The sequence below is a fragment of the Apium graveolens genome, chromosome 6 (assembly GCF_009905375.1).
Source record: "Apium graveolens cultivar Ventura chromosome 6, ASM990537v1, whole genome shotgun sequence".
Classification (NCBI taxonomy): Eukaryota; Viridiplantae; Streptophyta; class Magnoliopsida; order Apiales; family Apiaceae; genus Apium; species Apium graveolens.
In genome coordinates, this window is record NC_133652.1 from 236,361,277 (window position 1) to 236,433,365 (window position 72,089).

Sequence of the window (72,089 nt, forward strand, 5' to 3'; positions counted from 1 at the left end):
TCTTGAGAATCAAACCCAAAAAATGAAAGCATTACCGAACTCGGAATCACGCGTGCCATACGCCGAATCGAAGCTCTCGAAAAGTTCTAGCAGAATCAATCATCGATTTCAGCGCAGAAATCAAGGTGCTGTCTCTTTTTATTTATTTTATTTCGAATTAATTAAGGAATAAATTAAAATTTTGATGTTAATGTTATTTGGATGATTTGATGCTTGAATCTTGTGGATAATTTTATCCTGGTCATTTTGGTATATTATATGACAAATTTGGAACTCAATATCATGTAGAAAAGTGGGTTTAATCTTCGAATTAATAAAATTAGGGTTTATGTGCTTGAATCTTCTTAATTGAAATTTGAGCGTTTTTTATTAGAGGGTTATTAGTTAAAATTGATTGTACCATTGAATAGATCGTTGAAAGACGAATTTATTGGTATATATGTGATGAACAAACGATAGCCGGAAGACATTGGTCGGAAAATCGAGGCCGACGGCGGCATAAACTTCGATCAGTTTTTCCGGCTTGTTCATGAAATGCTTGTGAGTTGTGTTCATGATCATTCGCTGATAATTGGATGAAGTTCTGGGCACTTTGACAGTCACCGGAAAAGCTTGGTGTCCGCCATTAATGGCGGCCGGCCACCGGAGAAGACGACGGGTGGCTAAATTGCAATTTAGCCCCCAAGTTTCTCTTATTTTATAAAAGTAGTATTCCTATTTTAAGATATATCAAAAGTAGGATTTATGTTTTAAAATCTTATAAAAAAGGATTTTTGTCTTATTATTTTCAAAAACAACATTTTCTTTTTATAATTATTTTCAGAAATTAATTTTTAATTATTTTAAAATTCCAAAATTCATTATTTAATATTTTGAAAATTATTTTTAATTCCAAAATAAATCTTAATTATTTAATTAATTAATTTTAGTTGATAATTAATTATTTAATTAGTCGATTAATTCAAATATTAATTGATTAATTAATTTTATTAGTTATTAATTAATTATTTAATTAGATTTAATTATTTATTTTGATTTAAAAATTTTGAAAATTAGTTTCAAGCTTTAAAATATTATTTTAAATTACTTTCAAGGCACGATAATTATTATTAAATGATTTTAAAGTCAAATTCGGGTATTAAAACCCTGTTATTTATTTATAAAATGAATTGTTGATCCGTTTAATTCCGAAAATTGTTCAAAAGATCATAACAAATAGACCGTTCATCCATTTAATACGAAACGAACACTTCTAGACTTATAAAAATATTCTGCTTATATTAAAAATACTTTTGTGGCCTAAACTCTTTTGTATCGAAAGATTGGTTGTTTTATGAATCATGTTAAGTCGATTATTGATCGATAAATAATATTTTTGACCCGATTTCAGTTCTAGAAGTCTCGAGTCCTACCTTTTAACAATTGGACTTATGTGTTATACGAATTATATATGACTACGTGTTATATGAATAACATGATTATATGCCTTATGTGTACGTGTCATGTAAATTATGAGTCAACATGTCTTTTAAACGTTATCTGATCAGAATATGATCCTTATCTATTATTACTAGGTGGGTAGACGCTAATAATAAACGTATGATGGACAATTATACGTTGTCAGTTAATTGAAATGGTATCTTTTATGATAGATACACATAATTCGAGACGTTCAAAGCCAGACAGTGATAATAGAAGTAAATCTTGATTGTGTGGGGTATTGAGACGAGTGAATACATAATAGAGATAAACAGAGAATGGAGATTAATAAGAAGGGTCAGATAGCCTATCACTGGAAATACAAATATACCATAACTGAGTTATATGGCAGATAGTTAAACATCAAAGGATTATTAATTGAGGCAAGTATTCATAAACCTTCTTCTAATATACTGCAAATATTTCTTTCTAATTTTAAGTTCAGAATAGTTAACTATTTTATATTTCGCTGCAATTACTCTTAATTATTCACATACCTTTCAGTATTTTTCCTTTACTATCGATTGATATCTTGGGCAAATATGTAATATCCGGGACATAGCGTATAATTATCTTTATCAATAAATGATTATTATGTGATTATAATGTGAATTTTTGGTGAATTATCTGAGGATTGATAATAATATTTGGATGTTTGTATATAATAAAATGTGAGTATGTTAATACTAATATGTCCAGAATAAAATATAGATAATTAAGGTATTGTTCAACTCAAGTATGTGAGTTATGGTAAATTTGACGCTCATAGCTGAACCAGCGACGGAGGTTCCGTACAGAAAGTCATAAGTGGAAATGAAGAAGTGGGGATTCAATTACGAAATTTCTTAAAAAGTAACGCTTGGAAACTAAATGAATTCTCACACATTATGATAATATTGGTTGAGACCATGTGTTGGTAATCTGAAATTAGATAAGTTAACTAATGAGAAGAAGCGTATATTCTCAAGAGTAGAGGATTTATTTGATCGGTTGGAAGATGCGGTATAGGTTCTTAAAAGTACCCATATACAAGTATGAGCCGTGGAAAATAAGATTAGAAGATTTCTTCAAAACGGATTTATGAACAGGTATAAGTGATATGAATTGTTAATTAGAGAGCTTAATGATGAACTAAAAGAATCTTGGAATAAAGTTTTTGAGAAACAGTAGAATAATTTTATATTCATTAGTGGAGTTCCGAGATATTTTGAAGGAATAAATGAAAGACATGATTATGTCCCCAATTTGATAAAAAGATGTATGCTATGTTAGTCAGTAATATATGTAGATATCAGTATGATATATTCAGAAGTATGGTAAAATGATGAGTTCATGATGGTGGATTGATTTGGATTGTTTGGTTGATTATTGGTGTCGGCTTGAGTCCGACTGGTAATCCATAATGTAGAGGAGATGCTGCCCAAATTTTTAGAAATGCCCTACTTTTAAAGGCAAAAGTATACTTCCATGTGTTATTAATATTGCTGTTGATACTCCAAATGATTGCGATCTCGGTTCTTGAAAGAAGTGGTTGTAGCCAAACTGACTTTATATAATTGGTCTCCGATTTCATTTAGCTAGTCATCACTTGGTTTGATTGATCAATTAAAAGAGTTAATTGGTTAATTTTACCAACTTATGGTCAATTAGATGGAAATCGATTCCAATTAGATTAAGTCAAATTCTGATGTAATTTCCAGATCCGAAGTCAAAGCAATGAGATATTTGGAGGATGTAAGGACACTAGTAGAATTCAGAAGTTTAGCAAAATTAGCGCAATGTTACTGCAAGTGTGCGAGGCTTTAATTGGATAAATATTCCTTTGTAATAGATAAGAGAATTGAAATGTTAGTGCACATGCGAGTGAGAAGAATATTTTCAAGAACTCAAGGATCAAGATAAGAACCAAGAGAAGGAAGGAAGAGAATGAAGAAGAGAGTTTGAATAAAGAAGAACTTGGAAACTACGCCAATATGGATGTTGTTAGACGATTACAAAAATTTTATCATCTGCAATAAAGTTTTATTAAAGGATTTGGAAGTATATCAATATAGAATGATAATGTAATAAGAATTATCCCAAAATACCGGAAAACTCGCGAATACAAGTATTTGATGTATGATATAAGCTGACAATATTGGCATGTGAACTAACGAAGGAGATGTCTTGATTATGCAGGAAAGATGATGTACAACGGGCATAGACCTCAATAATTTGAAACATATCTTCAATGCGAAGAAGCCAAAGATGTGACAGAGAATAGTTGGAGTGGATTAAAAATGAAAGTTGTGTGATTAGTGATGGTGTAAGTAAGGTTAAGAAAGTAGCTGACAATGGATTTTGATAAGAATTCAAATATTTATAGAAAGCTTTCATTCCAGTGTTAATCACAGAATGGTTTACCTAATGATAACCCAAATCAGTACAATTAGAAAGAAGGAATCGCTTATGTTAAGAAGAGACAATGAGTCATGAAAATGGAGAAATTAGCTAGAAAGGAAAGTGGAATTAAAAGGATGATAAAGAAAATTTATAAGATTATTCAGGATATAAGAAAGTTATGAACGACGGGATGCTAGAGCTAAGGTAAGGCATGGAGTGAGACGCCTATGTTTGGAGATAGGAAATTCATTCGAAGATTGCGATTAATTATGAAAATAGAAGGACATGTAAGTAAATGTCATATTTATTGAAGAATCAAAGCCAGCATCAGAAGGTGAACCTATTACCGTAACAATTTTCAAAAATGAATATAGCTCGTTAAGGAGCGATATCGAGAATCACTTGAAAACCAGAGATAAAGTAAGCATTATTTAAATTATTAAGGATAGGTTAATTAAACCCAACCATTCTTTTGATAACGAATACTTTACCTGAGGAATAAGTTGATATTGCTACAAGGAGATTGTGGTGCACCATCAGATTCAAGTATAGATTGGAATTGATCAATATTATTACTTAATCTAATATTGTTGGACAGCGATAAAGTGAAGAATTTGATGAAACATTTGTAAATTGAGATAGGGAATACATCCCAGGAATATGATTAGGTACCAAGGGCTAAAAAAAATACCTAGCGACCAGATATGAAGAGCAAATGGGGTAAAGCATCAGTTGAATCAACATTGATTGGTTATCCCAAACCTAGTCATTCTCTGTTATTAATAAACAGCATGTCCAATAAGTGGGTTAGTTGTTGTTTGAAGAAATGGCGGTACATCGTCAGATCCAGGAATTGATTGTAAATGATCAATACTATTTGATTGGAGATGTGACAGAAATATTTAGAATACGGTGAATTATGTCGAACCAGAACAATATATACCACTCCTAGATGAACGAGCATTAAGTAAGGCAAAACTAAAAGAAAGAAATTTGGATAAACATCATTTACTCAAGGGATTCACGTTATTCCAAGAATATGATACAGGACATAGATGTCAAAGAAGAATTTTTGATAATATGACATAAAGAAAAGAATAGATGTTATATGTGACTAGACGTCAAGGGAGAGCATTGCAGTTAGCTTTGTATGAGAACTCCTTGGAACTAAAATAAATGATATAATGGGTTAAACTATGTGGGTGATACCTCCAGGTTAATAAATTTTTTCTATTCGATTGTGATTCAAGGAATTAAGATACGATGATACGTTTGTGCGTCAATCATATTTAGTCGAGATTCTCTCGTTAATTTTAATTCTGGAGTAATTTCGAAAACGTTAGAAATCGAATACGCCATGGTTTTAGTATATCATTCGCAGATGGACTAGAAGATTAAGGGAACGATTAAAGAGCCTCGATTGCGATCAGAAATGATTACCAACTAGGATAATTGAGCAAGAAGACATGTGGGAATGAGATTCAATAATCAGTAAGTATTGGAAATATTCATGAGCACGAATACTAGAATTAGAAAGAAAAGAAAATTAATATGCATTATCCTGGTCCTTTTGAGACAGTAAAATAGGCAGGATACGTGTAAGTGAGTTGGCTTCACCGCCATATGTATAGCAGATTCATAGGATGTTTATATGTGTATATTCAGGAAAGGTAATCTAGCTCCATTATATATAAAATGGAGGCTTGAGTTGAGTTATATGAGCAACTAATAGAATATGATATCAGCGAGAAGCTGTTAAATAATGAGTTATGCTGCGAGTAAAAGTTTATGAAAATTTGTAAGGTTGAGGGATCAACCTGAGGAAGTGGAGGTGAAATACTTGAATGTATCATTATCTGATCCTTAGTATGATTCTGAGGACATAATCCTTTTAAGGGGGGAAGAATGTAATATCCGGGACATAGCGTATAATTATCTTTATCAATAAATGATTATTATGTGATTATAATGTGAATTCTTGGTGAATTATCTGAGGATTGATAATAATATTTGGATGTTTGTATATAATAAAATGTGAGTATGTTAATTTTAATATGTCCAGAATAAAATATAGATAATTAAGGTATTTTCTGGTAATTTTTGGAGTCTTATATGATTTTATACTGATTTATGAATTTATTAATTATTTTCTGAATAATTACGAAACTATTTTATAAAGCCGGGAATCGTTCAACTTCAACCGTTTTTACGTTTTTATAACCCGAAACTCTTTCGAAAACTCCTTCCTAATCTAATATGATAATTCCGGACATTTTCCGTGTTTTGACTTTTTCGATCTGGATTACGGTTTGACCTTGTGCGGCCCGGCGTAAAATTTTCGATACGATAATTATTTCGATAAATCAACAAAACCCGTATTCTTAAAAGACGAGATAATATTACATTATTTTCGTATAAAGTGTTTTATAAAAAGTCCGATTTGGATAATTATCCAATACGGGTATCAAATCGGATCGTTTTTGCAGTTACTTATCGGCTAAGTAACTAATCTATCGACCCAATACGATCCAACACGGACCAATATTTCATAAATATAAATAGCCCTTTTCTTATTTTATTTTATTCGTATAATCATAATAAATCCGTAGAAACTGATAAAATACAGAGAAAACCCTAAAAACAGCGCGTTCTTGAAAATCAAACGCACAAACGAAGGCGTTATCGAACTCTGATTCAAGCGTGCAATATATCAAATCGAAGCTCTCGAAAAGTTCTTTATGAATCAATCAACCATTTTTGTGCATAAATCAAGGTGATTTTCTTATTTAATTATTTTAATTCGAATTTATATTATTTAAAATATGAATTTTTTGCAAACATGACTATTTGATTGTTTTGATGATTCCATGTTGTAGAGCATGTTTTTTCTGGTCAATTTCATATATTATACTTCGAAAATAGAGTTCAATAACATATAGTAATTGAGATTTGATTTTCTAAAAATTTGAAATTAGAGTTCTTGGTGTTCTTGAGTTGAAATTTGGGGATTTTTTATTCTTGAATCGTTTGTTGATATGGATGTTTGAATACACTTTATTACATGATTTGCAATCGATTGGTACACCTAATTGATAATTATAACACCTAGAATTGATTAAACGAGTTCATGAATTTTTTCGAAATTTTGGTTCATTCTTCTGGTTTACTGATTAATCGTTTGTTGGTATGAGTTTAGGGGTTAGATTATACGTGTTATTGTTTGATTTTTAAACGCAGCGGGGGCATGGTAAAACACTTTTACACATACAAAATCCAAATAAAAGCATATAAATCGTGAATAAAAATTCGAGGGATCGAATCTAACCTTTTAAAATTAATTCGGAGACAACGATCAGAGATCCTTAGCAGTTGCTCCTCAAGTGTGAAGCACTCCACCGGTATCCACCAAGAAAACGACTTTTAGGAGTAGGAGGAGGTGGAGAGAATTTGGTTTTCTGAAACTTTTGGGTTTCTGGGGTTAGAATAAAATAGGGTCTATAATAGTGTATTTATAGGCAAAATTTTCAGCTGAAATTTTCCCATAAATAATATTATTATTATCCCATTTATTATTCTCATTAATAATTAAAACACCTTTTAATTATTAATCCTTTTTCTAAACACTTTAGAATTAATTCTCTCTCTTGGTTTAATTTCCAAAAATTAAATCCTTAATTAATAATATTAAGAACTTTTCTTAATTAATTTATAATCAATTAAATGTCATTTAATCAATTATTAAATTTGCCAATTAATTATTTATTTCACAAATAAATAATTATTAGCCATTATTAATTAATTCCTCCACCATAAAATCATTCTCTTTTTATGGTGTGACCCTGTAGGTTCAATATTAAGCCGGTAGTAGAAATAAATAATAATAAAACTATTTTATCATTATTTATATAAATTCTCTAATTTATTAAATATGATTAATTAATTAATCACATTTATTCTACATCGTGAGTGATGCTTCTCAACATATCGCGACTATCCGGATAATATGAATTCACTGCTTAGAATACCAAGAACCTGTCAGTGAATAGTTACCGTACAATAAACTCCTTCTACCCTACAATGTCCCGATTAAATACAAGGCATGGATCTCGTGTCAAGCCTATCTAATTCAATCACTTGCTTACCATCTATTATGCGTAGTTCTATGCAAATTAGAAACTCCTTTCTAATTTCATTTACTCTGGCCAGAGATTCCTGAACTAGCATAAGTGGATCAGTCTTGAACATTCGCTTCCTTCACTGGAAGGGGTAGATCCTTTATTAATCATACACTATCTTCGTGTACAAATTCCTATACCCAGAAGAGCCCTAATAATTGTCCCTGGAGACTAAGAACTAAACCAAAGCATAGTTCAGTGTACACAAGATGACTATGATGACCTCAAGTCTAAGGATACTTGTACAACTATCACTAAGCGAATAACTGCTGACACGTGAGTGAACTCCATCAGTTGTTCAGCTGGGCGAGTCATGTTCAGTGAACTTATTCCATAATAAGCACCTACATACTAGCTATAGTGTCACCACACAAATATCTATGAGAACAGACATCCTTCATAATGAAGCAAGCATAGTATGTACCGATCTTTGCGGATTATTAATTACCAGTTAGTAATCCTATGACCAGGAACTATTTAAGTTTAGAGCTATCATCTTTTTAGGTCTCACTATTATGATCTCATCATAATCCATAAAAAGCTTTACTCTAAACTATGGTATATCTTATTTAAACACTTAAATAGATAAAGCCCGTAATAAAAACAAAACAAGTCTTTATTAATATCAATGAAATCAAAACAGATTACATAAAAGTTATTCCTAAATCCTAATACATGACTGGACTTAGGACATATTCCTTTCAATCTCCCACCTGTACTAAAGCCAATCACTCTGGTATCTAATACCCATCTCATCTTTATGACGATCAAAGTGACTTTCAAAAAGTAGCTTTGTGAGTGGGTCTACTATGTTGTTGTGTGTGTCAACTCTAATTCAATACAATATAAGAAATGTTACCGCGCTTCCACTAACCCTTTTGTAGACGCATGGTTCATCTACGTTTTCGATAAAATCAAACTCTTTGATTATCTCATCAAAACGAATGTTCCATCTTTCTAGAAGCTTGCTTTAAACCACATTAATCGCAAGCAAAATCCGAACTGATTTTAACAGGGCTTCATGTAAAAAGTTTCATCAAAGTCAATCCATTGCCTTTGTTTGAATCCTTTTCCCAAAAGCCTGGCCTTTTAGGTCTCCATCTGGCCATCTGCTATAATCTATCTTTTGTATACCGTATACATAGATTCCATTCTGGATTTCATGGCACTATGCCATTTCTCTGAGTCAACACTACTCATAGCCTCATTATAGGTCACAGGGTCGTCATCATCAAATGATTGACAACTCATTGTCATTCTCAATGACAAGGCCATATTACCTCTCAGGTTGGCGAGACACTCTCCCTGACCTATGAATGGGCTGTTCCATAAAAGGTTGTTCAGTCAGAACAGGTGTTTCCACTTGATCCGTAGTAGTTTGTGCTTCTTGAACTTCATCAAGTTCAATTTTTCTCCCACTGTTTCCTTCAAGGATAAACTCCTTTTCCAAGAAGGTAGCATGTCTGGAGACAAACACCCGATGATCGGTGCAAAAGTAATACCCTAAAGTCTCTTTAGGATATCCCACAATACTACATTTTCGGATCGATATTCCAGCTTGTCTGGGTCAACTTACTTGACATAAGCTGGACATCCCCAAACCTTAACGTGTTTAAGACTCGGTTTCCTTTCTTTCCATATCTCATACGAAGTTTGAGGAACAGATATTGGAAGGCACCTTATTCAGTAAATATGCCGAGGTTTCCAATGCATAACCCCATAGGAATACTGGAAGATTTGCATAGCTCATCATGGACCGAACTATGTCTAACAAAGTTCGATTTCTCCTTTCAGATACCAATCTGGAGGAGTCCACTGGGAGACTATACCATTTACTTTGAGATAATCTAGAAACTCTCCGTTCAAGTATTCACCATCTCGATCTAATCGAAGAGTTATAATACTATGTTTGGTTGTTTCTCCACTTCATACTTATATTCTTTGAACTTTTCAAAGGCCTCAGACTTGTGTTTCATCAAACACATATCTGAATCCAGATCTAACATCTATGAAAGTAATGAAGTATGAAAATCCACCCATGGCTTGCGTAGACATTGGTCCACATACATCTGTGTGTACCATTCCTAGCAAATTTGCAGCCCTCTCTCCATGTCCACTAAATGGAGACTGCAGTGCCACTATAAAGTGAGATTTTCATCATCCCTTTTCTTTTATTAGTTTGTTCAATCTGAAGTAAATTATGTCACATATATTCAGACCATTATTTAAAGTACCACGTCCATAAAGAATATTATCTCTAAGAATAGAACATTCATTATTCTCAATAATAAATGAAAATCCAGCCAAGTCTAACTTGGGAATAATATTCCTCACAATCGAGGGAACAAAATAACAATTATTTAAAACAATGGTCTTGCCCGTAGGCATATGTAAATGAAATGATTCTACATCTACAGCAGCAACTCTTGCTCCATTTCCCATCAGTAGAATCACCTCCTCTTCCTCAAGAGTCCTACTTCTCCTTGGTCCCTGCAACAAATTGCAGATATGAGAACCACAGGCGGTATCTAATACCCAAGTAGAAATGACATATTCACTTTTATCATGAACATACCTGAATCAGAAGCGGTAGTCTCACTACCCTTCTTCTTCAATTCTGTAAGGTAAACCTTGCAGTTCCTCTTCCAGTGCCCCACCTTGTTACAGTGAAAGCAAACAACTTTGCTCTTGGGGTCTTCAGCCTTTGGTGGAACCGGCGTTTTCTCACCTACTTTCTTCTTCTTGGAAGAGTTCCTCTTCCTTTTCCTAGGATTGGAACCTTCACCAATTAGAAGAACAGAACTCTTCTTAGGGGGAAAATTCGATTCCGCAGTCTTCAACATGTTGTGGAGTTCAGGCAGGCTGACATCCAACTTATTCATGTGAAAGTTCACAACAAACTGCGAGAACGAACTCGGAAGCGATTGAAAGACCAAGTCTTGGCTCAGCTCCCCATCCATGGCAAAACCAAGTTGTCCAAGACGTTCAATCAAATTGATCATTTTAAGTACATGGTCATTCACAGATGATCCCTCAGACATCCTACAACCGAACAACTCCTTCGATATCTCATATCGAGTTGTCCTCCCCGCCACATCATACAACTCTTGTAGATGCATTAGGATAGTATGAGCATCCATATGCTCATGTTGCTTCTGTAGCTCAATGTTCATGGAAGCTAGCATAATGCATTGAGCAACATTTGCATCATCTATCCACTTACGATACACAACGTGTTCATCATTATGTGCATCACTAGCAGGTTCAGTAGGCTTAGGTGAGTCAATCACGTATTCCAGCTTCTCAATCCTGAGAACAATTCTCAAGTTTCGAAGCCAGTCAGCATAATTAGGACCAGTCAATTTGTGAGCATCCAGTATGCTCCTAAGTGATAGTGCAGAAGACATAACGTACAAAGTAAATCTGTAAATGATAAACACATAACAACACTTAGCAAATATTCGATTTCATTTCAAAACACTATATGAATCGGGTCTTTATTCATAAGTGGCTCTCACTAGTTTTCCCAATTTATTCAACCCCCTACGTGAAAAATTAAGCATTCATAATGCTAGTGGGATTAGGGATCCTACATTCCATTACACGACCCCGGCTGTAGCACGAACCGCCATGTAATGTTCAATAGGCAGACAACTCTTGTCAATTACATCTCATGTTATTCCCTAATCAAAATTTAGCCTCTTGAATAATTGAGTCTCGGCTGTAGCACGACAAACTCAATATTCTAAGTCAAGTCTAACCCAACATTCCGTACAGTTGAATCAGTCCCCAAAGGCCCACGGCTGTAGCACGTACCGACCTTTAGATTCTTATTCAATGTACACATCTCTATGTAATAGACAAGTATTTCTTATTTCGAAATCAAAGCCCTCGGCTGTAGCACGAACTGACAATGATTCAAAAATAAGAACTACTTTTCTATCATGTTGGAAGGCTATGACTGACACAAGCCCGTTGTATCATTGGCCAATTACTACTTGATATTATTTAATTTTAGAGGGATTATATTACGTTACAATCATAATCATATTATAAAGAGATTCTTCCTTTTAAATTAAATATTTCAAATCAATAATCAATAATCAGACGATTCCAGATCGGGTGGAGCATTGTCAAGAGGCGTCACTTAATAACCCTTTCTTACAGATAGAAATCTGTTGTTGACAGAATCATCTTTTCTCTCATATCGAAAATTCATATTCAATTACGTATTTCACAAACACAAGAATCTCATGATTGTATTCATAATATTATTATTAAGGTTATGAAACAATTTCACTATACTAGGTTGTCTAACAAACGCCTTATGTTCATTCAAGTTCACCTAAATCTATCATCGCATGATAAACTAAGCATATATCACATATATCAACATGAATAAACATCAAGGTAGGCATGTTACATCATCTAGCACATAAAACTAAGTATTATACATCTCTATGTATCACATGAAGCATTTAAAAGCAATTAAAACAGTCAAAAACAACTTTAAAACACTTCATGGAAATATAAACAGTTCAAAACTTTTATATAAACTAAAATTGATCACTCCATTAGATCCGTCTCGAAAAAACGAATCCAACGGTATATTGCACGCCTAAAACGGAGTTACGAAACTCCCAGAAAATCAATTTTAAAATCAACAGAAGGGCTGTAACGCATTACAGGAACGCGTTACAAGCCCTGTAAAGCATTCCGGTGATGCGTTACACACCTTTTAAGCCATTAAAGGGTGTAACGCATTCCGTGAATGCGCCACAGGTGTGTAACGCATTCCCTGAATGCGTTACACCCCTATATTTTTTTTTTTTTATTTTCCGCCGGCTGACTTTTCTTTCTCGGTTAACGTGCATGTCAGACCACCTGATCTTGTCTGTCTTCCGTGCAGCAGAGAACGAACAGCAGACTTTGTACAGATATACAAACATATATATATACTATATATACATATATTTATACTTATTTAATTACGAATTTAATTACAAGAACTTCAAAAAATTATAATAAAAAATCTATATATCACAAAATTATGAAAAAAATACCCAGACGATCTACAACACTTGTAGAACCCAGATCAACATTCAAAATTATTCTGAGAAACGATTTCTCATCAGACAAAATTAATCCATAATATAACTTGTAAAAATCATAATTAATTCATACAAGCACATAAAATTCTGAATTTTTTACCACAGATCTATATGCATACAACCTTGCTCTGATACCATTGTTGGATTTTTAAACGCAGCGGGGGCATGGTAAATACTTTTACACATACAAAATCCAAATAAAAGCATATAAATCGTGAATAAAAATTCGAGGGATCGAATCTAACCTTTTAAAATTAATTCGGAGACAACGATCAGAGATCCTTAGCAGTTGCTCCTCAAGTGTGAAGCACTCCACCGGTATCCACCAAGAAAACGACTTTTAGGAGTAGGAGTAGGTGGAGAGAATTTGGTTTTCTGAAACTTTTGGGTTTCTGGGGTTAGAATAAAATAGGGTCTATAATAGTGTATTTATAGGCAAAATTTTCAGCTGAAATTTTCCCATAAATAATATTATTATTATCCCATTTATTATTCTCATTAATAATTAAAACACCTTTTAATTATTAATCCTTTTTTAAACACTTTAGAATTAATTCTCTCTCTTGGTTTAATTTTCAAAAATTAAATCCTTAATTAATAATATTAAGAACTTTTCTTAATTAATTTATAATCAATTAAATCTCATTTAATCAATTATTAAATTTGCCAATTAATTATTTATTTCACAAATAAATAATTATTAGCCATTATTAATTAATTCCTCCACCATAAAATCATTCTCTTTTTATGGTGTGACCCTGTAGGTTCAATATTAAGCCGGTAGTAGAAATAAATAATAATAAAACTATTTTATCATTATTTATATAAATTCTCTAATTTATTAAATATGATTAATTAATTAATCACATTTATTCTACATCGTGAGTGATGCTTCTCAACATATCGCGACTATCCGGATAATATGAATTCACTGCTTAGAATACCAAGAACCTGTCAGTGAATAGTTACCGTACAATAAACTCCTTCTACCCTACAATGTCCCGATTAAATACAAGGCATGGATCTCGTGTCAAGCCTATCTAATTCAATCACTTGCTTACCATCTATTATGCGTAGTTCTATGCAAATTAGAAACTCCTTTCTAATTTCATTTACTCTGGCCAGAGATTCCTGAACTAGCATAAGTGGATCAGCCTTGAACATTCGCTTCCTTCACTGGAAGGGGTAGATCCTTTATTGATCATACACTATCTTCGTGTACAAATTCCTATACCCAGAAGAGCCCTAATAATTGTCCCTGGAGACTAAGAACTAAACCAAAGCATAGTTCAGTGTACACAAGATGACTATGATGACCTCAAGTCTAAGGATACTTGTACAACTATCACTAAGCGAACAACTGCTGACACGTGAGTGAACTCCATCAGTTGTTCAGCTGGGCGAGTCATGTTCAGTGAACTTATTCCATAATAAGCACCTACATACTAGCTATAGTTTCACCACACAAATGTCTATGAGAACAGACATCCTTCATAATGAAGCAAGCATAGTATGTACCGATCTTTGCGGATTATTAATTACCAGTTAGTAATCCTATGACCAGGAACTATTTAAGTTTAGAGTTATCATCTTTTTAGGTCTCACTATTATGATCTCATCATAATCCATAAAAAGCTTTACTCTAAACTATGGTATATCTTATTTAAACACTTAAATAGATAAAGCCCGTAATAAAAATAAAACAAGTCTTTATTAATATCAATGAAATCAAAACAGATTACATAAAAGTTATTCCTAAATCCTAATACATGATTGGACTTAAGACATATTCCTTTCAGTTATAAGCTTCGTTTTGAGATATTAATCGTTAAGTTTGGTTCAGTTTTTGTGTAAATCGGAAAATCACCGGAGAAGCTTGAATAAAGCTTCGGTTTTGATCGAAAATGGTGATTCCGAGTTGTGATTGAACAGTTCTGGTCATTTTTGGAATCCTGAGTTGATTTGGATTGAATTGGTATAAAAAATCGAGACAAACGGATACTGTTTTGTTAGGTTTTTGGCCTCGCCGGATTATCGTCGGCCGTCGACCGGAAATCTGGAAAATCCCGGTTTTCGGCGACATGTTCGTCGATTCCGGTGGTTTCCCCCGCCGGTTCCCTCCGCCGTTTAATCCTCCTGATTGCAAAGCCATTTCAGAAAAGTATTTCTGGAATTTTGTTTTAAAAATTAATTCAAAAATCATTTCTTTATTTTTAAAAATTGATTTTAAATTCAAAATTTATTTAGTTAATTATTTTAAATGATTAATTAAATTATCTTAATTTCAAAAAATTATTTTCTTTTAGGGATGGCAATCGGGTCGGTCGAAACGGATTTAGCAAAAACCAAACCCGAACCCGATTATTTTTGCCAAACCCGAACCCGGAAAAACCCGAACCACTAAACCCGAACCCGAACCCATCGGGTTCGGTTCGGGCTCGGTTCGGGTTCGGGTTTGTAGATCACTATTAAATTACATCTTAATTTGCAGAAACTCTACTGAAAAATTACTATGATCTAATTTGAGTAAAGTGCTCATTGATACGACGATATTGAAATTTTTGGGGTTGAATTAGAAGGTTCACAGAAGATAATGGATCATACCTGTATGAATAAAATTATTAGTGAAATAATGCAATAATCTTGACCTTTAGTATACTTTTATTGAACATGCTTGCTAAAGACATATTTCAATGACTTTAATGCAATAATTTGTAAAAAGTATAATTTTTTAGTACTAATATTAATAATATAATATATTATATATTATATTACTACTTTTAAAATATAAAATATTATTTATATATTAACAGGGGTTTCGGATCGGGTTCGGGTTCGGGTCGGAACGGAACGGGTTTCGGGTTTTCGGGTCGGGTTCGGAACGGTATGCCTTAAACCCAAACCCGACCCGAAAATGGTTCGGGTTTAAAAATCAAACCCGAACCCGAATCCAAACCCGAAATATTCGGGTTCGGTAAAACCCGATCGGATCGGTATGGATCGGGTATCCATCGGTTCGGTACAAATTGCCATCCCTATTTTCTTTATTATTTTCAAATATCAAAATTTGTTTTAATTATTTATAATTTATTTTAATTATTTATTTATGGATTTAATTATTAATTAATTAATTCATTTAATTAATTAATTTTTTCTATAAATAGTTAAATAAAATGTAATTATTTATAATTAAGCCAAATAATGATTTAAAAATTATTTTGAGCATTTAAAATTATATAAAGGTATTTAAAATTCAATTAATATTATTATTAATTGAATTATTCTTATTTTATTCATAATAAACCAACCGTTCGTCCGTTTAATACGAAACGAACGCCTCTAGACTCAGAAAAATATTCTGCTCCTATTAAAAATATTTTCGAGACCTAAATTCTTTGATATAAAAAGGGTGTTTATTTTATGAATCATTCTAAGTCAGTTATTGACCGATAAAATACTCTTTTTGACTCGATTTCAATTCTAAACGTATCAAGACCTATTTTTTGACGATTCAACTATTGTGCTACATCAATTATGTGACTATGTCTTATATAAAATATGTGATACGTGCCTTGTGTGTTTATGTGTTATGTGAACTATGAGTCCACGTGTCGATTAAACTTTATATGATTAAAAATGATCCTTATTTGTTATTATCGTGCGGGTAGACGATAAGGATAAACGTATAGACTAGACAATTATATATTGTCATTTAATTGAATGGTATCTTTTATGATAGATACACATAGTGCGAGGCATTCAAAGCCAGAGAGAGATTGTAAAAGTAAAGCCTGATTACATATAGTAATGAAACGAGTGGATTCAGAATATAGATAAACCTGAAATGGTGAATGATAAGAAAGGTCAAGTGGTCTGCCAATGGAAATGCAGATACATCAGGACTGAGTGATATGGCAGATAGTTAAAAATCAGAGGTTTATCAATTGAGGCAAGTATTCCTAACCTTTCTTCTAAAATACTGCAAATATTTCTTCGTTCCTATTCTAAGTTGAGGATAGTTAAATGTTTTTATATTTCGCTGCAATTACTCTTATTTATGCAAGTGCCTTTTGATCTTGTTCCTTGATTATCGATTGATCTCTTGAGCAAATACCTATTCTTTCGGGTTATTTGCGAAGCCTAAATTGGGTATTTTGAAATCAAAATGATTTGACATCAAAATACTCCACAGACTGGATGGTTACAATGAGGGCCAGGAATGAGCTGGACCCTAAGGGCCAGAGATGGCTGGTCCCTTGATTAATTAGGCCATAGTTGCCTGGGTACCCCATATGTTGGTGGGTCTATGCAGTTGGGTATAAATCCGCACTATATCCTGACTGATCAGCAGGTTATAGTGCATATGTTGGTTTCTAGTGTCCAGTCTAATTTATTGTTGATCGCCATTAACGACATTCATTCTTGAATAGTTTATGATTACAAAATCAAACAAAGATTTGATTCAAAGAGATAAATCAGTGAAACGCTCACTGTTATTTTACAAAAAAATGTGATTTATGATTAAAGGCCAATGAGGGCTGATGTTTTATTCGCTCAACTGTTTTAAATAAATAAAGATGTTTTGAAATCATTCAAAAAAATTATTTCCAGAAGTTTCTTTGATCTGATACCCGGAAACCATTTATGATACTTGCCGGGCATTTTTGGCTCACTCTTGCTTTGTGAAATCCTATTTCTTTCAGTATCAAATGAGGGCAAAGGTGAATAGCTTTCAATAGACAACAAAAGTGAAGAGATTCCAGCTAAAGGGGATTTGGAGGTGTCAGAGTGATCAATACGAGGAAATTAGTAAAGAGGTAATAGAATTGTATTTAGATATTGTAATTTTAGAAGGTTAGATTCTTGTTTCATACCATAACCTGTAAGCGATCCGGATTAATGAGGGGTTATCTGTATATTTGTTTTAATATACATGCTTATATTGTTTAAAGCTGTTTAGTGACACCCAATCCTGACCCCGGATTTGGGGATGTTACAAAATACCTATTATTTCGGGTTATTTGCGAACTCTGAAGCGGGATATTTTTAAATCAAAATGATTTAACATCAAAATACTCTACGGGCTGGATGGTTGCTATGAGGGCCAGTAATGAACTGGACCCTATGGGCCGGGGATGGACTGGACCCTTGGGCCATAGTGTCTGGGTACCCGAATAAATCTATACAGATATGTATAGGATCTATACTATATCCTGATTGATCAACAGGGTATGAGTGTGAACGTTGAACTAGTTTCCAGTCTAATTTATTGTTGATGACCATTAACGATATTTCCTCTTGAAAAGTTCTATGATTACAAAACCGGACAAAACCCTGATTCAAGAGGTGAATATGGGAATCGCTCATCACTTTTAATTTATGATTAAGGGCTAGTAACGACCAATGTTTGATTCGATCAACTACTTCAAATAAATAAAAATGTTTATAAATTATTTCAAGATTATGTCCGGAAATTTCCTTTGATATTGATACTTGAAAATCAGTTATGATACTTGCCGGGCATTTTTGGCTCACTCTTACTTTGTGAATTCTTATTTTTTTCAGTTTCAAATGAGGAGTAAAATGAGTAGCTCTTAGTAGAAAACAAAGTTGAAGAAATTCCAGCTGTGAGAAGTTGGAGATGTCAGAGTAAATAAGACAAGGAAATTAATAAAGAGGTAATGAAATTGTAATTAGTTGATATAAATTTTAGAAGGGTAGATTCTTGTTTCATACCATAACCTGTAAATTGTAGACGAGTTCTTAATTTTAAGAACACGGATTTGTAGCAAAACATATTTGATTAATAGAATCAGGTGAGTTTTTGATAAATTGTTTGTGTGTTTACTGTTAAACATTTTATCACTACAAGTTCATGTCTGCTTTGTTCAAATATAAGTCAAATATTCTTGCAAGTAATTAAAATATAAGAAAATACATTCACCTCCCCCGTGTTCACTGCACTCAATATCCAACATAATGCTCTATCAGTTTCTAGTAAAAAGGGACCTATAATCCCTGGTCTAAGATGTGAAAAGCTAGTGTCAACATATCTGGGCAGAATGGTAGGAGTAGGGCTAATAATCGCGACGTGGTGTTTTGGAGACAGCTAAATTATAAATTGGCCAAGGCATTTAACTCTGAAATTATAAAATTAGAAAAACTATGTAATATATGAATTTATTAAATCAAGAGATTAATATAATTGAATTTAATTTAACCACACATTGTAAATATTAATAAGTATTGTAAACAATAAAAAGTAATTTATGATTGATTGATTTAGAATTTGGAAGTGAATCATGATTGTTCTAACTAATTTTTATTCTTTGATCGATAATTTACTCCCCCAATAATTACAATATTCTTTTATTATATATTTAATATTTTAAATATAAAAATGTATATTTTGTGATGGCTTCTATATACATATTATTTACAATTTATAAATATATTTCTTAAATTTTTGAATTTTTAAATGCGGGATATTTCCCAAGTTATTTTAAATTTGTGCAAATCCAAAATTTTCAGATTTCGAGTTGAGTTAGATTTTATTAGAAGTAAATTATAATTGCTTCTATAGTAATTCTGTTTTTCGATCAGTAATTTATTTACTAAATAATGATGATACTGTTTTAGCATATATATAATATTAGAAATAATATATTATATATATATTGTGTGTAGAATTATATACATTTTAGAAATAATGAATATGATATAACATGATTGGTCTAAAATTTAAGAATATGATCTGATGGGTGTTAAAAAAAATCATAGTTTTTTATTGATTAATCGCATGCTAACGTTTTATGTCGGATTAATTACATAATCTTTTTGCCTTGATGAATAGTATATCTTAGTTTATTTCAGTATGATACTATTAATATAATGACTAACAGATATGTACTTATGAAATAATAAACGAAATATTGAAAGTTTTGATTTTACATTTTTCGGTCATCTATTAAAGAATTTTTTTATAATAACTACTTCCCCCGTCCCACTAGATTCTATACATTGGGGAACGGGGGATCGTCACGCATTTTAAGACTCTCGTAAATCATGGTTCCCTAAATAATTTTAAATATTTTTTTAAAATAAAAATATAATGTTTAAACTTTGATACAGAAAAAAAATTAATTTTTTTTATAAAACTATAATTTATAATAGTCTTAAAATGTGTGCGAAGTACGAGGAAAAAATATATAAAGAATTCAGTGGGACGGAGGGAGTAATAGTTACCCTTTTATTATATTATTAAAGTAAGTATGTGCATCGCACATATTTTAAGTTAGTTATCTCGAGTTGGGTATTAATAAAATAAGCTTGATATTATAAAAATAGAAAAAAGCCTATATATTTACCAAATACTGTACATATAGTCAATTATCACATTTTTAATGTTTCGGCTATTAGAGGCATATACCGTCTATTCCATTCCTTTTTAGCCTACATTATATCTTCCAACGAATTAGGGGTATACTTTAATTTTATTTTAGCTCGGATCAAAATTATAAGAATTATATCTAGTTCAAAATTATTTTTGTTTTAACGCAGATAATACTATACATTATTTTGTTTTAACTACATATTTGTTATATCAACCAGATTGAGATAATTATATTTAATTTATTTTTATTCTATTTTAGTATGGGATTATTATTTTTTAGACATGATAAATAATATATTTATTTTATTTTAGTTTGATTCTATTGTATTAACCAACAAATTACCTTTCAAATTATAATTTTATTTTTATCCCGGTTGTATATTATAATTTTTTATCTGAACCAGTAATATTTATTATTTTGTTTTATACAGAGACAACAATTTTAACTAACTACATTTAGTTTATTTTTATTTTTTATTTAAGATCACATGATTAGTATAATATTATTTAGTCCGAGTGAATAACATATATAATTTTGTTTAACTCCCATGTCATTATAGATTTTATAATTCTATTTATATTAATTATTAATATAACTATACTGTGTACTCTCAAATATCAATAGTCAGTTCTCTACACAACAAGATGAACCCAAGCATGCCATCCATTTTCGTAAATAACTCGACATTGGAGGGGCAAAAAAATAACTTCATAATTAATAAAACCGACAAGATAAATATAAAATTAGCGACGACTCTCTTGAAACCCAACCCATCCGAAACCCGGCCCAAATAAAATAACATTCGATACATACATCTATATATACAAGGCTATGCACTCACATACATTTTCTCACAATCTGAAAAAAGTGTTCCTGAGTGTATACTTGTGTGTGGCTATATCTCCCCCTTTCTCATTCTCTTCAATCTCCCTCCGATTCGATCAATTTGTGAGCTCTCTTCTCTAACCCTAATTCCGTTCATTTTAATTACGTCTTTATATATCTTTGCATCTTATTCAATTGGTTCGATTTAAGCTCTGTTTGTTTATCAAAGCTTTGATTCTTCGTATTGATTGGTTGATTTGTTTCTTCAATTGGGTTTTGATTGGATTGGGGTTTACTTTGGTTTCAGTGTTTTATTGGATCTGTTTGTGTTGATTTTGTGTTTTGTTGAACAAAGATTTGATTTTTGTGATAAAGTTTGTGTCTTTATGGTAATTGAATTGGGTTTTGTTTGTATCGACTTGGACTGAGACAAGGGTTTCGTAAAGTGGGATTCCGGTCGTAGCAGTGTTTGTTTTAGTCTCAGTTTATGTGTGTGAAATGTTTAGAGTGTGTTCTAAGTGTTTTTAGATTGGTACTGATTTGTGCAAGATGTATTGTGTAAGTTTTCAATTTTGATTATTTCATGTGGAAATTGATTTTGGGATTGATTTATGTGGTTTTCTTGATTTTTTCTGCTTGTAGGCAAGTATGAGTGATCAGGGCGAAAAAACTTGTCCTCTTTGCGCTGAAGAGATGGATTTGACAGATCAGCAGCTCAAGCCTTGCAAGTGTGGATATGATGTATGAACTCATCCTACCTCTTGTTTGTGCAATGGAAGTTTTTTGGTGTTTAATATTTTGTCAATCATATTAATTATAGTTGAAAACCGTGTTTCGAAGAGTTTTCTTAGATTAGAATTCTAAAATCTATTTTAAAGAAACGATCTTTGTGGGTTTCTCCTACCTTTTAAATAATCATATTTAAATACTAAAATGATTAAGCACTGGGGATACACATGGTAGGAGTTATCCCCTTCAGTAATTTATTCTTCTGCTGTTGTGCCTCCTTGGCAGTTCTTAGTCATCGACTTGTATTATTGTATCACATTTCATTTGATTTACTTTGTTGCTTGTGACTTCCACCCCTATTCTCTTTTAACAATATGTGAAAGCTCCGAGTTATGTTACTACTGCATACTATTGACTTAAATTTATTTTTGATATTTAGTACTCTAATATGACATTCTAACTGATACTTTCGAATAGTGGATTTGCTAGTGGTATTAGCTGAAGGCCATTCTCATAGTCCTAACATTATTAGGTATGGACTTGTGGGATGATCTCAACTTTTTCTATAGAATTTTTAGAGTAATGCAGTATCTAAACCTAGATACATTCTTGTGTTTTAAAGGGCTTCCAGCTGCTATAGATTTATGTGCCCATCATTTCTCTGCAATGCATTTTAGGTTTATATTATTTTATTTTTTTGGGAATAACCGTTTGCTCTTGTACAGATATGTGTTTGGTGTTGGCATCACATAATGGATATGGCGGAGAAAGATGGTACAGAAGGCCGTTGTCCGGCATGCCGCACTTCTTATAATAAGGAGAAGATAGTGGAGACTTCAGCGAAATTTGAAAGGTTGTCACTTATGACGGTTGTATTTAAATTAATGACTTCCGAAGGATCTTGCTCATCTGTTGCAATCATGTCATTTGTGTTATTATAGGTTAGTAGCTGAAATGAGTATGGAGAAGAAAACAAAAGCCAAGTCAAAAAGTAAAACATCTGATGGAAGAAAGCAACTCACTAGTGTTCGAGTGGTTCAGCGAAACCTTGTTTATATTATGGGGTTACCTTTAGATTTAGCAGATGAAGATGTATGCACATCTGTCTTTGAGATCCTCGCCTTACTCTACTATTCCTTTCAGTTTTCCCCTTGCTTATTTTTGTTCCCTTTTGCTTAGCTTTTACAAGGAAAGGAGTACTTTGCTCAGTATGGGAAGGTATTGAAGGTCTCTATATCTCGCACATCAGCGGGGACTATTCAACAATTTCCAAATGAAACTTGTAGTGTGTACGTTATTTCTTATATCTATTTCATTCCCTAATATGTACTTTCTTAGATTCAATGACTAAGATTACTCTTATGTATTTTTCTTTGGCAATCATGTATATTATCATATTTTGTTAATTGTTTTCACTACATGTATCATGTACTGATTTATAATCCAAGTTAGATGCACTGTCAATTGGCTTGCTATATACAGGTCCCTCTTAATTAGTTTCTTTTTGCTTCAGATATATTACTTATTCGAAAGAAGAGGAAGCGGTGCGATGTATTCAATCAGTGCATGGGTTTACATTGGATGGGAGACCTTTAAAGTATGAACACTTTATTGATGCTGCTCTTAACGAAGAATAAAAATCAATGTCTCATTTTATTACTAATCTGAAGTACAATCGGAATTTGTCTTGCAACAAATTAACTTCTCCTTAAACAGCTCACGTTAGCTTCCACTATCTCATGCGGATCCTCCCCCCCTAACAGAGACTTTAAACAAAATTATCCCTTGTCCTTTTTTAATTTATCTTCTTTTCTTAATTCCCTATCCATTAATTTATTACCCATTTTTGTGTTTGATCTCTAATTTTTTATTATCTTGTAGAGAAGTAGTAATTTTAACTGATTGAAAAACATTTTGGTCAAATCTATACCTTTTTAACTATGAATGCTACTGTAATGTCTATTTTTATTTATATTTTATCTAAATCATATTATTAATTTATTTATATTTACATTATATGCCAGAGAGTTTTTACAATTTTTTTTTCAAAAAAAGATAAAGCGAACCATTCAAAGTAGCAATTTTCATCGCTATTTTTTAATTAGTATAATGCACGAATAATCATATAAAAGATTGTTTCCTAAACTGTTTGAATTACATTCAAAGCATAAGCAGTTAACTATTTTGTATTTGAATTATAATTACTCTAAACATGTATGTTACTTTTGTCTTTTTCTACACAACGTGCATCAAATGGGTACTAACGAGTAAGAAACATATATATAAATCAATGTGTACACAGGCACATAAACCGCAACCTTACTAGTTGTAAATATATTGCTTCTTATGAATTTCATTTTGTAGGGCATGCTTTGGGACTACAAAATATTGTCATGCATGGCTGAGGAACGCGGTATGGTCTTCACCATAGATGTGTGAGGTGATTGTCTTCTAGTATTTTTTTGGTGATGCAGTTTCATGATAATCTTTTTTGTATCAGCCTTGCAACAATCGGGATTGTCTATACTTGCATGAAATTGGCTCACATGAAGTTAGCTTCAGCAAAGATGAGATCATATCATCATATACAAGGTATGTTACATGATTGGAAATATCAGAAACTTATTTTTGTTTTTTTTGTTGAGATTCGATTAGCAGGATTTTTTTTTCTTCTTGCTGCATAGATGTCATATCATTGAAGTTATTCTATCCCCGTCTGAGAAAATGTTCTGAAGGTGTGATGTTGAGGTTATAATATTCATGGATTGCACATTTGTGGGTATTGTTAGTTATGCTAGAACCAAATTTATTTATTTTTATATAGTTTTTCCATTATTTGCTTATTTTAAATTATTTTGATTTCTAATTGCAAATTTGAACTTTTTGCATTAGAAGAATCAAGTCAATTATTATATGATTAATTTTTAAAACAATATGTATGTTGACATGCAATTTTGGCCACCATTGAGAATTTTGTATATTAAAATAAATAATTGTTAAATAAAGGCTTTAGTGTTCCTAAATAGGTATACAGATATGGAAACCTTTTTACTTTGAGAACTAAACTAATAATAGTGTTAATAATTTAAAAGTTTACATGTTTTTAATTGTATGAAGTTCGGGTGAATTTTTTGACAAGTTACCGGCTGTCCTTACAAATGGAACCCGTTTTCTTTTCAAGTGGTAGCTCGTTGAAGAAAATATGTTTTTTCCTTTTAGAGATACACTTACATACTTATTCTAAATTTTAGGATTGGCAGGCTTTAATTTATCATAAACAGTGACTTGGCATGTTCCCAAAAGGGTTAATGCTCATTCTGTTGTATTGTTTTAATCTCTTCTATTTTGGCCAATTAACCTATCTATTTATTTATAGGAATAAAGTTCAGCAAATTAGCAGTGCTCCATATGACCCGCGTCCACGTTCGGGTAATGTTCTACCACCGCCAGCAGATGAGTTCAGCAATAACCATTCATCTTCGGGAAAGCCTAGCAATAAGATAGCGACCATTGTAAGTTTCTATTGTACTGATGTGTCAAAATGTTGGGTTCTATCTATTACTTGAAAATCGCGTAATAGGAATTGTTGATGCTATTTGTACCTTGCATAAGTAACCTATTTTGCTTGCCAAAGGAGTTCTGTGCAACAACTCATGGCAATCTTGTTCTTCGACCTTTTCTGTTGAGCTCACAAGCCAGCTGAAGGTATGTAACTGGTTGGTTTTGCAAAATACTGATATGAGTATTGTTGGTGCAGAACACAGATTTACAATCTGATAATATCCTGGGTGCATCGGTATGGCAGACTCCGGCAAGCAGTGTCAGAAGCTCTCCTCCTAATAGTAGTTCTGGTAGATCTGCGAGTCTTCCAGCAGCAGCATCATGGTATTTCATTGATTGATTTTCATATATTCATTATTGGTTTTCCTATTCATTATTTATTCACAGGACTTTCTTTTATAGGGGAGTCCGCACTTCAAATAGCCAGCCACCCTCTTTAAATGTGGCTAGTTCAAATGGTCCTTTTAAGCAGAAATCTGACAGCTGTAGTGGTTCTCTAGCATTTTCAACTGTGGTAGCAAACCCAACTCAGGTCTCTGCAATACATAGTGATGTGCAGAAGAAGCCTAATGAAGCAGTACTTGTAGCTAGACAGAAAGTTAAACTAGAGTTGGCAGTATCTGAAAAGGTGGATCATAGAACTACGTCGCATACTCTTACCACACCGGGGCATCCCGTTACTTCTATACCATCTGTGCAGTGTATAGATTCGTTGAAGGATAAAGATGATTCTCCCAATATGTCCCACAAATCTGAAAAGGTAGATTGCCGGACCACGTCTTATACTCATGCTACACCAGGACAACCTGTTACCTCGGTACCAATTACCCAATATATTGATTCATTGAAGGATAAAAATGACTTGCTCAATATGCCACACAACCCAGTGAGTTCTTATAATAATTATGATGCGTCTCGTATTGGTGCGGAAAAAGAGCCAGTTCCTGTGTTAGAAACTAAATTTCAGAAGGTATGCTCTGATATGCAGTCATTGCGTATTGATGGTCCACGTTTACAACGGTGCATTAGCGAACAACATAGAGATCCTTTGTCTTTGAATGGTGCATCAAATACGGTGACTTCACACAGAGATGCTTTTGTTTCTAGAGAACATTCTGAATTAAGATCACATGAGCAATCAAAAGTGGCTGGTAGTACGAGTTCTGAATTAGAGGATGATTTGCTATCATTTAATGTCCAACGAATAAAAGACCCAGAAGTTGTTGGTCATCGAAGTAACTTGCCAAGCTTATCCCAATCCTTCAATCATAAATCTCGAATTTTATCAGCTAATTTCAGTGTTGATCCTCTTACTGTAAATAATAAGACTGTTGATAAGAGTTCGTTACCCAAAGTATACAATATCCCATCGAGTTCCAATGGATATACTGAGATTCTAGCTAGTAAATTTACTAAGTTGGATAACGGTACCAACAATTCTTACATGCCATCAGATGGAGGGAAACATGATACAGATGATATAGGAGAGAGCAGTATCATTTCTAATATTTTGTCAATGGACTTTGATTCGTGGGACGATCCTTTAAGCTCTCCTCGGAATCTGGCCAAATTGTTGGGGGAAGCTGAAAACAAGCAGCGGCCTCATGGGGCATCTACTTCTTGGAAAGTTCAAACCAGTAATCAATCTAGATTCTCTTTTGCCAGAGAAGATAATGAAATGCCCAAATTTGAACCATCTTTCAGTAACTTTGGTCAGTCTGTAGATGATTATCACTCCTTTGGAAATGGTTTTTCTAGTAATGGAGATTATTATCTTGGCAAGTCCAATAATTTATCTTCTTTTAATACCGAAGATCCGGGCGATTTTGCAAATAACAATACACTTGGTTCAAACAAGTTTCCAGGTCAGCTGACGTGTGGTTACCTTCCTGTTATTTATGTTTTGCATTCTTGTGTTGTAGTACATTTTACATCTTATCATGCTATGTCACCTAGCTCTTTTTTGTAATTCAACACATGACATGTATGGGAAACCTCTGGTGAATCTTACTCTAACTCTGCATTCTTCATGTTACTTTATCAAATTGGTAAAATAATATGTAATTTTGTATTTATGAAGCTTGGCTTCCTATGTTAGTCTCCACCCTATGTTCACCTTGCCTCGAATAGGCATGACCAAGTTTATGGCTTTTATTTTTTTATTTTGCTTTGGAAATTAATAATAAAATATATATATATATATTATTATTAATGTAACTATATTTTTATTATTAATATAACGTGGATGCTTATAAGAAATAATAGAATTAATCTTCTAATTGCACTATGTTGGGGCTTGGGCTAAATATCCTTTTATATTGTTCTTAAATAGTATCAAGAGCTCCAGCATCAGCTCCCCCTGGATTTTCTGGACCCGCCAGAGCTCCTCCACCAGGATTTACAGAAAGGATAATAGACCCATCTCCTGACATGGATTCTGGTTCGTTAAATTTTTTTATTTACTACATTGTCCATGTTTGTTTTCTAAAATTTACTCTGTTCGGATATAGAAAATTAACAAACCTTTTCCACAATTTGCAGGGGGTTATTCACTCGAACAGTTCTTGTCTAGAAAAACTTATCCAGCAAATTCACAAATGAATATTGGCAGTGCTGCAGATATCGAATTTATGGATCCTGCAATCTTGGCAGTTGGTAAAGGAAGACTTCCAGGTGGGCATAACAGTCTTGGTTTAGACATGAGATCAAGGTTTCCTCAGCAGATGTATGGTTATGAAAATGAGGCACAGGAGTTGTTGATGCAAAGATCTCTTAATTCACACAAAAATCAAAATCATAGATATGCAGAAATGAGTGGGAATTTTTCTTCACATCCTGAGTATTATGGCAGTCCAAAAAATCTATCCTCTTTCTCGCAATTTAGTCGTCCCCAGTCCAGGAATCAATTAATCTCAAATGGCAATTGGGATGGTTGGAATGAGGTTCAAGGGATGAATGAGTTGAGTATGGCAGAGCTTCTTAGATCTGAGAGAATGGGTATTAACAATTTGTTTAACGGTTATGAAGATTCAAAGTACCGGATGGCTGGTTCTGGCGATTTATTCAAACAAACATATCGATTTAAATTTTGAATTGATTTGACAATGCAATCGAAAAAGAACAGGATGACCTTGTGTGAAATGACATTTAAGGTTTGCACCAAGAAACTGGAGTTGTTCTCGATTGTTCTGGCTGGGTAGCCTTGCCGATGACGATGATCGAACCTTTTAAAAAACGGTCTTCACCAAGAGGTACACTTAGATATGATATTTGTATTGCAAGTATATATTCAGTAACAGATTATTTTCTATCTGTTACATACAAATAAATATTATCTGCATGTTTTTAATTGTTTGTTCCCTTGCTATCCGAGTTATGTTGGCCCAAGGGTGTTTACCAACTACTGTTATCATATGGTACTGAGTAAATTTGTTGATTTCTGTTCACCAGGCAATGCAAGCTGTGCCCAAGTCTCAGTACGACGTCTGAACACACAAAGATAGGGTGCATGCTTTATTGGTTTCTACAAAAAATGTTGAAGTAAATGCTCACAACTGAGTTTTTGAAGTTTAATTTTTTTATTAACTAGTTCATGCATACCAGTTTAACAACCAGATTTGTGGGAGAAAATCAGAAAGTTTTACCTAGTTTCATTCTATAAATATATACAAAAATCAAGTTTGTTATTAGTATTGCTACTAAAGATGATTAATTGTAAAAAAGAATTCGAAAAATACTAAAAGCTTGCAACATGTGACGATGTGGATTTCAGTAATGTTTACCTTGCAACAAGTGAATGAAAGAAATCATTCTGTATGTTGCATCCGCCTCGTGTTTTCTTCATATCATATACTCCCTCAGTCCCTTTATTTTAAGGTGCATAAAAAGTATAATTATGTAACTTATTTTTACAATTTTCTTTTTCTGAATAAAAGTTAAATGTGTTAATTTTTATTCAGAAAAATTTTAATTGTAAAAAAAAATTACAGAACTATACGTAATATGCACCTTAAAATGCGTGTAGAACACTTTCTAAAAAATGTGAATAATTGAAAGGGACGGAGGGAGTATTACATAATAAGGGTAGAGGGAGGCAAGGTGATTTTTTTTTTTTTGGGTTAAAAAAAGGTTGCATTAAACTGATCTGGGAAAAATGGTGAATTGTATAATTGAATTGTATGTTTCCCAAAACGAAAACAAACTCTACTTGGCGCTAAAATAATACAGTAGTTCTTGTATTTGTAACTATATCCCTATAAAACCAAATGATAATAGTGGGGGTTTGGTTTGTAATATATTCTAGTTTGGTTGTACTAGTCTATCTAATACACAAATTTTTAGCTAAATTTCAAAATGAAAGTTGCAGTCATTTGACTGATGGTTGTAGAACGTATTTGTTAATAAGTAAAAATGTAACAGCTGTATATTATGTTAGAAAGTTGTAAGAGAAGAAAGAAAGCAGCAGATAAAAAAACCCTTAATGAATAAAAGCCCTTTTTCATGAGACTATATTGCCTAGGAATGACTGGCAACATAAACCACATGACGGAAGTCCCAACATAGCATCAGTCTATGGATGTTTCTCCTTGGACATGGGCACATAGCAGAGAGCGTCGGGTAGCTGGGGCCTAATCTAATAGAAGTATCGAGTAACATTGATAGAAGGTGCATGAAAGTATTGACCGATTGCTGCTGATGAATGAATGTTAGGTGGGAGACTGTTAGCCGGAGACGGGAATCCTGATGATACTGCATTTGAGACAAATCTAACAGAAGGAGAATGAACTTGACTGTTATTCATGTGGCAGGACCGATTTTGTGGTCCTAATGAAGAAGAACCTACTAGTTCATTTGTTTGCTCTGTTGCTCCTTCCTGCATATTCATTGATCAGGAACACCTCAGATGCAACTAATAGTGGTAGGCAACATAAATTCTATCACAGAACCGCAAAGATATGCTTGAAGGTGTTATTTAATTTGTCTAATATTGATAAGTAGGTCAAGTATCTAAAAAGTGGGCATCTGTCAGGGAACAAAATGAGGTTCTGACAGCTTACCTTGTACCTTGAGTGATCAGGAAGTAGGCGCATACCCAAGGAAGGATGCATAGGTCTAACTGGAAACCCACTTAAAGGGATGTTATCCATACTTGTCATGTCAGGGTTCTGCATAAGTAACGACGCCAAATTCAAGCTGATTACACAAACTTCAAACAACTAACAAGCATGAGAATCAAATTTATGTTCAAGCTGCAATACAAATCAATGAGTTATATGACAAAAGTAGTGAGCAAATCATGATTTGAATTACCTCTAACCTCCTAGCTTCGAGTGCATCGTAACAAGGATGGTGAGGACTCCCCATGTTTTCATTTGCAGAAGAGGGTGTACACATACCCAAGTTGAGATCAAGATTGCTGTTGGTAGCTGCAATTAAAAGCATAGGCAATATAGTGCCACTTTAACTCATTCTTAAATTGTGATAGATGCATCCAAAACAAATCATCAAGTGTTAGAAAATATATTCAAGAGTACCTCTACCACGGGCTTCAGAGATCAATTCCTCTTGGTATGCACTTGGGTCAAAATTTGTAACTGCTTCTCTTCCATTACTTCTAATAGCCGCCTTGTCATAAGCCCTATTCTTGTAACATTGTAAGGGAGAGATGTGTTACTCAATTGAAAAGTGAGAAAAAGAAATTCAATTATAAGAGAGTAACTTCAGATCATGAAGACCTTGCAGCTTCTACTTCAGTCTTGAACAACCCAAGATAGATATACCTGCAATGCAGGCGTTGTATCTGTTACAAATCTTCAATCATTTCCCTCTATAAGAATCAGTTGGTATTACAAACAATGAGAAATGAATCATCCAGCTCCAGATTAATATAAATACAATCTCATTTGACAACTCAGAATCTTATTATAACTATACATTCAAACTCAAGTAGTTTATAGCTCCTTACTTTTTACCAAGAAACTGTCCCATCCTAGCTTCCCATCTGCCGCATTTGTGAAGTGTGACTCCTCTGTATTTAGAGCTTCCTCTCGAGAAACCGGTGCTATGACGACGCAGTATGTGCACGAATTCCTCTTTGCTCAGATTTCCCATCTGCGAATGTATCATGCCTTACAAAATATTAATTTCTACCACCTGTTTGTACCCCTTCCAACATTGATTAGAGGTTCTCTAATGGATGATATAAAAGGGAACGTAAACCTCATCTTCAAATCAAGTTACATGATCACAAAATCTTTTCATTTTCTAGAAAGAACTAACCTGCTTCATACTGTCCTCATAATCGCTAATGTTGAAATTAATGTCAGCATCGATGCCTCGAAATTTAATTGCAGCTTGATCGTAAGCCCTGTAATCACATTTGCAAGAAATGATTCATCAACATATCCACAAAACAAAATTTGAAGTAGATATTTTGTGAATAAAATATACTAATATGTACCTAGCTGCAGAATGAGCAGTGTCAAATCCACCTAATAACCCAAACATCCAGAAACATAAATCAGTTATTACCATACATGGACAAACCAAATAAAGAACAACTATTGACTCCTTAAAGAGGTAATAATAACGAGATACACATAGAGTTGAATCAGTCAGTCAATCTATACCTAAGTAAACTTGTTTCCCACAATCCCTGCACACATAAACATAAACATCAGAAAACATAATCATCAAATACATATATCTGGATATGTTTTTCGTATTCGGTTCAGTTACAATATCCTGCTTGGGATACACCTAGTATGTTTGATTTGGTTAAATATAATGATAAATACCAGATATGTGATTCCCATCGACCGGTCCTCCGATAGAAAGTGATTCCTCGATACTGTGAGCTCCGTGACCTGGGTCCTCTTCTACTCTTTTTAACCGGCGCTTTATCAACTTGAGGCTGATTGAATGAGATGCCAGCATGACTTTGATCAGGCTGGAACCGACTCTGACTCCAACTCGAACTCGAACATGTACTCATCCAAGTATTACTAATATTATTATCATGTACAGGAAATAGTTGTTGAGTGACCAAGTGGAGCTGAGTGCTCCGATCCGCTTTTAAGATATCAAAGTTGAAGGTGGCTGTTGAAGAGTTATTATCATCAACATCTGCAGTGACAGCACCATTACTTGAATTACAATCTGAAGAGTTATCCAAGTTACAAGTCATTGATTCTTCCACATCCATGCCATTTTCTTGAATCATCATCGAATCATAATGATCGTAGTCATGGTTTACAACACTAAGATTAAGATCCAACATTTTACAACCTAAATAAAATATATGTTACAATATTAGATGAGCTAATAAAAATGGTTGAACAACATTAATTAATCTCACTTGAACATGATTGGCTATATATGTAATACTGTAAGATGTGAAGAATGAAAGGAAGTTGTGGAGGAAGATGTGTGCAAGGATGAGTTATGTATTATGTTATATTGAGAAAAGGTGGAGTAAACAGTTATTAGTGTAATAAAGCATAAGATGACAGGGTACGAAGGGAGATAACAGAGATGGGGATATTAAAGGGATAAGATTGTGAAGATTTTTTGTATGTGAAATTTGCCAAAACAAGGCCAACCTATAAAAAAGGCAATTCTAGTTATCATTATAAACCAACAAAAAGGTGGGTGGTGGTGGTCTCATGGACGGAAACACTCGATTTATACTTTAAACCTGTAATTAATGTCGTATGTTACAAAATAATCCGGACAAACGTTGGAGGAGTGATACAGGGACAAGCGTTTAAATTCTGTGCCAGTGAATAGCTGGTGAGAGGCTAAGTGGGTTTTCGCTCGTTGAGCCTTATTGGGCCTACATCTAACATGTTCCTGTCTTTCGTCTGGTTCATCGGTCGGTCGATAGACATCAAACTTGGCTCAATTTGGGGTGAAAACCCTAAGACACTCCTTCTTTCTTTTCTCGGGTTCGTCGGGCCATGTAGCAGCATCGTGGGGAACTATGAACTTATTAAAGAGGACAGCGGTCCTACACGTTTATTCATGATCTCATCGTGACCATAAAATCTCAACCGTTTCCATCCGGGCCGTTGATTTCAAAAACGCCCAGAGACAATTTTTCGCACGCAATCGTTTCTTTTTGTGCCTATATAAACACTCCAGTTCTTTCTTGTTGTCATCCCCCCCCCAAACACAAGAAGCTCAAGCATCAGTAAAAGAAATACTCCCAAATCTCTGACAATCTCAATACAGACATCGCTAATTCCATTTTCCCAGATCACCCTATTCCTCTCGAAGAGCATCTTGAAATCAGTAAGTGTCAATACCCTTTTAGTGCACATTTTTTCTTCTTTGTATGTTTTTCTTCATTGCATGCATTTTTCTTTTGAGCTTCCTTTGTGAGTTGGGTTTTTGGGGAGTAGCGTAAGGGTTTGGTTTTGTGGGTTCTTTTTTCTTCTTTTTGGGGCACTAATTGGGTTTAAAGAGGGTATGCGAGGTGTACTTGAGTAAAAACTCCCTTAAGGGGATTCTTGCTGTAGAACATCCTTTAGGAGCCGACCATTGGTGTCCTTGTTTTTTGCCCGTTGGATTTAAAGGTGGCATACAAGGTATTTTTAGGCAAGAACTTCCTTCGGGGAATCTTGCCTTAGAACATCCTTCGGGAGATGATAATGGGCGTCTTAGTCTTTATCCTAAGATTCGTTCGTTCGGTCCTGGAACATGTACCCGGTCTTCTTTTTTCTTCTTTCTTTTGCTTATTCGCCCGAGTACTTGGAATAACTAATCTCCTTATTTTCGAATACAGGGACATGGACCGAACGAACATTTTGGCGGGGACCTCCACTTCTCGGCCTGAACAAACGGGGCGAAGTTTATTTGGGTCCACAGCTTCGTTCCCGGCGGTCAATAATAGATCGGAACTGTTGAAGGCGAATGTGGAGGCTATGTACACCGAGTACATGATCCCTCGCTGCGCATATTGGTTCGTATGATGCAGACGATGATGAGAGGATTTTTGATACTCCAGGAGTTCCGAAGGGATACGGAGATAGGGCAATCGATATCTCTGAGTCTGTGTTTAATTGGGGGTTTCGTGTCCCGTTGCTGAAGATCCTGAGGCATCTATTCTTTCAAATGGGAATGTCCCTGGGACAGATGGACCCAAATGGGTTTATCCACATCAACTATTTCCAGAACCGTTGCATACAGGAGGGGGTGAAGCCACTCACGAGACTCTTCTGGTCCCACTATGATTTTCGGAAGAATCCGAAGAGTCTAGGCTTTTACGCCATCGCCTGCAGGGTAGGTCATCCGGACTGGACAACAAAATTTAAACAATAAGACGATCCATACCCACTGGTGTTCCATCAGTGGCCCAAGCTTGGTCAATTTTCGACCTGGCAGGAATTCGAACCCACAAAACTCATCATGCCTAACTTGAGTGTGGAGAAGAAGTAGATCTATACTTTTTTGCTCGATGTCAAAGTGCGAAGCTTACATCGGAAGAGTATCGAAGCCAAGTTTGGATCTATGGTTTGTGGGGTGTGGGTAGCGAACCTTTATCCTTCGTTCTTTTATTTTCCTTTTACGCATTATTTTGTTTTTACTGTTCTATTTTGCTTCAGCTAATCCTTCTCCTATTTTATTTTTAATGTCTTCCATGGAGGCTCTTTTGGAGAGGAAGCAAATGAAGCCTGCTGCAAAGAAGGCGGTCGAGGAGGCGGCGAAGAAAAAGAAGGCCGATCCCTCCCAGAAGGAGATGGAGAAGGAGCTGGAGGTTGGCCGATAGGAGCCTCCTACTTCGGTCGATGTTAAGGAAGAGGGACAGGGCGGCCGAGGAGGTTCAGAACAGGTCACCAAGCGACAGAGTGGCCAAGATGGGGTCATTCAGACATACGTCCCCAACTTAGGGGTGCTGACGAGTGACCAAACTGTCTATCCAGCAATGGATGAGACAAAGGATGTGGCTCCGGACCTTTGCCTAGGACTCCAGCTCCCGGTGGAACATTCGCTCTATGTCGCGGCTACTCCAACGGAGGCTTATGCGGAGCTGATGTCTTTTCTCTTCCTAGTAATTATTTAATTTTTCCGTATTTCGTTTGTCCTTCTAGTAATACTGTCCATCATTCCTTGTCATTCGGTCTGACAAAATTTTTTCCTTGTCTTTTTTCAGGCTACCCCTTGGGCTGCTGCTGTTGCGGACAAGGTGCAAGACATGCAGAGCTGGATGGGCAAGGTCATGAAGCTGAAGAGAAGGACAATTGCGGCCGAGAAGGAGCTATGAAGGGTCCAGTTGCAGAATGAGACCCTGGATGGCCAGGAGAAAGTGCTAATTGGCGATAAGCAACGGCTGGAGGAGGACTTGGTGAAAGCCAATAGGCGGGATGAAGGAAGGAACGCCTAGCTGAAGAGGGCGCATAAAGAGTTTCGAAAGAAGCAGAAGACGCTGGACCTAACTAAGGAGCGATGCTTCCAGTTTGGTGCCGATCATGTACTGAGGAAGGCATATGAGCTCGGTTAGGACTACAAGCAGCTTTTGGACGAGTCTCTTGAAGATCTATAATCTCATGATTTTTTGCTTAGTATCAACGATCGTGAAAAACTCCTCGCCGAACCAGTGAGGCGAAACCCTTGGTAGTTTCCTCCGACGAGGATGAAGCTCTGTCGGATCCTGAGCTTCGGCCTTAAAAATAGGACTTTGAATTTATTTTATTTTATACTAAAGCCTTCGGGCCTTTGACTTTGATTACCTTAGGACATACTCATTTAGAGGCCTTCATGCCCTTTAATTTATTTCCATTTCTGCTTATTTACCTTAGTAATTTTATTGTATAATGCATCTTCGACCTTATTTCTTTGCCTTAGCATATTTCGTATTTGCATTTTGCACCGCATCTTCGGCGTCACTTTTTTTCCTGAGCAGTTTTTTGTTGCATTTTATACTGTATTTGTATTTTGCACCGCATCTTCGGATTCACTTTTTTGCCTTAGCAGTTTTGAATAGTATTCATGCCCCAAGTGTTAAGGGGAAAAGGTTTAATTCGCCTTATTTTGAAGGGTATGATTTGTGTCTTTAAGACTAAAAAACCATCGTAAACGGGCATTCCCTCGGATAGGTTAGGCGAGCGAAGGAACTTTCTTCTTCGGGACCTTCCCTGAAATAGTGTTTGCTCGTCTCTTCATTTCGAGGGACGAATGGCTTGTCTTCTTTGGGATTTCCCCTAGACGAGGTCTCTTTTTTTCCTTCGATTATATAAAGCACTTGTAAAAATGTTAGTATAAGTTTAAAATTGACGACGAAGAAGAATATCTGTTTTAGGATTGCCCCTGGATATTTTTTGTTCGCTCATTTCTACTGTTGGAGATTTATTCTAAGTGCCTTTACAGCAGGATCACAATGGTAGGGTGAATGACATTATATTTTATAGGATTGCCCCTAAATAATGTTCCTTCGCCCCTTAGTGTAAACAATTAAATGGGGTGGACGAAGGGTTTATCTTCTTTGAGATCACCCCTAGATATTACTCATTCGTCCGCTCAATATGTCCTTACAATTCTCAAGTAAAAGAGTGGTGTGAAATAAGTGTATTTTTATTGATTATTCATTCATTACATATCTTGCAATTTTTAGGACTTAAAGTGAAATACAAATGGAAAACATAAGAAATTTTCTTACTGATAGAATTCCGAAGGCGACTAGCATGCCATATATTCTTGATTATCTCTCCGGTAAGTGACTCTAGCCTGTAAGTCCCTGGGTGAACGACCTTTATCACTTTGTAAGGCCCTTCCCAGTTGGGTTGGAGCTTCCCTTTCTTTGTTGGCATAGATGCGGCTATCTCTCTTAGGACGAAGTCACCAATCCCGAATGACCTTTTCTTAATTCCCGAATTATAGTGTTTGTGGCGCCCTCCAAACCCGGGTCAGAAGTTTGGGGTCCACAACACATACCCAATATATAAACCTGTATATAAAATATTATTTGTAATGACCCTGCTTTACATAACCACGGATCTCAACAGGTTAAAGTATGAAAACAAGTCACAACCTTAACTTTTATTACAACGTACCAAATCCCAACTAGTTCAAATTACAACTGATAATAAAATTATTCTTACAATCTTACTATCTCACTATCGAAGTAAGCTCCTGCTAGCTCGATCCAACTCAATCTGGAATCCTAGCTCGTACATTAAACTGGGAAACCTCGCTATCAACCGTATCCTTCTTAACTGTAGAATACATAAAAAGGTTTCGCAAGAGTGAGCTAACTAGCTCAGCAAGTCACAATAACAATAACTGAGGTTAATCGATGATCAAACGAGATGATTCAGAGGAATTAAGATTCTTGTTAAATAATCATGAGAATTGGATATTCATTTTAAATTTTAAAAAAACAAGGTTAGGCTGCTGATCAGTCACGCACTAACCCCGAGTAAGGCACACAGCTCTGCTCTATAAACTAGATCCAAGGCACACATTGGCCTAATTCGACCATGAATCTGGTCTGACCACGAATCTGGTCCACCTAAAGAAAACTATCCAATTTTAAAGAAGTTCAATATGATAAACAATATAACTCAATAAAATAAGATCATAACCAACAGTAATAAAACATTTGTATAAAAGCATGGTATAATGCATGAGTATCCCGAGGGAATATCAAAGTATATATAGGAAATGGCCTTCATCCTGTAGGAGAATCGGGTATTAGATGAATAATGATTTTACAAGGTTTAGTTCTTTGGTGTCACAGGGTATGGTTGAGTATAAAAGTTTCGGTATGTTTAAACAATTCTGTTCCAGTTTTTGGTATATGATGAATATATATTTGTGGGGTAGTATCGTATTTGTGTGGGTTAGTATCTGGTAATTCAGCAAGAAATGGTTCACAAAGAATAAGTCTTACGGCTCAAAGATCAAATGATGTGGCTCAAGTTCAAGGCTGAATGATTCAAAAGTACTTACAATATAAAACAGAGCTAATTTGAATACTTAACAATATGTCACGAGATAGTTTAGAAATATTTGCACCATATTTCGAGAAAAGCTTAGAAGTACTTGCCTAATCACAATCGATTCCAACTTCACTTGTACTTGTCTAATGACTTTATTCAACAACCACTCGTCTACTATTCTATGCCTTGCTTCTATTCACTGATCACCTGCTGTATTCTCTACACATCGATTCCATTTTCTAATCACCTACTTCCCTTTTCTACGCCTTGTCTACTCTGTTAGGCATCATAATTATCTATCAATATTCATCTCACAATATTCTAATTTTCACATGGACGTCATAAGGTTTCATCTACCTTTCGTTTCACCCAAATCCGATTAACGGATTAAAAGTTATGCTAAAAATAAGTAAACACTGATCACATAGTCCGACAATCAAACAAACGAGTCACATATAACACATAACACGTCAAACAATCAATGAAATTTCATTTATAAGGAAGTCTCGGGTCATAAACAGTCTTTCAGGTATTTAATATAATTTTTAAAACATTTTTCGGAGTCAAAACGGGTCGTTGGATCAATTTTAAAGCAATAAACAGGGTTCGGTTGGCCAAATCTGGCTTCAAAATAATTTTATAATAATTATCGAGCCTTGAAAACTATTTAAAATAATATTTTAAAGCTCGAAACTATTTTTCGGAATTTTTAAATTAATAATAAATAATTAAATCTAATTAAATAATTAATTAAAATTAATTAATAAATGATTAAACTAATTAATCAATTAATATTTAAATTAATTTATCAATTAATCAATTAATTACTAATTAAAATTATTTAATTAAATAATTTAGATTTATTTTTAAATTAAAAATGAATTTTAGAAATAAAATAAATAATTTTTGGAATTTAAAATAGTTAAAAACTATTTTTAAAATTATTTTATAAAAAGAAATCCTATTTTTGAAAATAAATAAAACAGAAATCCGAATTTTGAAAGAATTAAAAACAGAAATCCAGAATTTGTAAAGTTCGGGAAACTTTAGGGGCTAAAGTGCAAAAATAGGATTTTGGAAGATTTCAGAGTAAAAACGGATTAAAACCGGGTCAGAATCCGGGTTGCCGGGTCGGGAAGAACACCGGATGAATCCAGATTCCGGTGACCCTTCCCGGAGTCCGATAACCTTAATTTAGGTCTAAATCGACTGTGTTTGATCTGTTCTTTGCTGTAAAATAGTTCTAATCGCTTCCAGAAACTCATTCATTCAACAATCCACCCGTGACAATCACTCAGTCAAATTTTCGGCCAAAAACCGGCCAAACCCGAACAAAATCCGGCGACAATTTCAAAAGTTAACTCCGTACTTATCAGGAATCGTTTGTGATGTGTGAATACATGGTTCGATTGCAAATTTGATAAGGAACACAAAGCACCCATCAAGATCAACTAAAACCCCTAACAAAGATTCCCCTAAATCGAATTGAAAACATTCAAAGCAATATAAACCCTAATTCTGAAATTCGAAAATCAAACTTAAAATTAAGCATGTTATTGAACTCCAAATCAGTCGTATGACATATAAAAATCATCAGGAAAACAAGCTCTACAACGTGCAAGTATCAAATCATTCAAACAATCATCTGTACAAAAATTTATAATTTAAATCATTAATAATTCGAATTAAAAATGGTTTGTAGAGAATTACCACTTGATTCTGTAGTTGTTTTGATGAAAGATTCTGAAAGTACAAATCAACAGCTTCGTTTTAAGTATAAGCACGCCAAAATCCGATATCGATAACGCCTCCGGATTTGAGTTTGATTACGAAGAACAAAATATAATTATAGTATTTTCTCTGTAAAAATTCTGTAAATACTGTTTGCAAATGATTTCCGGTACGAAATAAAATACGGTAAAGGCTATTTATAATTACGGAAAATTAGTATCCCGTCGGATCATTCCGGATATAAAATAATACGTTTATTTATAAAAACAGATCCAAATGGTACCGGTTTTTGAGATAATTTTCCAAATTAGTACAATTTTTACTGCGGTCTTGGTCTCAGCGCCTGGTTACACGTATTACGAGGTGATAATTATAATAGTTTAATAAAAAGATCCCGTTTATTGAAAATACGAGTTTTATTGATTTACCGAAATGAATTTGTATCGAAAATATTACGCCAGGACCCGCACAGGATAAACCGTACGCTAGATCGAGAAATTCAAAACATGGAAAATGCTCGGAATATTGCAATTAGGTTAGGAAGGAGTTCTTGGAAAAGTTTTGGGTTATAAAAACGTAAAAACGGGTGACGTCAGCCGGTTCCTGATTATACAAAATAGTTTATAAATACTCGGAAAAATAATTTATTAAATCCATAAATCATTTATAAAATCATAAATCAACATAAAAATTGATAGAAAAATATCACAATTATCTATACTTTATTTTGGACTTAAAAAAATTAAAATTCTCAAATTATATCATATTTACATATCCAAACACAGATACCACTTCATAAATAATTCACCAAAATTTATATAATAATCACATAATATTTATTTATTAAAAAAAATAATTACACGTCATATCCTGAATATTACAGTGTTGTGCGGTCTATATCAGATATTTTACATTCCTTTGGCGGGCTGCTTCTCTTTCTTCTTCTAGTAGGTCTATGTTCGCCCTTATACCAAAGTGGTTGACTTCCACATTATAAATTTATGTTCGGTAAGATTCCAGACCCACTTCAATTGGTACCAAAGCATCTGTTCCATAGGCCAATCTGAAAGGAGTTTTCCCGGTGGAAGATCTAGGTGTCGTTCGGTAAGCCCCTAAGACCCATGATAACTCTTCTGCCCATCTTCCCTTGGCTTCGCCCAATCTCTTCTTGATTCCTCGGAAAATTATCTTATTGGTTACTTCGACTGCCCCATTTCATTGGGGGTGAGCGATCGAACTAAATTTGTATTGGACCACGAAGTGATGAAGGAATTTCCTGAACTTGTTTCCCACGAATTGTGTTTCATTATCCGAAACACATATCTTCAGGATCCCAAATCTCAACATGATTTGCTTAAGGAAATTGTTTTTTGCTGCTTCTTTGGTTATTGCAGACAGTGGCTTAGCTTCAACCCATTTTATCATGTAGTCGATGGCGATGATGCAGTATCTTTCCTGTCTCGTGCTTGTAGGTAGAATCCCAATAATGTTCATGGCCCACATTGCAAAAGGTATGGGGCTGAGTGCCGAAGCCATTTCTCTTGGAGGCTGCTTCGGGAATGTCGCGAACAATTGGCACTATTTGCATTTCTTAGCATATTCGCTTGCATCGGCTCACAAAGTTGGCCAAAAGAATCCTTGCCGAAGGATCTTGAAGGCTAGAGACCGACTGGCCAGATGTTCTCCGCAAATAACTTCGTGCACCACTTCTAAAGCCTGTTATTGATCTTCAGAATCCAAACATCTCAATAGGGGCAGAGTGACAGATCGAAGATATAGCTTCCTTGTTGTACAAGACATTCCTGTACTTTAACAAGACTAAGTCAAATTGACAACCCTAAGTAAGTTATATTGTAATCTTAGTTTTCATTTTATACTGTAACATTTAAAGTCTGTAAAAATGTCAAATGAGCAGACTTGAGTGTTTTTCTTTAAACAGTATCAAGCCTAAGAATTCTATCTGGAAGAAGATCAAGAAGATCATGCCTCAGAAGAATTGTGAAGAAGCTTAAAGTTGAATAAATCTGTTTGGAGAAAAATGTTCTAAGTCAAGATCTCTACAAGTCATAGATTTAGTGTTATAGAGAAGTCATTCGAGAACTCCAGAATGACTTATAGAGAACTCAGGAAAGCTATTAGAGAACTCAGAGATATCGACAAGCCAAATTGAAGACATGAAGATTGGAGATATCGACAAGTCATTTCTTCACTAAAGAACTCAGAGTTATCGACAAGTCAAATATCACTAGAGAACTCTAAGTTATCGACAAGTCAAATTTGACTAGAGAACTCTGAGTTATCGACAAGTCAACAAGTCACTAGAGAACTCAGAGATATCGATAAGTCAAAGTGAAGACATGAAGTGGAGAGATCTCGACAAGATAAATTCTCTTATAGAGAACTCAGAGACCTCTACAAGTCAAATCAACTATGGAGTATTAGAGATCTCGATAAGTCAATATACTTATCGAGATGTCAAGTTCTCTATATGCCTAACTGGAGATCTCGAGGTAAAATCTCAAAGTACAAATTGCAGACCAGTTCATTATCCAAGATTAACAATCAATAAACAATCCAACCAGTTGGATTGACAAGTCTACAAAAAGCAGCTTGAAGAGTGTGCAAGATCAAGGGTGAAGATTAACTGACAAAGGAAAATCAAAGTTAACATAGTATGCAAAGATATGCTAAGCCAGAAATGGAAGATACACTTTTCTTAAAATGAATGACTAGTGACAGTTTACTAAAGTGAATAACATCTCTTATTATTCACTGTGTAAACCAGTAGTTAACTAAGATATAAAGTTAATACTGGTCCTTCGTTAGTTGGAACAATAAGATCAGGAATTCTTGTATTCTCTTAAGATTGAAGCTAAGCTTTTTATCAACAAAGAGCCTAGAAATTTTGTAGCAAAACATTCTTAATTTTAATATAAAATTAAGTGAGTTTTAAAAGATCTGTGTTATTCATTGTTGCATGTTTAATTTCAGTCTTAACACATCTTACTACAAGATTTAATTTACTTTGTTCACAACCATAAAAGATTCAAGAAAAACATAAAAATACAAAAACACATTCACCCCCTCTGTGTATAATTCATTTCCTAACAAGTGGTATCAGAGCAAAATATGAAAGTAAGCAGATTCAAGATCTTGGAAGAATGAATACACTGAAAATTAGTAGCATCAAAATTCCTGCTTTTGACAAAGCTAACTACACTCTATGGAAAAAGAAAATTTTGCTGTTTATCAGGATGGCCAATCCACTATACATTCAGATTCTCAAAAATGGGCCCTTCACTTCTATGGTTAGAGTTGAGGAATCTACAGATGGTGATATGGTCATTCCAGCTCATTATGCTCCAAAAGACCCTTCTGAGTACACTGAGCCTGAGAAAGAAAAAGTTTCCCTAGATAGTGGCTTGCAGCTCATATTGATAGAGTCACTTGACATTATAATGTATAATAACATTGTCAACTATGACACTGCTAAGCATATCTGGGAAATATTGAAATACTCTTTGAAGGAACTGAGGAAGTTAGATCTAATCAAAGAAGAACACTAATTTCACAGTATGAGGGTTTCATGGCTAAGCCAAAAGAGAGTATCACTGATGTGTTTGAAAGATTTAACAAGGTGATAAATGACTTGCAGCTGCATGAAAAATACTATGAAGCTGAAGAAGTGAACTTGAAGTTCTTGCTTACAATCCCTGACCATTTGGAACAGAAAATTTCAGCAATCAGAGAAGGGAGAGACTTGAGCAGAATAACACTGGAAGTTCTATATGGAATCCTAAAAACATATGAACTAGAAATGATTCAAAGGAAATCATTGAGAACTGGTCAAGGGCATGTTGTAGATGGTTCAAGTGCTTTAATTGTCAATGAAAGCCAGACCTCTAATGATGAGCCAAGATCCCAGATTCCAGTTGCCTCAGCAAGTGAGCAAAGAAACAATGATTCACAGGAACAAGTCATTCTGGAATTGGAAAAAGATGAGTTCTACGGATGAACTTGATGAATTTGATCATTCAATGGCCTATCTAGCAATAAAGTTCTCTAACATTAGTGTAAAGAAGCCAAGATTCTTCAAGGGTAAAGGACAATCATTCAACAAAGACAGCAGCTGGAAAGGAAAAAGGAAGTACACATCTGATAGCAAAAATGGTTACAAAATTGGATCTGTTGACAGATCAAAGATAAGGTGCTTTAACTGTGATGAACTAGGCCATTTTGCTACAGAATGCAGGAAACCCAAGAAAGCAAAGAAAGACAAAGCTTATCTTGAACTGGAAGCAAAGTATGAAGCTCTTCTGAAGAAACAGCAAAGCAAAGCTTATATTGCAGAAGGAAAAATTTGGGATGACTCTGATAATGATGAAGATGAGGAAGTTGGAAATTATGCACTAATGGCCTTGGGCAAGGAGAATCATCCTCATCAAAATTACAGGTACCAACTCTCACCACCATTGATTTAAATGTGAGTCAATATAAGGAAACTGTAGAGACGATAAGCACAGAAATATTTCACATTCACACAAGTATGGTTGCTGCAAATGAAGAAGTTAGCAGACCGGCAAAGATAAATGAGAAGCTTGAAAATGAGAAACAAGAAGCTGAAATGTTGTTGGTAGAGCTTGAAGCTGTAAGACAAGAAAATGCATATCTGAAGAATAAGCTCAAGTGTGCAAGTGAGATTGAAGCAGTGCTAAGGGAGAAGCTAGAAAAGAATGAGGTAAAGTTGTAGTCCTTCAAGAATGCATCTGAGTTGGTGGGACAATACCATGAGAAAAATAAGCCATGTGCAAATATTTCTATTGGTCTTGATTATAATTCCTTGAACAACAAGAAAAAAATATAGGTGACAAAGAAAAGGCAACAGAAAATGAAAATATTCCAGCAATGCTGAAAAAGGTTGTTTCACCTATGTTAAATGCATGTGAAGTTAACTTCAGTGAAGAAGAGTTGATTATCAAGCAACAAATTGCTGACGAAGATTATGAGAAGAAAAATGCAGAAGCAACTCAATCTTCCAAAGCTTAAGAGAAGCTCATAGACAACCAAGGCTCCAAGATACCTGTCAAAGAAATCAAAACTGAAGATGCAAGAAAGAAGAAGAAAAATAGAAATGGGAAAATTTGGATAAACAAAAGCAACAATTTTGCTTATGTTGCAGATGCTCCAAGAAAGAAATATGAGAAATGTGGCTCTGTGAATCATCTAACTCACCTTTGTAAAAAGGTGTTAGCAAGCCAGTTGAAGGAGCCTGCAAATACAATGAAGCAGATGCAAATGATCCTTACTCATTTTGTGACAAGTTTGATTGCATCCCTTGCAACTTAAAAGTAATAAAAAGTTGCCACAAGTTGAGAGTAGACCTTAAAGAAATAAAAATTGGGTCTACAGCAGATAGGGAAAATGCATAAGAGTCAATGAATTCTATTTTATCTGAAGCTACTCATTCTACTTCTGCTAAATCAGTTAACAAGAAGAAAGTGCCCAACACTGCTTGGGTTGCTAAATACACTTAAAACTCATTGTGTGCAGGGCAAAATGAAGAAAGTCATATGGATCATAGACAGTGGATGTTCCAGACATATGACAGATGATAAGGCCCTGCTATAATAGTTTGAGGAGAAGGCTGTCCCTTTGTTGACCTTTGGAGACAACATCAAAGGATCCACAATGGGATATGGCAAGATTGTTTCTGGAAATATTGTCATTGATGATATAGCACTGGTAGCTGGTCTTGAAGTGAATCTTCTCAGTGTTAGCCAGTTTGAAGACAAAGGCTTTGAAGTTTTATTCAACAAAGAAGAATACACTTTTATCAGCATGAAAACTGGTGAAGTTACTCTGAAAGAAGCAAGAAAAGGAAGCTTATTTGTTGCAGACTTGGACTCTGCAAATAAGGATGGAACTTGTTACTTCTACACCAAGGAATTAGAAGAACAAAGCAAGCTCTGGCATAAAAAGTTGTCTCACTTGAATTTCAAGGCAATTAACACCTTGGTCAAAAAAGAGTTTGTAAGAGACATGCCTAATCTGGAGTTTGCTCAAGTTGAAGTTTGTGAAGCTTGTCAGAAAGGAAAAATGAAAAGATCAAGTCACAAGTCAAAAATTGTGAATTTTTTAAGTTCACCATTGCAACTTATTCACATGGACTTGTTTGGGCCAGTAAATGTCCTATCAATTTCAAGGAACAAATATGCACTTGTGATGGTGGATGATTTCTCAAGATACACTTGGGTAGAGTTCATGCACTCTAAAGATGAGACTCCTCATATCATAATTGAGTACATAAAGAAGATAGAGAAGCAGGCTGTAGATCAAAACTGCGTAAAGAGATTGAGAAGTGATAATGGGACAGAATTCAGAATTACAACATTAAGTGAATTCTGCAAAAACAAAGGCATTGTTCAAGAGTTCTCTGCAGCTAGAAAACCTAAACAAAATGGAGTAGTTGAAAGAAAGAATAGAACATTAGTTGAAGCTGCTAGAACAATGCTACAAGATGCCAACAAGTTTCTGGGAGGAAGCTGTTAACACTGCATGTTATACTCAAAATAGACATCTTATTAACAAGGCTCATGGAAAATCACCTTACTCAATCATGTCTAAGAGAAATCCTACTGTAAAGCATCTTCATGTGTTTGGAAGCAAATGCTACAATTTAAAAGACAACTCTGAATATGTGGGAAAATTTGACTCAAAGGTTTTTGAAGTAATTTTTCTGGGATATTCATTGGAGAGAACTACCTACAAGGTCTATGTGATTGATCAAAAAAAGATTATGGAAAGTACATATGTAACTTTTGATCATGACAAGTGTCCGGGCTTGGAATGTCTTGATGATAATGAAGCTGAAGCCCCTGCATTTGAAAACCTCAACATTAAAAATGATTCTGATGAAGAAGATGAAGATACTACACAACAGATGATAAATGAAGAGACTACTGAACATGAAAATCATGGGAATGAAAGCTCATCTCAAACACCTGAATTTGATAGCACAAACTCAGGGGGAGAAAGAGAAGAAAGATCTACAAGTCATACCAATGATGAAGAAAATGATGAAGGCACAAGTCAACAAACTCATACAAGGAAGTGGGATAGAAGTCACACTAGAGAAGTAACTATTGGTGATCCTATTGCTGGTGTGAGAACTAGAAATGCAACTGCTAATGAGTGCCTACATGCATACTTTCCGTCTCAAGTAGAGCCTAAGAAAACTAAAGAAGCTCTAATGGATCCTGATTGGATATCTGCCATGCAGGAAGAGTTGAATCAGTTTGAATGGAACAAAGTTTGGGAGTTAGTTCATGCACCAAAGAACAGAAGTATAATTGGAACAAAATGGGTGTTTAGGAACAAGATGGATGAAAATGGTATAGTTACTAGAAACAAGGCAAGGTTGGTTGCAAAAGGCTACTCACAGGAAGAAGGAATTGATTATGATGAAACTTTTGCTCCAGTTGCAAGACTTGAAGCAATAAGGAATTTTTTAGCATTTGCTGCACATTTAAATTTTAAAGTGTGTCAAACGGATGTCAAGAGTACCTTCCTAAATGGTGAGTTAGAAGAAGAGGTTCATGTGCAACAGCCACCTGGCTTTGAAGATCCAGAATTTCCAGATTTTGTGTACAAGCTACTCAAGGCTCTATATGGACTAAAACAAACACCTAGAGCTTGGTATGATACATTGTCAGAATTCCTACTTAAACATGGTTTTACTAGAGGGACTATAGATAAAACTATCTTTTACAAGAAATATGGTGATGATATGATCCTAGTTCAAATTTATGTGGATGATATCATCTTTGGCTCTACAAATGAAAATCTTTGCCAAAGTTTCTCCAGGGTTATGCAGAGTGAATATGAAATGAGTATGATGGGGGAATTAAGTTACTTTCTTGGACTACAAGTAAGTCAAAGAAGTGATGGAATATTCATCATCCAAACTAAGTATGTCAAGGATTTATTAAAGAAGTTTGGTATGGTTGATTGTTCACCTGCATCTACACCTATGTCTACAACAACAAAGTTGGATGAAGATAAAAAGGGAAAAAGTGTAGATATTTCAAGCTATAGAGGGATGATTGGATCATTGCTTTACTTAACTGCAAGTAGACCAGATATCATGTTTGCTACATGTATGTGTGCAAGATTTCAAGCAAATACAAAAGAATCACACTTGATGGCTGTAAAGAGGATTTTCAGATACTTGAAGGGAACTCCAAACTTGGGATTATGGTATCCTAAGGGAACTGGTTTTGAAGCTATTGGTTACACATATGCAGATTTTGCTGGATGCAGGATTGACAGAAAGAGCACTAGTGGAAGCTGTCAGTTTCTTGGACAAAGACTTGTATCCTGGTATAGCAAGAAACAAAGCACATTGATATAAGGTACCATTTTATTAGAGAACATGCTACAAATGGTACCATTGAGCTTATTTTTGTTCCAACAGAAAAACAATTAGCTGAAATTTTTACTAAACCTTTGGATGAAGCAACTTTCACTAGACTTGTAGGTGAAATTGGAATGCTCAATTCTTCATCCTAAGGCAAGAACTCGGCTAATATGTTACAGCAGATTAATTTCTAGTAAATCAAATTTAATTTGATTTAATTGGAAATTAACTGAAATATGAATTATAAATATTTCAGAAATCTCTGCATATTTATTTTTCAAAAACAAAAATTCAGTTTGGAATTTTTCAAAATTCTAAGAAAACTGTCTAGCTGTGAATTTACATCCTTAGTATGTAAAATTAACACAAGGCAGAATCAAATTGATCTAAAGTATATAGAGAACTGAGTTCTCGATAAGTCTAATTGACTTATCGACAAGTCATTTTAAGACTTTTCGAGTGAGTTCTCGTTAAGTCAATTTACTGACTTCTCGAATGACTTCTCGATAAGCATTATTATGAGTTATCGATAAGTCATTGAAGAGTTCTCTATAAGTGTAAACTTATAGAGTTTTCTACAAGTATCTTTTTAGACTTATAGATAACTCATAACTAAAATAATTTAATTCAATAAATTATTTTGGTAAAATACTTTTGGCAAAATTATTCTGATTTTATTTTGAATGTATTCAAATAAAAATTGGAATCAAATTCAATCCAATTCTGGACAAACTGTGTGACGCCCTCAATCTCGGGGTTAGGAAATGAGGACCCACGCACCTTTAATCTATGAATTAAATAAGCATAAACCCTGATTAACTACTAACAGGATCAAACAGGATAAAGTTTCAGACAAGATTACAACTACCAACCATAAAATATAATTTACAACCCAAATTAAAACCAAATTTAAATATTCGATCCCGACTTGGAATCGACTGATAACCCATTATATCTTAACAACCTTTAGGCTAAGTGCTTGCTCACTCAAAATCTGTACTACCCGCTCTGGCAACCGGAAGCCTTCAACATGGTAGGGACCACCAGGTACGCTCTTACGAGCAGTGCGCCTAAGCCTGAACATCTTCTTGCTTAACTGCCATGGTTAGATTAAACAAAACATATGAGTATAAAACTCAGCAAGTAACTATAAAACAGTTCTACGATACAAAATCCACAATATACCATTTCAGTTTTCAGGGCATTTTATTTTAACATTTCTAGGTGGTAGATTTCTATCTTTTGGGATATGAAAGGGTTACGAAGAAAAGCTTTGGGCTTTCAAAGAACAAGACTCAAGATAGGGTGAAAGCCGACATTCATCACAAATCATTAACAGGATCACAAATGATCTTTCAAATGGAAAGCGATAATCTTTTCATCATTGGGAATCAATTATATGATCAACAGAATCAAAATCAGGGTTCATATGCTGTAAGCTTCACAATATCACAATCAACTCTTTTCAAAACAATATAAGCCTTTTTCATTTTCAAAGAATCAATTACTGAATAGGAAATTCAATTCCTTTTTTAAATAGTTATGGAACCCTTGATTGGACTTCTTTAACTTTCAATTCATAATAATACGGGTGATCAGCTCGTACCGACCTCCATACGGTCTTTAAGGTACCTATGGCATAATTTCAGCCTTAAACTGGACTAGCCCCGCTAGCCTCTTAACATGACTGGACTAGTCCCACTAGTCTCTTATATCTCTATCCAATCCATCAGGAATTCGTTTGGAAAACCTTGTGTTGGAAAAGAAAGGTTTTTCTAAGTTCATTTTATCATTACCAAGAATATGAAATCATTCAGACTCTTTCAAGTCGAAACTCATTCTTAAGTTCAAATTTCAAGAATTCAAAGATAAGGAAATGAATAAAGGATAAGTAAAGTTCAATTTTAGGGATCTTGATCAAATGATAACAAGGTACTCAAGTTAGGGAATCAAAACCATTTCAAGGATCAATAGGGTATAAGGTAAACAAAGGTATAAAGGATCATTACACAAGGGGGTTCGTAAGGGTTCTTATAGGGTTTACAACAGTTCATGGAATTAACAAGTAATCAGGATAAGAAAAGGTTACCAAAGGATTTGAACAATAATCTTATCAATAACAAGTTCACAAGAACAATGACAAGGTATCTCAAGATTCAATAACAGGGGCACATTACTATAAAAGTTCAATACTCTACATGGCATGAACAATATCCTCTTTATAACCATTTACACAAGTAAGTAGAGTTACTTGCCTGAATTCGCTTTCCTGTTTCACAAAGGTTGAACTACTGCCACCCAGTATACTTTTCCCTTTCCTAGCCTGAATGGCCTCACGCTCCGAATCTACAATCCAAAACCAAAACCTTAATTAGATTCCCACTTGATGTTCCCGGAATGATTTAACATTTCCCTTAATCGCAATACCCTAAGAGTATTTATATACTCATTTATAATCACAAAACATGTCTATACCATAACTCGTATACTTTAACCATATAGACTTCGATACACGTATTATGATGCAAATACGACACATAGAATTTAATCCTTGTATTTCCAACTCTATACTTGAGTTATCATATCAATTATATACCCTTGTAACTAGACGACTTAATCCTTCCTTTTTCAATACTTAATTCGAACCCAAAACAATCAAATAAATCACATATCTCTTAGAAATTACACATGCATTCACTTAGCATCAAATCAATCACTTTTATATCTATATTCGATTCGGCTATAACCACAAAACACAACCCAAGAATCAAACATTAACATACAAGCACCAAAATTGCATAAAAACTTGGGATCAAGTCACAACTCATTCCTTTAAATCATCTTTTAACCTAAACGCTTACATGCAAAACTTTATCTTGACATGCATCCAAGTTTTCATTTCGACTCTCACTAGTAACTAATGCAATTAGCACATAAACTCAAAAAATCAACTCAATCTTCTTTTAACCATAAGACCCATTCGAGTTTTTCAAAAGAAACACACATGCATATATAAATTTTGACATGCAAAGTTCTAAATCACAATTTCAACTTGTTTTAAGCCTTAACTTGGACATTCAATTCATTTCCCTTAAAAAAATCAAACCTAACTTACTCGATTATACTCAAATCTTACATGCAATCATCAATTCACTTCTTTTAAACCAATAACCATTCTAAATTCCCACTATTATTCTAAAACAATAATCCACAATCATTTTGTTCAACAAAAATTAATTTAGTAACTTCAAAAATCAAAAACCCATTCGGTTTTTAGGCAATCACCACATGCAAATACCGAAATTAAGTTTTATGAATATTAGAGCTCAGTAATAACATCATCACTCACCACCGATTCACCGGAGTTCATCACCGGTGGCGGTGGCTTCACGGTGGTGCCCTCATTCGAGGGTGTCCAACCACAAAACTCCCGATTTTCCATCAATTCCTCAAAATAACTAACATGCACAACTTAGATATCATTTATTTGCAAGGAATCATGCTTAAACAATGTAACAACAATAAGAACAACAAGAACCGAGAGGTTCTCGGTGAACACACACACATCGAACACACACAACACACATACACCTACATGCAAGTGTGTTCGTGCATCTTTAGAGTATAAGAAGCTTAAATCTTGATTCAAGATTGAATTTTAATGGAGGTTATGGAAGGAACAAGAATAGAGAGAGATTATACCGAGAGAGAGAGAAGAGAAGAGAAAGCCGAGAGAGAGATGAGAGAAAAAGAGAGTGAACCCGGTGAGAGAAAGAAAAATGGGAGGGGAGTGAGGTTATATATAGTGAGTAGCCAAGGGTATAAAGGTCTTTTACCCACTAGCTTCTAGGATTTTCCCTTTATTCTTTAATTTCAATTTCGAAAAACAATTTTGATAAATGAATAACCCTCTCGGAAAAGATGGGAAAGCAAAAAATAAAATTTTTAAAACATAGATCTCGAAGATAGCTTTCCAACCATATTTTCAGAATAATTTTTGAGCGAACGGTTGATTAAATATAGATTTTACAAGATTGCGCTGAAAATAACATTTTACTCCAAAAAATCATTTCAAAATGCCACGATCACGAAATAAATCCGTCTATCATTTTTAGAAAGTCTCTAGGACTATTTTGAAGAGAAAAAACAAATTTCACGCCTTGACCATTCTCGAATAATTTTATAGAAATATATAAAGGTTCAATAAACCATATTTTAATTCAAATAAATCTCTTATATCCATTTAAAATTAATAGATCACGTAATCATGCATACATGCTAGCAATTACATATATATCCACATATCACAACTCATATTTGACCATACAATTTCCCCTTTTTATTATTATTCTCCTTTTTCGCATATCAGGTCACGTTCTGCCTGACGGCCCAACGCTCAGCATTTCATTTACGCTTCACAATCGACTATCTTATCAATCGACACATTACTAGAACATAATCCTCACTTAAACATTCCATTTCATATATCAACACATATTTCACTTTTAAATTCATTAATCCTTTTTTAAAACGGGTTATGTTCTACCTGACGGCCCAACAACACAGCTTAACCCCTTAGCTGACTCCTTAAATTGGAACGCATCTATCTACACTCCCAGATACTATTATACAATAAGGACAATTAACCATCACTTAGTCACATAATTTTTAATCACACCACAGAAGTCATACTTTATTCACTTAATTACGTCGCGAAATTCTCAGTCGTTACAAACTGGGTATTTATTTTACATCTCGATAAATTAATTTTTAGTTCTCTTAACGAGTAATTTAAAATGACTTCTTGATATGTAATTCTTTTTCAAATTGATTGATAAGTATAACCCAAACGTCTATTTTTAACTTCTCGACAAGTCACTTGCTTTTACTATTAATACACAGACATCTCGATACATATACATACTTACATATTTGAGATCTCAAATGACCTATATTTTCAATCCAGAACCGATTTCTCTCTTGTTTTCACTCCTTCCTCACTATTTTTTCTTATCCATGCACTCTCACTAAACAACAATAGCACTCAATATTGTTAGAGCTACTATTCCAGAGAAAGGAACAAACTACGTAGATTATACTAATGTTAACCAAGTACCTGATAGTTTCAAGGGTTTTGTAAAATTCTTCTCCGAATCCTAACTTGCAGGAGCTTTAACTGCTAACCATGTCTTGTACTTGGATGTTCTATGTAATATCCGGGATATATCGTGTAATTATTTTTGCTAATAAATAATTAGTATTTGTGTTCAGTATCTATTCTGTGAGCTAATTCTTAAGTGTTATCTGTACTTGAATATTCAAAAATAATACTAATTGAGTATTTTAATTTTTATATGTCCAAAATAAAATATAGATAATTGTCATATCTTCCTAATTATTTTTATTTTGGTTTATGGATTTATAAGAATCATATGAAATTTCTAAATTTTTTTTCCGGGTAACTAAAATCTATTTTATTAAAATGGGAACCAACCGACGTCAACCGTTGTTACGTTTTTGGAACCCGAAACACTTTCGAGAACTCCTTCCTAACCTAATTGCAATATTCCGAGCATTTTCCGTGTTTCGACTTTTTCGATCCGGCGTACGGTTTGTCCTGCGCGGGTCCCGGCGCAACATTTTCGATACAATATTCGTTTCGGTAAATCAATAAAACCCGTATTTTCGATAAACTGGAGTTTTTTATTAAACTATCCCAATTATCACCTCGTAGTATGTGTAACCAGGCGCCGAGACCAAGACCGCAGTATAAATTGTACTGATTTGGATAATTATCCCGAAAATCGATACCGTTTGGATCAGTTTTTATAAATAAACGTACCGTTTTATATCCGGAATGATCCAACGGGATACTAATTCTTCGTAATTATAAATAGCCTTTTACCGTATTTTATTTCGTATCAAAATCATTTGCAGATAGTTAATTATATAATTTTCAGAGAAAAGCCCTAATTTTCTAAAACTGTTCTAAGAATCAAACAACAAAACGAAGGCGTTACCGATCTCTGTTTTCAAAGCTTGAGTAACCAAAACGAAGGATTTGAAGTGTTCTATCAGATTCTGAGCTTTGTTTCACTGCAGAAATCAAGGTTATTTTTCTAAAAATTTATTTATTTTCGAATTTATTTTATTAAAAATATGAATTTTTGTTCGGATGATTGTTTGTATGATTTGATGATGGCATATTGTAGAGCTTGTTTTCATGATGATTTTCATATGTTATACGTCTGATTTGGAGTTCAATAACATGTTCAAATTTGTGTTTGATTTTCGAATTTCAAAATTAGGGTTTATAACCCGTATGAATGTTCTTAATTGAAATTTGGGGGTTTCTTATTCTGTGATAGATTGATGTTGTGTTATAGTGGGTTGTGTTCCCTGTAAAATTTGCAATCCAGTCGTATAAATTTCATGAATCAACGAGGTCTGTAGAGAAGGGAGTTGTGTTTTGAATATTTCCGAAGTTCGCCGGAAACTGGCAAACTTGACGGCCAAATTCGAGCCAACTCAGGGATTGTTAGATCGATTTGATTGCATGGTTATGTTCCTGGTAATCCGTAGATGTGATCTGGAGCTTGTGGCAAGGTGAGGAGGCCGGAATCGTGTTCCCCGGCCACCCCTGTATTTTCCGGCGACTGGACTGCAAAATTACAGTTTAGTCCCTGTAGTTTTGTAGATGATGAAGTTTAGTCCCTGAAGTTTCCAGACTTTGCAAAAATTGGATTCCTGTTTTAAAAATGTTTAAAAATCATATTTCCTATTTATTTTTATTATAAAAATCCGTTTTTAATTTCTGAAAATTCTAAAAATTATTATTTTAATTCTGAAAATTATTTTTAATTCACAAATAAATCTGAATTAATTAGTTAATTAATTTCAGTTAATTTTTAATTGATTAATTAGTCAATTAATTCGAAAATTAATTGATTAATTGATTTAATTAATTATTAATTGATTTTTAATTAATTATTTAATTAGATTTAATTATTTAAAAATGATTTAAAAATTTCGAAAAATAGTTTTGAGCTTTAAAATATTATTTTAAATTATTCTCAAGGCTCGATAATTATTCTAAAATTGTTTCGGAGCCAGAATTGGCCAACCGAACCCTGTTTATTATTCTGAAATTGATCCAACGACCCGTTTTAATTCCGAAAAATGTTTTAAAAATCATTTTAAATACCAGAAAACCTATTTATGACCCGAAATGTCTTTATAAATGATATGTCATTGATTACGTGATGTATTATGTGTGACTTGTTGATTGACTGTCGGTTTATATATTCGATGATTACTGTTTATGGCATAACTTTCAATCCGTTAATCGGATTTGGGTGAAACGAAGGGTAGATAGAAGTATTTGTTGAACAGAATCGTATGAGTGGAATATTGATAGATACTTATGATGCCTAGCAGAGTAAGCAAGGCATAAGAAAGAGAAGCAGGTGATCAGAAAATAAAATTGACATGTAGAAAATACAGCAAGTGAGCAGAGATTAGAAGTGAGGCATAGGAGAAACAGATGAATGGTGGTTGAATAGAGTCGTAGACAAGTACAAGTGAGGTTGGAATCAATTATGATAAGGCAAGTACTTCTAAACCTTTCTCGAGATTTATTGCAAATATTTCTAAATTCTCTTGTGACCTATTGTTAATATTCAAAATAGCTCTTTTTTATATTGGAAATACTTTGAATCCTCCAGCCTTGAACCTGAGCCACATCATTTGATCTTTGAGCCGTAAGCCTTATTCTTTGTGAACCATTTCTTGTGGATTTACCAAATATTAAACCACACAAATACGATACTACTCCACAAATATATATCCATCATATACCAAACACTGGAACAAAATTGTTTATATATACAAAAACTTTTATACTTAACCATACCTTGTGATATCAAAGCACTAAAACTTTGGAAAAACACTATTCATCTAATACCCGATTATCCTACCGGCTGGAGGCCACTTCTTTTATATATTTTGACATACCCTTTTTGGTAACTATGAACTTTTACCATGCTCTTGTACAAATGTTTTATGGTTATTGATTATGATCTGGTTTTATTGAACTCTATTGTTTATCATATTGAAATGCTTTAGAATTGGATAGTTTTCTTTGTATGGACCAGATTCGTGGTCAGACCATATCGATGGTCAAGTTAGGCTAATGTGTGCCTTGGATCCAGTAGTTAGAGTAGTGCTGTGTGATTTGCTCAGGGTTAGTGCGTGACTGATCAGCAGCCTAACCTTGGTTTAAAAACTTAAAATGAATAATCCAATTCTATTGGTTGTTTAACAAGAAACTTGATTCCTTTGAATCATCTCATTTATTATTGTCTAACCTCAGTTATTGATAATATGACTTGCTGAGCTAGTTAGCTCACTCTTGCGAATCTTTTTATATATTCTACAGTTAAGAAGGATACGGTTGATAGCAAGGTTTCCCAGTTCAATGTTCGAGCTAGGATTCCAGATTATGATTGATCGAGCTAGCAGGAGCTTATGGCAGTAGTGAGATAGCAAGGTTGTAAGAATGATTTTATTATCAATTGTAAGTTAAATTAGTTGGGATTTGGTACGATGTAATAATTAAGGTTGTGGCTTGTTTTTATACTTTAACCTGTTGCGATCCGTGGTTTTGTGAAGTCGGGTCATTATAAATAATATTTTTTTATACAGGTTGATATATTGTGTTTGTGTTGTGGACCCCAAACTTCTGACCCGGGTTTGGAGGGCGCCAGAGGTTGGTATCAGAGCTACAGGTTATAAGTCACTGAAACAAGCCTAGATTGTCGGGATTGGGTAGAGGGTTAGGATTAGGAATAGGAAATAGAAAGATAGGTCATTGTGAGGTTGAGTGCGACTGTATAGTAGGTCTTCGGCACGGTTCATGTTACGATTCGGGAGTCTTAACTCGCGACGTGATATCCAGGCAACGGCAATGGCAGATCCTTATTTCCCTGCATCAACTGATCATTTGGAGCCTTCCGTTTAAGGATCGTCATCTTCTCCCAGATTCGATTTGTGCCTTGTTCTCCAGCACTATTAATGGTATTACTTTCTGTTATGACAGTTGCGCCTCTCCAAGTTATTCAACGCTATTCTATCATCTCTCGATATGAGACTACCTATTCAAGAACCTTCATTTGCTTATTCTTGTTCTTTTGAACATTCAACTATGAATGTATCTTTTCTGTCTATTATACACCATATTCTACATCCTTAGTTTAAAAACCTTTCTACCGAAACAACAGCGTTTGCGAGAAGGGACGCGATAGCGGCAGTAAACGGTGAGTATTGAGATATAAATTAAGGTGAGAAGGAGTTTAGAAAGAAGATTCAAGTGTTCTGGAGGATGGCTGTATCCGGTTAAAAGAAGCTATTAGTAATTAGGCCACTCATGACTAGCTTGTGGAATGGAGTAGATAAGTGTTGAAGAAAGAGGATTAGAAGAGATTAGGGATTTGAAGATTTCTTGAAATTAATGATGTTGTAATGATGTGATATTAGTTGACTTGTTGACTATGGGATAGTCTGTTCCACTTAATGATTGCAAAGTGGGTAACGGGGGTACTACCAGTATGGGAGCCTTAATGTGAAGCTACAAATAAGATAACGTGCAACGACAGCGGGAGTTTTAATTGATTACGGAAAGTAATAGACCCCAATGAAGGAGAGGAGATAAATGGAAGTGAATGGACCTTTGAGTGATCGTTCTTTAACTTGGTATTTGGTCATAAGAAGGACAACAACCAACTCATATAGTGAGGACAACTAGAGGTGTGATTTTCAAAATTTTCAAAAATTTTAACAAGTTTTCGAAAAAGATTTTTCCTCACAACATTTCTAAAAGCCTTTTCGAATAAAATAAGTTTTAAACATCGGTTGTCAATTTACTACTTGAGTTTCTTGTTTGTCAAAAGACTCGGATTAGCTGGAAGGATATTATTTTAGATTTAGTATTGTTAATTCAGAGGACAAAGTAATCTGCAATTATGAGGAAGTTGGTTATTCCTAACAAGAAGGTACAAATATTGTTTGATAAGATTAACAACAAAACCAGTGTATGGAATAATTATTCATCCAATTACTGGGATTATCAGAGTTCGAAGAATTCATTGATTAAACGGAAGCCTGAGCATGACCGAAGAAGATTGGGAAAATTTCCAGACTCTTCTAAAGGAAGAATATTATTAATAAAATGATCGTTATGTTGAATGATTTACGGTTATTCCAAATTAGAAAGAGGAAACTCAAGGTTATCTGATAAGAACGCCATTATGATCAAATTATTAAAGTATTATACGTGTAGGTACGACGTTACAGACGCGAGACTTAACAAGTAAGAATCTACCATAATGCTTAGTTACGAGGCATTTTAGCATACTTCTAAAGTTATTATATGGTTTAATTGGGATATGATCAATCAAACTCGAAAGATGAATACAAGTGAAATGTGGATGGTGATCAATGGTATCATTCTTGTCCTCAACATTACAACATATATTCCTTTTTAATTCCTAAAAATGTATGAACTCCTTTTCTTAATAAATTCTTTCTGATAACATCAAAACGGAGAATTTTGCATTCCTTTCAAATTTAATTGTTCCCCTCGGGTTTTGCTTCCTGATTGGGACAAACAGCATTATGATGAAACACTTTGTCGGAATGACAAAGAGTCGGGTGGGACGCCACCTAATCATGTGCTGTATGCCACAGAGTATGAAAGACTGGCCATCTTCAGTACTAATGTGGTTGTCTCATTCATATTCAAATCATTACTTCTTCTTTCTCTTCAACTCTAAGTTTATTAAAATTGTGAATCCTTCTATTTGTTTCGTTGTACCGTTGTTCCTTGTGAGAGTTTTTCAAACAAAAGTTAACGTATTATACACTCAGCGGGCAAAGTCTCATCTACCTCGCATGCATGGGAAGGAAACAAGGGCATATGGTGAAAATTACAAATCACTGTCCCTAGCCCGGGATGCATTAACAGTTAAGGGAATCTACTTCAATAAGGGATACGTCTCCGAGAACGAGAATTTACGATATGTTATTTAGAATATGGATGGGATGACGTGGAAGATTATTGTGGATACCTTATGCGTTAAAGTATTAAAAGATATGGGAGCAACTTGATCATATATTTCTCAAGGTTTTATTGATAAGATGAATTATCCTGTCGAATCAATAAGTTTAGGACTAAAGGACTAGCAAATTAAGAACGTGCAGTCATTAAATATGTAAGTACCAATGACAGAATCGATATTTCTGGCATTAAGATGTGAAGAATTGATATTATTTGAGATAAGAAGATTTGATATTATTATAAGGAGTGAATTAACTATTCAAGTGTGATGCCCAGGTAAACCGTCGTGATGAAAGATAGTTCTGGAGACGCCAAAGGAGAACATGAAGAAATTTAAAGGACAAAGGAAAGTAAAGAATTGGTTAAAAATAATTTAAGATTATAGTGACCAAAATATAAGTGCTATGGCGATTATAAATAAGAGTTAGGAGCAGACCGAACTTGAAGATTTTACAGTATCAAGACATATTTCCAGATGAGTTACCAATATTTCCTTTAGATAAAAAAAATGTGTGTTTATGATTGATTTAGTACGTAAAATGAAGCCAGTGTTCAAAGCCCCGCGCAGAATGGCACCAGATAAAATGAAGAAGTTACCAGAGCAAACACATGAGATGATTAAAAGAAAAAGAAACTGGACCTAACGTACCCCCTTAAAGTGCACCGGCACGATGTGTTAATAAGAAAGATGGAAGGGTGAGATTATGTGTTAGCGAAAGCTCAACAAGTTTACTCTCAAGAGCAGATATCTGTTACCTCGAAACCAATGATTTGTTTAACTAAATGAATGATGCAAGGTATTTTTATAAGATTGATTTAAGACTGGGTATATTACCAAGTGAAGATTGAACTTATGGACATATCAAAGATGATTTTCAGAACTCAGTACTGTTGTTATAAAATTCTAGAAATGTTAGTGGGATGAACTGATATACCAGTGATATTTAAATTGATGAATAGAATTTTGAAGGAAGAATTTGGATAAGATATACTTGCGTTAATTAAGAAGAATCATACAACCTATACAATGATAGCTGAGGAGTCAAAGAAGAAAGAAACGGTATAAAAAGAGTTTACCAGATGAAAACTTTAATGGCAGGAGGTATAATTCTTAGTATAGACAGTCAGTAAGGAGGAGACAAAAGGGGATTCAGCAGAAAAAAAATAAAAAATTAAAGATAGTATGAATGAAGAAAGACCAGAAGCACCAACAAAAGTAAGAAGTTTTATCATGGGCCAGTTATTATTGGAAATTGTGCAAGATTTCTTGAAAGTTGTAATATTAGAGATGAAGTTAACCAGGAAAAGCAAGAAGGTTATATGAAATGGAGGAGGGTGAAGAACGCTTTGCGGAGTTAAATGAAAGAATGGTTACAACACCTATTTTATCACTTTGAAAGCATCAGGGGGATTTGGTAGTTTATAGTGATACTTCTCGTAAGGGAATAGGATGTGTATTGACGCAAAACAATAAAGTTATTACATATGCATCCAGACAACCGAAACCTTATGAGCAGAAGTACCCTACTCATAACTGGGAATTAAAAGCAACAATAATATTTATTTTGAAAGATTGGGAAATATTATAAGTATAGAGAAAGATGTGAGATATATACGGACCACAAGAGTTGAAGTATGAACTCTCTAGGAAAAGCAAATGTAGTGGCAAGAGATGAGCAAGAAGGAGAGAGAATGAACATAGAGACTGTACCAGAAGAATTATCTATGGAATTTTAGAAGTTGGAATTGGAAGTCAGAGTGCGTGATCCAAAAAGGAGTGAGAATATATAAGTATAACTTTTCAGTCGGGATTGTTAGAAAAGATAAAGAAGTGTCAGGAAGAGGTAGTAGATCAGGATATAAATCATTTAGTATGGGAAGAATAGTGCACGCAAAAAGGACGATCAAGGTATTCTTAGGATTTCTTCTAGAATTTAGATTCCACCAGTGATGGAACTGAAGAATGAAATTTTACAGGCAGCTCATAATTTGAGGTATTCAATCCATTCAGGGAGTACCAAGATGTATAGAGATTTAAAGGAAATTATAGGTGGTTAGATATGAAGTGAGGAATTGTGGAATGAGTTAGCAAATGTTATATATGTCAACAGAGTTAAAGTAGAGTATCAGAGATCAAGTGGATTGCTACAGTCACTGGAAGTTTGGAAGTGGGAACATATCACCATGGATTTCATAGTTGGGGTTACCAAGCACAAAACTAATCATGATGCCATTTGGCTTATAGTGGATAGATTTACCAAGTCAGCTCATTTTCTGCCTATAAACGAAAGATTTTTGCTCGATAAGTTGATCCATAGGTGCCTGAAGGAAATTGTAGATTGTCATGAAATTCTTGTGTCTATCGTATCTGATCGAGATCCAAGATGTAATTCGAGATTTTGGAAGAGTTTTCAAGAATGTTTAGGAACAAGATTGAATATGAGTACGACTTACCACCCGCAGACGGACAGTTAGAGTGAAGGAACGATCCAAACAATCGAGGACATGCTACGTGTTTGTGTTATGGATTTCAAAGGAAGTTGGGACGAGCATTTATCCCTGGTAGAGTTTGCTTATAACAACAGTTATCACGCCAGCATTGGAATGCCACCTTATGAAACCCTTTATGGACGCAAATGTAGATCTCCAGTATATTGGAACGAAGTAGGAGAATGCAAAATACTCGGACCTGAATTGATGCAGCAGACAAAGGAAGTTGTTGAAATTATCCAGCAGAGATTAGTAGCCGCACAAGATCGTCAGAGGAAATATGCAGACCAGTCAAGAAAAGACATGGAATTTGAAGAAGGAAGCTTGGTATTATTGAAAGTATCACCGTGGAAAGGACTAACGGGGTTTGGGAAGAAAGAGAAACTAAGCCCAAGATATGTCAGACCTTTTGAAATCCTAAAGCGCATTGGTAAAGTAGCTGACGAGTTGGCGTTACCCCCGCATATGGAGCACATTCACAATGTTTTTCACGTATCGATGCTCAAGAAATATAATCCAGACTCCAGGCATGTAATAGAATATGAGCCAATAGAGCTTCAGGCAGATTTATCATATGTAGAGAGTCCGATAGAGATTCTAGAGGAAAGAGAGAAAGTATTGAGAAATAAAGTGGTAAAGTTAGTAAGAGTATTGTAGAGAAACCCAAAGATTGAAGAGTCAACCTGGGAGTTAGAAAGTGATATGAGAGAAAAGTACCCTTATTTGTTTTCTTAGGAGATTCTGAGGACAGAATCCTTTTAAGGGGGGAAGGATGTAATATCCGGGATATATCGTGTAATTATTTTTGCTAATAAATAATTAGTATGTGTGTTCAGTATCTATTCTGTGAGCTAATTGTTAAGTGTTATCTGTACTTGAATATTCAAAAATAATACTAATTGAGTATTTTAATTTTTATATGTCCAAAATAAAATATAGATAATTGTCATATCTTCCTAATTATTTTTATGTTGGTTTATGGATTTATAAGAATCATATGAAATTTCTAAAATCTTTTTCCGGGTAATTAAAATCTATTTTATAAAAACGGGAACCAACCGACGTCAACCGTTGTTACGTTTTTGGAACCCGAAACTCTTTCGAGAACTCCTTCCTAACCTAATTGCAATATTCCGAGTATTTTCCGTGTTTCGACTTTTTCGATCCGGCGTACGGTTTGTCCTGCGCGGGTCCCGACGCAACATTTTCGATACAATATTCGTTTCGGTAAATCAATAAAACCCGTATTTTCGATAAACGGGAGCTTTTTATTAAACTATCCCAATTATCACCTCGTAGTACGTGTAACCAGGCGCTGAGACCAAGACCGCAGTACAAATTGTACTGATTTGGATAATTATCCCGAAAACCGATACCGTTTGGATCAGTTTTTATAAATAAACGTACCGTTTTATATCCGGAATGATCCAACGGGATACTAATTCTCCGTAATTATAAATAGCCTTTTACCGTATTTTATTTCGTATCAAAATCATTTGCAGATAGTTAATTATATAATTTTCAGAGAAAAGCCCTAATTTTCTAAAACTGTTCTAAGAATCAAACAGCAAAACTAAGGCGTTACCGATCTCTGTTTTCAAAGCTTGAGTAACCAAAACGAAGGATTTGAAGTGTTCTATCAGATTCTGAGCTTTGTTTCACTGCAGAAATCAAGGTTATTTTTCTAAAAATTTATTTATTTTCGAATTTATTTTAATAAAAATATGAATTTTTGTTCGGATGATTGTTTGTATGATTTGATGATTGCATATTATAGAGCTTGTTTTCCTGATGATTTTCATATGTTATACGTCTGATTTGGAGTTTAATAACATGTTCAAATTTGAGTTTGATTTTCGAATTTCAAAATTAGGGTTTATAACCTGTATGAATGTTCTTAATTGAAATTTGGGGGTTTCTTATTCTGTGATAGATTGATGTTGTGTTATAGTGGGTTGTGTTCCCTGTAAAATTTGCAATCCAGTCATATAAATTTCATGAATCAACGAGGTCTGTAGAGAAGGGAGTTGTGTTTTGAATATTTCCGAAGTTCGTCGGAAACTGGCAAACTTCACGGCCAAATTTCGGCCAACTCAGGGATTGTTAGATCGATTTGATTGCATGGTTATGTTCCTGGTAATCCGTAGATGTGATCTGGAGCTTGTGGCAAGGTGAGGAGGCCGGAATCGTGTTCTCCGGCCACCCCTGTGTTTTCCGGCGACTGGACTGCAAAATTACAGTTTAGTCCCTGTAGTTTTGTAGATGATGAAGTTTAGTCCCTGAAGTTTCCAGACTCTGCAAAAATTGGATTCCTGTTTTAAAAATGTTTAAAAATCATATTTCCTATTTATTTTTATTATAAAAATCCGTTTTTAATTTATGAAAATTCTAAAAATTATTATTTTAATTCCGAAAATTATTTTTAATTCACAAATAAATCTGAATTAATTAGTTAATTAATTTCAGTTAATTTTTAATTGATTAATTAGTCAATTAATTCGAAAATTAATTGATTAATTGATTTAATTAATTATTAATTAATTATTTAATTAGATTTAATTATTTAAAAATGATTTAAAAATTTCAAAAAATAGTTTCGAGCTTTAAAATATTATTCTAAATTATTTTCAAGGCTCGATAATTATTCTAAAATTGTTTCGGAGCCAGAATTGGCCAACCGAACCCTGTTTATTATTCCGAAATTGATCCAACGACCCATTTTAATTCCGAAAAATGTTTTAAAAATCATTTTAAATACCAGAAAACCTATTTATGACCTGAAATGTCTTTATAAATGATATGTCATTGATTACGTGATATATTATGTGTGACTTGTTGATTGACTGTCGGTTTATATATTCGATGATTACTGTTTATGGCATAACTTTCAATCCGTTAATCGGATTTGGGTGAAACGAAGGGTAGATAGAAGTATGTGTTGAACAGAATCGTATGAGTGGAATATTGATAGATACTTATGATGTCTAGCAGAGTAAGCAAGGCGTAAGAAAGAGAAGCAGGTGATCAGAAAATAGAATTGACATGTAGAAAATACAGCAAGTGAGCAGAGATTAGAAGCGAGGCATAGGAGAAACAGATGAATGGTGGTTGAATAGAGTCGTAGACAAGTACAAGTGAGGTTGGAATCAATTATGATAAGGCAAGTACTTCTAAACCTTTCTCGAGATTTATTGCAAATATTTCTAAATTCTCTTGTGACCTATTGTTAATATTCAAAATAGCTCTCTTTTATATTGGAAATACTTTGAATCCTCCAGCCTTGAACCTGAGCCACATCATTTGATCTTTGAGCCGTAAGCCTTATACTTTATGAACCATTTCTTGTGGATTTACCAAATATTAAACCACACAAATACGATACTACTCCACAAATATATATCCATCATATACCAAACACTGGAACAAAATTGTTTATATATACAAAAACTTTTATACTTAACCATACCTTGTGATATCAAAGCACTAAAACTTTGGAAAAACACTATTCATCTAATACCCGATTATCCTACCGGCTGGAGGCCACTTCTTTTATATATTTTGACATACCCTTTTTGGTAACTATGAACTTTTACCATGCTCTTGTACAAATGTTTAATGGTTATTGATTATGATCTGGTTTTATTGAACTCTATTGTTTATCATATTGAAATGCTTTAGAATTGGATAGTTTTCTTTGTATGGACCAGATTCGTGGTCAGACCATATCGATGGTCAAGTTAGGCCAATGTGTGCCTTGGATCCAGTAGTTAGAGCAGTGCTGTGTGCTTTGCTCGGGGTTAGTGCGTGACTGATCAGCAGCCTAACCTTGGTTTAAAAACTTAAAATGAATAATCCAATTCTATTGGTTGTTTAACAAGAAACTTGATTCCTTTGAATCATCTCATTTATTATTGTCTAACCTCAGTTATTGATAATATGACTTGCTGAGCTAGTTAGCTCACTCTTGCGAATCTTTTTATATATTCTACAGTTAAGAAGGATACGGTTGATAGCCAGGTTTCCCAGTTCAATATTCGAGCTAGGATTCCAGATTATGATTGATCGAGCTAGCAGGAGCTTATGGCAGTAGTGAGATAGCAAGGTTGTAAGAATGATTTTATTATCAATTGTAAGTTAAATTAGTTGGGATTTGGTATGATGTAATAATTAAGGTTGTGGCTTGTTTTCATACTTTAACCTGTTGCGATCCGTGGTTTTGTGAAGCAGGGTCATTATAAATAATATTTTTATACAGGTTGATATATTGTGTTTGTGTTGTGGACCCCAAACTTCTGACCCGGGTTTGGAGGGCGCCACATTCTACATGAGTTTTGGACATCAGCTGTGGTAAGAACTGTTATGAATGATAATATTGTATCTCTGATGATAACTTGCTCAGTTAGAGGCCAATAGATAGGGTTCAATGAGTAAGATATGAATATAGATTTGGGTCTTTCAACTGCAAACTTGGTGGAAGTGCCAACCCTTGATGAACTGAATGAGTTTATGGATTTCATCAACTATGGTGGAAGAATCAACTTGTCAAGCTTGAACAGGACAAACTTAAGGAAAAAATGGTCCTTTGTGTTTGATTCTGTAGTGAGGGTCTTCACATGCAGGAAGACAGGGTATGAAAACATTTCAAGTGTGGTGCAAAAGCTGGTGTACTCAATAGCTCACAACAGACACTTAAATGTTGGTCTATTGATCCTGGAAGAACTTGCAACCAGGCTGACCATTCCTCTGTCTGCTAGAGGTAAGGAAATCTTCTTTCCTAGATTCATTATATCTACTTTAAATCATAAAGTAACATACATATATTTGTTGAATGGTATTGATAGCACTAAAATAGGCAATTATAAGCAAGTGTCCAAAATAATTGTTATTCCTAGTGGACTAACAATGAGATTTACAGAAGGGGGGTTGAATGTAAATCTCAAAACTTTTTCAAGTTTTGAGCAGTTTATGAAAGTTGTGTGTTCAAGAAGAACAAGTGTGTGAATTGCTTTAAGCTAATGCAGACAGATATATATTCAAGCACAAATGTAAAGAACACAACAGACCTTAAAAACTTTTCTGGTGGATTTATTGTTCCACCAGAGATGGTATATTAGAAAATCTGTGATTAAACAATGTTGATCACAGCTGCATCCTAGTACAAACTAGATGAATTTTCTCTCAATGTTTTTCTAAACAGCTCTGGAAAATCTCACTTCTAATTACTAGCTTCTACTTGGTTTATATATTACCAAGTGTACAAGTGAAGAACAATATAAAATACAGTAATAAAATAAGATCTTCACTTGCTTCTTTTCCTGTTCACTCCAGTACTTTGTTGACTATTGCATCTTTGTACCAGAGAAGAACGGCTGCTTTTTCTGTTGTTCCTGAAATTCGGCTACCACATCTCAGTTGTCTCTATCAACCCATGTGCCTCTGTCTGTAGGTACAACTACCTCTTATCAACGGCTAATCATCAGAACATCCGTTGAAACTTTCATCCGTTGATGCACTCATCCATTGAAGGATGTTATCCGTTGAAGCTTTCATCCGTTGATGCACTCATCCGTTGAAGGATGTTATCCGTTGAAGCTTTCATCCGTTGAAGCTTTAGAGACATCCGTTGAAGCTTAGCTTCTCATCCGTTGAAGGTCTTTAAGTCATCCGTTGATACCACTTCACTTATACAAAATTACAAGGCATAAAGTATTTACAATTGGCCTTCCTATCTGCATATCATCTAGTAGTCAACATGACTCATAGTTTCTCTCAACTTCCAAGAATTACATTTTAAATACAGAGACTGAAATATGCTACAACACTAGACTTATTTCTAAGTAAAGCTACACCATCAACGGATAGCCAAAGTGGTCTTATCCGTTGAGGCTACAGACACTAAATTTCTACTTAAGTATTTTGTTAAACATATCATCAAACTAATGCACATACATTCCTAACAAATATTTGGTTCACTTACTACAAAGAACAAGGTAAATGTAAGTCTGAAAATCACTACATTCATGATGGAGAGATTTAGGACTTACCCTTACCCAATGCCTGACATGAGATCCAATGCATAGTCTAGCATAGCTATGGTCCCTGAACCTGTGGAAGTACAAACACAGGAACACCCACAGGGACCTTCCCAAGTTGAAACCACTTCTTCAAACCAACTAGCAGCTAGGAAACCAACCACCTCATCTTTTCAAAAGGATGAGGTGAGTAAAAAGAAGAGAAATGAGATAACCTTAAAAGTTATGAATGAGAGTGGTGAGGAACAAATAGAAGCTGAGTCACCATTGGTCAAGAGAACAAATAAGAGTAAGAAATCTGAGCTAACCACTCTAGCCACCTCTGTATCCTCCAAAAAGGATGCAGTTGTAACAATGGGGACTAAACAGACTCTAGATACAATCTCTCAATAAGATGTGTCTATTGAAAAGAGCATTCACCCCAATGCATCCTGTATTGAGTCTGCACAGCCTGCACCTGAAGAAATTCAAGTGTATGGTAGGAGAAATAATGATGGCATACACAGTGAGAGCACATCTATTGAAGCTCCCTCATCCATTCATGGGGAGCTGCCAACACTCACTTCTAAACAACAACTTCTAATCTCTCAAATTTCTTCTTCCCATACAACACTTGAATCTATTTCTCAAGTGCAAGCTAAATCAAATGACTTGGTTCAAGAAACTTTGCTCAACACCCAGACACTACAATCAGATGGTGAAAGGCTACTAGCTGAGGTAGACCTTGATGACACCATCAAAACCATGGGGGATTCATCAGTTTTTACTGAAGACCCCATGGATGTCACAAATATACCTTCATGTGAAAATCAGCCTTCACAGGCTGTTAGGTTTGAGGGTAGTACTCCTGAGGGGGAGCTATCTAAATCCTCTCGAATTCAATTGGAGGTTCCTGTACAATGAACAACTCCCCTTAAAACCCTAGCAGAAATTACGTTAGCAGTTGATGCTAGGAGTACAATTGCCAATGACCCTGCTATGAGAGAGGGAAGTTTATCACATTCTTGTGACAGTGCTTTGCAAGAAGCACAAGGGTTTGAGACTGGTTCACATGACAGTAACCTAGTCAAATCCCCTCCAATTCAATTGAAGGTTCCCACTATATATGAGGAACAACAACTTGTCATAACCACAGAGCAATCGGTGAGTAAAACTGTAACTTCAGTCACAGGTGGTTCTGATCAACCTTCAACCTCATAACCTCAACAATAACACCTTCTCTCTCAATGGCTGCGAGAATCTGACTCTCAACCTACATCTATAGATTATTTTCTTGTTGAGCAGATTTCTGGATTAGCAAATATCTCACAATATCTCCTCACTTCAGACATGAGCAATCAAGACTATCAAGCCATTATGCTCATATACAATGAAGATGTTGAAAAAAAGAAAAAGAAAAATGTGAATGATGCAGAACTAGATGGGAATGTGGATGCATGGCTATCTCAAGACTTTGTATTGGAGATGGATCAAGTCTTGGCTAGGTTTAGAGATGAATATGTCACTATTCATGGAAGCAATGCCAAGGTCTTGACTCTACAGGATGTCTATGATGCAGTCACTGATGTCTACAAAGCTCAACTCAAGGCTTTTCACCTTTTTGGTAAAGCTCTAGAACTCAAGCTGACTGGTCATGAAGACAAGATAAGGAAGCTGGTGAAGGATAAAATGGATGAGACTATACCATCTCAAGTATGGATCACCTCCATGTTCAAGCATTTTGCTGATCCAATGTCAAGGATGGATCTGACTATCATTGAAAAAGAAGTCAAAAATCTCAAACAATCCTTCATTGCTCTTCATGCAGTGGTCCAACAGCAAATCACTTAATTAAATGACATAAAGGAAAACTGGAATAGCTTCACCAGAGCAGATATGAGCCTTCTGCCTTGCTTATGGATGACATCAAACAGGCTGTGGAAGCAACTTTTGGCTCCTCAACATCTACAAGCTCCTGTTAGCCTGGCTCAACCTCTACAAATCTTCAAATCCAATCTCTCCAACAACAAGTCTCAGACTTGCAGACCTCCAATGCTTCTCTCAGTGCACAAGTACAAGCCTTGACTTCTCTAGTCAAGAGTCAACAATCAGACATCCAGACCCTGGTGGACTCTCATAAGCATCTCCAAATGCAAAATTCAGTAGCTTTGGGGGCCATCATGGGGAAGCTCAATATATCACTACCCTCCCTACCTGAACAAATTAGGCTAGAAATCCCATCACCCCTAATCATGCCTATCACCAAGACTAAGGGGAGAATGATGATATGATTCAACAATCCAGGGATGCCAAAGCCAAATATAAAGAGCCTATTCAGGATGGTCAAAGCTCTTCTCAAGTGGATGTTGGAAAGGAAAGACTTCTCAAGGCTGTAAAAGGACCTAATCAAGACCAAGAATTAAGTGAAATTCTTGTAGTACTAAGAATGTCCCTTAAAACAACTACATAACCTACAAGAAAGCTTTGGGAAAGAGCATCAACTTCATCAGGGAAGTGGTAGTAAAAATTGATAACTTCCCGGTAAAGAGAATTGTTGTAAACATAAATGATGGTGGTGTTGACAGGTGTCTTCAGGCGTCTCTCCCAAATATTCAAACTCTAAGAGCATCTGAACTGGACATAATGATTGACAGAATGAAGCAAGTTATTCCAGAAGACACTTAATTTCTCCAAGAGCTCAAAAAGGCACATATAACAGCTTTTCTTGGAGCCTATCTATATCCACACAAAGGAGTAGTATACATATGTCCAACAACCAAACAATGCAAACATCTACTTGTTCCCAAAAACTGTGTCAGATCAAACATGAAGCTGATCATGTCTATACAGACTGTCTTAAAATGCAAAAAGAACAAGAAGCAAGAGGATGTGGAGATGATAAAGATCTTGGATAGATACCTTGTCAATACTGACACCATGTTGCCAATTACTCAGTATAATTTAAGAGATGACAAGGATGATGATGAGCAGAAGGATGACAATCAAAAACCTACTGGCTCAAATCCAAGTCAAATCTCCAAGACAACTGGTAGCAAGAATAAGAAGCAAGAAGAAAAGAATGACAAACTAACTTAAAATGCAAAAAGAAGAAGAAGCAAGAGGATGTAGAGACAATAAAGATCTTGGATAGATACATTGTCAATGCTGACATCATGGTCCAAATACTCAGTACAATTTAAGAGATGACAAGAATGATGATGAGCAGAAGGATGACAATCAAAAACCTACTGGCTTAAATCCAAGTCAAATCTCCAAGGAAACTGGTAGCAAGAATAAGAAGCAAGAAGAAAAGAAGGATGATGAGAAGAAGAGGAGAAGCAAGAAGAAAAGAAGGATGATGAGAAGGAGAGGAGAAGCAAGAAGAATCATGATGGCTCAGAACCACACCAAACCCTAAAAATCCAAACAACTCTAGCTCAACCTTCAAAGCCAACAACCTCAATCATCAAACCTCCTCCAACCTCTAAGCCAAAGTTTTTATATAAACAAATTGCAAACACCTTCCTAAAAACTTCAATCACCTTAAACCAAACATCTCTCAAGAAAATTACAAGCTTACCTTTAGACAAGCCTTCACTCAAAATTCACTACAAAACAGTTGGGAGGAAACCTAAGAAGGCTAAGGATGATGAAAAAGTAAAAGTTATTGAAAGGGCCATTTGGAACTGTTTCAAGAAACATGACTTTCTCCCTTTAAATTGGTGCATCTCAGA

General features: G+C 34.6%; 2 protein-coding genes across 2 annotated transcripts; one reads left to right on the top strand and one right to left on the bottom strand.

Moving 5' to 3' along the window:
- Window positions 1–21,337: 21,337 nt before the first annotated feature.
- LOC141666856 (uncharacterized) lies at window positions 21,338–29,408 on the top strand. The gene is made up of 14 exons (XM_074473074.1): window positions 21,338–21,489; window positions 22,009–22,107; window positions 22,821–22,948; window positions 23,037–23,187; window positions 23,275–23,384; window positions 23,609–23,692; window positions 24,460–24,508; window positions 24,596–24,687; window positions 25,472–25,607; window positions 25,853–25,980; window positions 26,059–27,521; window positions 27,989–28,096; window positions 28,198–28,907; window positions 29,107–29,408. The coding sequence occupies exons 1-13, from the start codon at window positions 21,373–21,375 to the stop codon at window positions 28,746–28,748; spliced, it is 3,216 nt and encodes a 1,071-aa protein (XP_074329175.1). The 5' UTR covers window positions 21,338–21,372; the 3' UTR covers window positions 28,749–28,907; window positions 29,107–29,408.
- Window positions 29,409–30,122: 714 nt separating this feature from the next.
- LOC141667990 (APETALA2-like protein 1) lies at window positions 30,123–33,222 on the bottom strand. Its single transcript, XM_074474645.1, has 10 exons — window positions 32,454–33,222; window positions 32,286–32,311; window positions 32,117–32,147; window positions 31,936–32,023; window positions 31,622–31,767; window positions 31,392–31,436; window positions 31,191–31,294; window positions 30,967–31,082; window positions 30,714–30,821; window positions 30,123–30,529 (listed from the first exon to the last, which is right to left on the bottom strand). Exons 1-10 carry the CDS (start codon window positions 32,933–32,935, stop codon window positions 30,290–30,292), a joined length of 1,386 nt encoding a protein of 461 aa, XP_074330746.1. The 5' UTR covers window positions 32,936–33,222; the 3' UTR covers window positions 30,123–30,289.
- Between the last annotated feature and the right edge of the window lie 38,867 nt (window positions 33,223–72,089).

What these genes read in the sequence shown, in the direction of transcription:
- LOC141666856 (XM_074473074.1), top strand. Translation starts at nt 21,373, where the DNA reads ATGCACTCACATACATTTTCTCACAATCTGAAAAAAGTGTTCCTGAGT. An exon ending in CCCTCCGATTCGATCAATTT is followed by an intron (nt 21,490 to 22,008) that starts GTGAGCTCTCTT and finishes TTCTGCTTGTAG; the next exon opens with GCAAGTATGAGTGATCAGGG. An exon ending in CTTGCAAGTGTGGATATGAT is followed by an intron (nt 22,108 to 22,820) that starts GTATGAACTCAT and finishes GCTCTTGTACAG; the next exon opens with ATATGTGTTTGGTGTTGGCA.
- LOC141667990 (XM_074474645.1), bottom strand. Translation starts at nt 32,935, where the DNA reads ATGTTGGATCTTAATCTTAGTGTTGTAAACCATGACTACGATCATTAT. An exon ending in CGATGGGAATCACATATCTG is followed by an intron (nt 32,312 to 32,453) that starts GTATTTATCATT and finishes TTATGTGTGCAG; the next exon opens with GGATTGTGGGAAACAAGTTT. An exon ending in ACTGAAGTAGAAGCTGCAAG is followed by an intron (nt 31,295 to 31,391) that starts GTCTTCATGATC and finishes TTACAAGAATAG; the next exon opens with GGCTTATGACAAGGCGGCTA.